We start from the raw sequence: 71,546 nt of genomic DNA, 5'->3' as shown, positions 1-71,546 counted from the left end.
CTGAAGAAACAAGCTGGAGTAGCCATTCTAATATCGAATAAAATTGACTTCCAACCCAAAGTTATCAAAACAGACAAGGAGGGACACTTTATACTCATCAAAGGTAAAATTCTCCAAGAGGAACTCTCAATTCTGAATATCTATGCTCCAAATGCAAGGGCAGCCACATTCATTAAAGACACTTTAGTAAAGCTCAAAGCACACATTGCACCTCACACAATAATAGTGGGAGACTTCACTTAAGACTTCACACACCACTTTCATCAATGTACAGATCGTGGAAACAGAAACTAAACAGGGACACAGTGAAACTAACAGAAGTTATGAAACAAATGGAAATAACAGATATCTACAGAACATTTTATCCTAAAACAAAAGGATATATCTTCTTCTCAGCACTCAAGGGACCTACTCCAAAACTGACCATATAATTGGTCACAAAATAGCCCTCAACAGATACAAAAATATTGAAATTGTCCCATGCATCCTATCAGACCACCATGGACTAAGGCTGATCTTCAATAACAACATAAATAATGGAAAGCCAACATTTACGTGGAAACTGAACAACACTCTTCTCAATGATACCTTGGTCAAGGAAGGAATAAAGAAAGAAATTAAAGACTTTTTAGAGTTTAATGAAAATGAAGCCACAACATACCCAAACCTATGGGACACATAAAGCATTTCTAAGAGGGAAACTCATAGCTCTGAGTGCCTCCAAAAAGAAACTGGAGAGAGCACACACTGGCAGCTTGACAACACATCTAAAAGCTCTAGAAAAAAAGGAAGAAAATTCACCCAAGAGGAGTAGAAGGCAGGAAATAATTAAACTCAGGGGTGAAATCAACCAAGTGGAAAAAAGAAGAACTATTCAACGAATTAAGCAAACTCGGAGTTGGTTCTTTGAGAAAATCAACAAGATAGATAAACCCTTAGCTAGAATCACTAGAGGGCACAGGGACAACATCCTAATTAGCAAAATCAGAAATGAAAAGGGAAACATAACAACAGATCCTGAAGAAATCCAAAACACCATCAGATCCTTCTACAAAAGGCTATACTCAACAAAACTGGAAAACCTGGACGAAATGGACAAGTTTCTAGACAGATACCAGGTACCAAAGTTAAATCAGGATCAAGTTAACGACCTAAACAGTCCCATATCCCCTAAAGAAATAGAAGCAGTCATTAATATTCTTCCAGCCAAAAAAAGCCCAGGACCAGATGGGTTTAGTCCAGAGTTCTACCAGACCTTCAAAGAAGATCTAATTCAAGTTCTTCACAAACTATTCCACAAAATAGAAGTAGAGGGAACTCTACCCAACTCATTCTATGAAGCCACAATTACTCTGATACCTAAACCACAGAAAGATCCAACAAAGATAGAGAACTTCAGACCAATATCCCTTATGAATATAGATGCAAAAATCCTCAATAAAATTCTCGCTAACTGAATCCAAGAACACATTAAAGCAATCATCCATTCTGACCAAGTAGGTTTTATTCCAGGAATGCAGGGATGGTTTAATATACGAAAATCCATCAACGTAATCCATTATATAAACAAACTGAAAGACAAAAACCACATGATCATCTCCTTAGATGCGGAAAAAGCATTCGACAAGATCCAACACCCATTCATGATAAAAGTCTTGGAAAGATCAGGAATTCAAGGCCCATACCTAAACATGATAAAAGCAATCTACAGCAAACCAGTAGCCAACATCAAAGTAAATGGTGAGAAGCTTGAAGCAATGCCACTAAAATCAGGGACTAGACAAGGCTGTCCACTCTCTCCATATCTATTCAACATTGTACTTGAAGTCGTAGCCAGAGCAATTCGACAACAAAAGGAGATCAAGGGAATACAAATTGGAAAAGATGAAGTCAAAATATCACTTTTTGCAGATGATATGATAGTATATATAAGTGACCCTAAAAATTCCACCAGAGAACTCCTAAACCTGATAAACAGCTTCACTGAAGTAGCTGGATATAAAATTAACTCAAACAAGTCAATGGCATTTCTCTACACAAAGAATAAACAGGCTGAGAAAGAAATTAGGGAAACAAAACCCTTCTCAATAGTCACAAATAATATAAAATATCTTGGCGTGACTCTAACTAAGGAAGTGAAAGATCTGTATGATAAAAACTTCAAGTCTCTGAAGAAAGAAATTAAAGAAGATCTCAGAAGATGAAAAGATCTCCCATGCTCATGGATTGGCAGGATCAACATTGTAAAAATGGCTATCTTGCCAAAAGCAATCTACAGATTCAATGCAATCCCCATCAAAATTCCAACTCAATTCTTCAACGAATTAGAAAGAGCAATCTGCAAATTCCTCTGGAATAACAAAAAACCTTGGATAGCAAAAACTCTTCTCAAGGATAAAAGAAACTTTGGTGGAATCACCATGCCTGACCTTAAAGCTTTACTACAGAGCAATTGTGATAAAAAAAAAACTGCATAGTGCACTGGTATAGTGACAGACAAGTAGACCAATGGAATAGAATTGAAGACCCAGAAATGAACCCACACACCTATGGTCACTTGATCTTCGACAAGGGAGCTAAAACCATCCAGTGGAAGAAAGACAGCATTTTCAACAAATGGTGCTGGCACAACTGGTTGTTATCATGTAGAAGAATGCGAATTGATCCATTCCTATCTCCTTGTACTAAGGTCAAATCTAAGTGGATCAAGGAACTTCACATAAAACCAGAGACACTGAAACTTATAGAGGAGAAAGTGGGGAAAAGTCTTGAAGATATGGGCACAGGGGAAAAATTCCTGAATAGAACAGCAATGGCTTGTGCTGTAAGATTGAGAATTGATAAATGGGACCTCATAAAATTGCAAAGCTTCTGCAAGGCAAAAGACACCGTCAATAAGACAAAAAGGCCACCAACAGATTGGGAAAGGATCTTTACCTATCTTAAATCAGATAGGGGACTAATATCCAATATATATGAAGAACTCAAGAAGGTGGACTCCACAAAATCAAATAACCCCATTAAAAATGGGTCTCAAACATGAACAAAGAATTCTCACCTGAGGAATACCAAATGGCAGAGAAGCACCTGAAAAAATATTCAACATCCTTAATCATCAGGGAAATGCAAATCCAAACAACCCTGAGATTCCACCTCACACCAGTCAGAATGGCTAAGATCAAAACTTCAAGTGACAGCAGATGCTGGCGAGGATGTGGAGAAAGAGGAACCCTCCTCCATTGTTCGTGGGATTGCAAGCTTGTACAACCACTCTGGAAATCAGTCTGGCGGTTCCTCAGAAAATTGGACATAGTACTACCGGAGGATCCAGCAATACCTCTCCTGGGCATATATCCAGAAGATGTCCCAACCGGTAAGAAGGACACATGCTCCACTATGTTCATAGCAGCCTTATTTATAAAGCTGCTGGAAAGAACCCAGATGCCCCTCAACAGAGGAATTGATACAGAAAATGTGGTACATTTACACAATGGAGTACTACTCAGCTATTAAAAAGAATGAATTTATGAAATTCCTAGGCAAATGGATGGACCTGGAGGGCATCATCCTGAGTGAGGTAACCCAATCACAAAGGAACTCACACAATATGTACTCACTGATAAGTGGATATTAGCCCAGAAACTTAGGATACACATGATATAAGATACAATTTTCTAAACGCATGAAACTCCAGAAGAAGGAAGACCAAAGTGTGGACACTTTGCCCCTTCTTAGAATTGGGAACAAAACACTCATGGAAGGAGTTACAGAGACAAAGTTTGGAGCTGTGACGAAAGGATGGACCATCTAGAGAGTGCCATATCCGATGTTCCATCCCATAATCAGCTTCCAAATGCTGACACTATTGCATACACTAGCAAGATTTTGCTGAAAGGACCCAGATATAGCTGTCTCTTGTGAGACTATGCCGGGCCTAGCAAACACAGAAGTGGATGCTCACAGTCAGCTATGGAATGGATCACAGGGCCCCCAATGGAGGAGCTAGAGAAAGTACCCAAGGAGCTGAAGGGATCTGCAACCCTATAGGTGGAACAACAGTATGAACTAACCAGTACCCTGGAGCTCTTGACTCAAGCTGCATATTTATCAAAAGATGGCCTAGTCGGCCATCACTGGAAAGAGAGGCCCATTGGACTTGCAAACTTTATATGCCCCAGTACAGGGGAACGCCAGGGCCAAAAAGTGGGAGTGGGTGGGTAGGGGAGTGGGGGGCAGGGTATGGGGGACTTTTGGGATAGCATTGGAAATATAAATGAGGAAAATACCTAATAAAAATATTTAAAACGACAACAAAAACAAATAGAAGGGGTTTTGTTTTGTTTGCCAATGTTTTGACATGACATCCACACAACAGAAGGGGAAAGTCACAGACACCCAGGAATGTCTCCTCGACATGAAGGAAGGACTGGACACACATGGAACAAAGCATGTAACCAAACAAAACCCTCAACCTCTGAGAAGGAACCACACAAAGAGAAGACATTCCAACGTCAGCCCCATGGTGCGTAGGGAATTCCCACAGCTCTTGGACTGTCCAACCACAGCTCTGTCTCTGAGTCTATAGTCTGGAGAGCAAAGTAGGCAAGCTCTCTGCTGGGGACAAGAGATTCTGCATGTTCTCCTATGGCTCTCATCCCTCCACTGCTCACACATGCAGCCTTCTGTATTTAAGACCTGACTTATAGAAAAGCATTGGTCCAAGACAACCTCTCGTCATCAGCGAGCCTGCCTACTTACTTTCAACTGACCCTTGCCAATTGGAAGTCATTGAGTATCTGCTTTTTCCAGGAGTGACTTCATTACCTACATCTGCAGGTAGGAGGGACCCAGATTCTGCAGTGTTTAGAATTCTCATCTGTAGAGCTCTAAAGACACAAGCTCCATCTCTCCCAGAAGAATGCTACATCATTATGTAACTGGATGTCCAGGAAGCCCCAGATCAGCCCTGACAATCTTCACTGGGTGTCACTACTCCAGTTCTCACTCTGAGATGCTGAGCTAAACAAATAAATATTTCCTTTCCTCATCATTCATACATTGATCAAGATGTTATGTAACAGGTCCCACAATACTGTAATATGTTCGTGACTTTGGTGGTTATCTTTGGCATCTAACAAAGAACAATTAGAGAGAAGTCACTTATGAAACTGAAATTCAAATCTAAAATCATATCTCATGATGCTGGTAGAGGATTTTAAGGAGGAAATTAATAAATTACTTGAAGAAATACAGGCCCTTTCTGGAAATCTCTTCTTTTTATGGATTTCTCCAGTGATTGCTCCTGCCACACCCAACCTTCTAGCTTGATTATGGGCATAAATTATTTTGTGAGTTCAGCTGATCCAGAGACAACTTGATGATAGGCACAATCTTGTTTCTGGTAGCTTTGATCATTATGGGAATGAACATTACCTGTGTTCTGTCTTCTCCAAAAAGTACGTGTGTTAAGGAGATCCAAACGGAAAACAGAAGGGACTCTTCAAAGTTCACTAGGACCTTGGGATGCAATATTACAGGAAAAGCCATTTGACATCTGCTTGGATCAAACTTACTCCCTTTGGCCTACAAGAGTGATCACTCTGCATTCTTTAGCGTTTTTAGAAACATAGGCTGGACAGCAGTCTGAGAGAAGCTGGCATAGAGATCAGGGCAGCTCTTTTAGTTTGTAGATATAACTTGAATTTGAGACCTGTGGGAGTTCTTGCTCAGAAATGAACCATGTGTCTGGTGTGATGAGAGAGTATGGCTGTCATTAGAGAATTTATGGCATATTCTTAGGTGTAAAGAAGGGGCTATGATGGTGGAACTTTCTTTCTTCAGAGACTGTATAAGCTCTGCAGAGAGAAAACACTCTCCCAATGCCCAGAGTGAGCAGTTGGGGTTAAGAGCAAGACTGGAGCTGGTTAAGTTGAGGGAAGAGTTCTGGGGTACAAAGGAGGATATAGAGTCAGCCAGGCTCCTGCCGGTGATGAGCCTTCAGATCTCTAGCATCAATTCTTAATCTTGCTTTCTGTCTGCTTCAGGCTGCATAAACACCATTGTATATTTCAGAATTAGAAAAACTTGGAGCTTGTCCCAAGATTTCCCCAGGAAGTGATGTCATTTGTGTTGAATTATGCGCAGGGGATCAATTGTGCCCTGGCCAAATGAAGTGCTGTAGCAATGTCTGTGGTCATATCTGCAAATCTCCTGGCTTTTAAGTGAGTATATTACTATTTTTTACTTTTTATGTTGTAATAAGACACCATGACCAATGTAACTTATAGAAGAAAGTTTATGGGGTGCTTATAATTTCAGAGAATGAGACCATGACACTCATGTTAGAAAGAATGGCAGCAAGAAATTATGCATGGCACTGGAGCATTGCCTGCAGGCTTACATCTTCAGAAGCAATTCGGAGGAAGAGGGTGAGCTAACTGGGAAGGATGTGAGTCTCTGAAACCTCCCAGCCTGTCCCCTGAGATACAATTCCTCCAACAAATCAATATCTCCCAACATGATTCCCCAATTTTCCAAAAAAAACTGTGAACTGATTAATCAAATACATAAGGCTATAAGGGCATTATCATCCATACTACAACATCCTGTCAAGGTATGTCCAAGGGACTGAGTCTGTTTCCATGAGAGTTTCCTTGGACAGTCTCATGTTCATTGTCCACTGGCTGCACACAAGAGTCTGGATGCGTGCAAGAGAAAGGAACTGGAAGAAGAAGGAACGACAGCAGGTTACATGATCTGTGTTCTCTACACTGCAAAGACAGTTCTACCTTGACTAAAGTGACACAAGCCACCACAACATAGACCCACATGGTCATAAACTAGGACATCTCACTTTTCTCTCCCTCAGCCAAAGAGCTTTGACTCTCAGGAAAACAAGAGCTCCTGGGAGGGAGAAGACAGTGAAGTTCATGGGAACATTCATGTGCTGAACACCTTAGAGTCAGGCAGGCATATGTTACTGTTCCAACCCACAGGACAGTTGAACAGGGACTTGAGGGACACCTGAAAGAGATCGGGCACAAGAAACATAAAGAACGGACAGCAAGTCAAGAGTCCTGACCAAGCTGACAAATTTTTATTTTTCCCAATGAGGTTATATACTCATAGGATCAGGAAGGAGGGTAGAGCGTGGGTCACTTTGTCTCTGGGTAATGTACCCGTACCCAGGAACAGGATATTGACTGGGCAAACACTTCAGCAGGAAGATCAGAACAGAATGGGTTATAGGCACCTATCCCCAACATTTATAGCTATTTGTTCTCTGCTGACTTCAAGGTCTATGACTATTTGTACTCACGGGGGCTAGTACTTTCCAATAGAGGCCAATACTTTATGCCAGCAAGCACTTAAGGTAGTAAATGTTCAAACAAGGTCGATCCCAACATGTTACAATGCAGACTCAAAAGACAATATAACTGGACTGCATAAACAGTCTGTTTGTCATCATGAGCTCTGCACCAGTTTCTAATACTTTCTAACACTGGTGACTATCTTTGCCTGGAAAGAAATCAGAGTGGAGACTAATGAGGAGTAGCTTAAGTTAGGACACACTAATCCAACCAGACAAGGGAGTAAGGATCAGATCCAGTAGAAATCTTGGCCCTTCTTGAGAGTTGGGTAATTGCTTTTTCCAGATAGCTATGGTGTCTGGGTGAGGGAATGGACAATAAGCTCACATCCAGTCAGCACTAATCTTTCAAGCAGAGAGTAAGGAATGAACAATGAAAAGTGTCTGAGCTGAGGAAATGTCATGATCAAATCTGTATTGCAGATGACTTAGAGCCATGTGTAAGATGGATTCAATCTTCATAAGCAGGACTGATGGCCAGCCCCAGAAGATTTCGTCTGAATCCACAGAGAATATGCTTGGCTATTCATTGTCCAATAATAGCATCTTTAGAAGATAAAGATATATTAGGTGGTGACAATATACTCCTGTATTTGTGTCCAAAATAAACATTCCGAAGAATCCTTTTTGTTGCACACTTCTTATTTAAACATCCATTGACTATTCCATCCTGCAGCACCACCCTTGGAGCCTCCCATGTACACTGAGCTCGCAACATCCCATCAGTCCTAGGACTAAGTCTTCCTATGTAAGTTCTCTCCCCATGCCACATTTTTAACTAGATATAAGACAGGAGACATAAGTCTATTTTCTGGGAGAATTCTTGAACATAAGCCCAGTCAAGCAACCAAAATGACCTGACCATGTCTGTCTCATGAAGTAGGTCTCCTGGAGCTGCATTTATTTAATGGGCAATGATACAGAAGCAGGTATGGCTCAGGAATTCCCCATTGTAGAACAATCCAACATCCTGCAGCAGTGGATATCAAACTCCTGAGGCATAAGTATGACCTTTGGGGTATGGGTTCTTTTTAGCAGGAGTTAAGAGGCTGGGGGCAGGATCAGTGGTAAATAGCATATGCTACTCTTCCAGAGAACCTCAGCACAGTTGCCAGTATTCACTTGAGATGGCTCAGAACTTCTGATTCCTTCAGGTCTAGGTGGGACCTAACAGCTCTGACCTCAGAATCCTGCATTCAATGCAGGTTCACCAACCCACCTCACCACACATGAATTTAATCCGAAAGAATTCAAAAACATTTAGTGTCTGGGGATGCACTATTACAGGGAAAGCCATGTGACATCTGCTTGGATCAAATTCACTTTCTTTGGCCTATAAGAGTTATCATTCTTCATTTCTTCGCTTTCTTAAAGACAGAGGCTGTGGAGAAGTCTGAGAGAAGCTGGCATAAAGATCAGGGCATATGCCTTGGTTGGGGTAGCCTCCCCACCCCCAGCCTTAAACCTGCCTGCTCAGGTTCCACTGCTTACATCAGGATGGAGCTTGCAGCTCAATTGTTCTGCCACGCCCACTGCTGGAACCTGCTGCTTTGCTGTTCCCGAGCCATACATGTGGTCACCCTGCTACTGGACCCCAGAATTATTTGGCGGGAATCAGGCCCCTTCCCCTCCTTCATAACTGTGTGCCAAAATAGTAAAATTGAGCTTTGATGAGAGTCGGCTTTGACTTGGCTCTGTTCTTTCTTCTGTCCCTCTAGTTCCTCTCTTTCAGCTTGAGCTGCCATCTCAGTTGTACTGTTCCTAACGAGCTGCTGGTTGGCCTGCAACATTTTGGAGATGAGAGTTGCATTTGAGACTTGTGAAAGCACATGCTGTGTGATCATCCATGGGTCTGCTGTGATGAGAGAGTGTGACTGTCATTAGAGGTTTTATGTCATCTTCTAAGGTGTAAAGAAGGGGCTGTGATGAGGGAAGGTTCTTTCTACTGAGACTGCATAGGCTGTAGAAGGGCAGAACACTCTCCCAAGTGACATCATCAAGTTGAACTTTAGACCAAGACTGGACCTGGTGAAGCTGAGGGAAGAGCCCTGAGGTGCAAAGGATGTCAAGCATGGCTTTATGAGGTGCTTTTCTTCTTACTCTGAACTTAATGGATGGGGTACAAGCCATGTTCAGGTTTGATTACTACTTCTCTCTGAATTATTGGGGTTATGAATGATCAGAGAAGAAAAGGCAAACGCTTCCTGTTCAGAGGAGAATCTCACCAGCAAACAGTGAGCCTCCATTATCCTTACCAGATCCTCCAACTTCTTCTGCAGACTTAGGTGTCGGATGGCTGTCTCTATCACAGCAATGCGCCTGTGCCTCTCGGGCTTACCTAGTTACTTGACCTATGTCTCTTTCTATGTAACTCTCACATATGAATTTCTTCTAGTTCACCATTCTGGACCTCTGCTATATCAGTGGAAAAGGGAGAGGCAATGCATCTCTTTGTTTGAGACCTGTAAGTCCAATTTTTTTAAATCTATTTTTAATGATTGTTCTTAAACACTCTAACCTCCCTTTTAGCCCACTGCACACCAGACGTAGTGGAAAAGAAAAGATGGGGGAAGTGGACCTGTTTAGAAAGGGCTCTTTGGAACAACGTCGACCTGTGTTGTCTGGAAATCGGCAGTTCAGCTCAGAGCTTAGCAGGGCAGCTGGATACACTGGCAAACACTTTATGGATACACCAGCAGTCCAGTTCATTAGAGTCTGGTTAGCCACAGACGTGACAGGACCTAAGAGAGACAGTCAGGCCTCAGCCTGAGATTGCATCAGCAGGAGGGACCTGGATGGGCACCAGGAGCTGTTCTCACCTGTTCCTCTGTCAGGGAAGCAAAGATAAGACTCAAGACCCAATGCAAACTCTTTCCCTGTCTTTGCACAGTTGAGTGCTATTGATACTCTTCAAACATCATGTGTCCTCCAGGTGTCTTGCCTCTGCCTGGGTCTTGCATCACCACCCATGTCTGTCTCAGATGACATCACTCTGCCAATCAGCCCAAGTCTGAAGATTCAGCAAAAATACTGAGGCACACTACCAGAACATTTTAGGTGCGTTTCTCTCAATGGAGTCCCAACAAATATAGCTCAACTCTAAAAATGTAAGTTGGACCAAATCATGAGTGTTGCAAAGATTCCTTCATCATATGGCCTTTCACTTGCATGCTTTAGAATAACATCTTTCTCCTGTGTCTGACTCAGGTAATGTTCCTTCATGAGTCTGCATTAGACTTTCACCTCTGTCCACATCAGGAAAACACTCCTTCACATGTTTGCCCCAGACAAACATCATTCAACACAACTGAATCTCCAAAAACCTTTAACTTTCCACTTCAGAACCCTCCTCCCACTCCCAGCCTGCATAAGAATTTCCATTATAGTGTGGGCTATTCAAAAAATTCCTGTACGAAAAAGAAAAGACAACAAAAACCTGAAGCAAGCAAGCAAGCAAACAAAAAAACAAGTAAATTACCCCAAGGCAATGTATTGTGATCTTATAGGTATTTATGAAATTATGACATAAAAAGACATACAAATTTAGTTGCCTGTGTTTCTGACACAGCATGCACATAAGCACAGGGGGGAAATTACAGATGCCCAGGAATGTCTCCTCAATCTGATGGAAGGACTGGAAGCATATGGAAGGAACCAAATGACCAAATAAACACCCCCAAATCATGAGAGAGACCCTACAGAGAGAAGACACTCCAAGGCCAGCCAGACTGTGTCTAGGAATTCCCTAAACTTTTGACTCTTAAGGTACAGCTCTGTCTCTGAGTGTCTATTATCTGGATAGCAAAAATGGCAGGTCTCTGTTCCAGGACGAGGGACTCTGCATGTTCTCCTAGGACTCCTATCCCTCCACTGCTCACATATGCAGCCTTCTGTATAAAAACCTGACTTACAGAACAGCATTGGTCAAAGACAACCACCCATCAGAGTGGAGAGTGTCTCTTTATTTTCAACCGACCCCACCCACTTTGAAGTCTCAGAGTATGCATCTCTTCCAGGAGTTACTTCATTGCCTACATTTGCAGGTAAGAAGGGCCCAGATTCCACAGTGTTTAGGAATCTCATCTGTAGAGCTCCTAAGGACAAAGGTCCCACCTGTCAAAGAAGCATGCCACATCCTTATGTAACTGGATATCCAGGAAGCTCCAGATGAGTCCTGATACTCCTTACTGGGTACCTCTGCTTCAGCTCTCACTCTGAGATGCTGAGCTACACAAATAAATATTTCCCTTGCTCATCATTCATAAAAGGGCCAAGCTGTGGTGTAATAAGTAACACAGTACTAAAATGTGTACTTGTCTCTTTTTGTGGTTATCATATCACTCTGATCAACTTAAGGACAATTAGAGAGAAGTCAGTTATGAAACAGGAAAAGGAGCCAGGTGATTGGCAGACACTTTCTGGAAAGCTCTTGTTTTTATAGAATACCCCATTAACTGATCCTCTAAAGCCCATATTATTAGCTTTATTGAGGGTATAAATTGTTTGGTGAGTTCAGCCAAGCATGAGCCAGCATGAAAGATGCCCTCATCTTAGTTCTAGTGGGTCTCATCACCATGGGGATGACCATTGCCTGTGCTCTGTCTAATCCAAAATATAAGTGTGTTAAGGCAATCCAAGCTGAAATCAGAGAGGGTTCAAATCTCACTTTTGGACTTTGGACTGAGTTACCACCTACCACCAGGGAATTCCAGGTGCCAACTATTTGGGTCAAACTCACTCCCTTTGGACTATAAGTGTAATCATTCCTTATCATTCTTAGAGGCAGTAGTGGGGAGTCATTGTAGAGAAGCTTAGGGCAGCTACCCTAGTTTGGAGGTATGCTTTGAATATGGGACTCATGTTACCACATGCTCAGAGATGAACCATGAGTTTTTTTTTGTTGAGAGAAGTGTACCTATCACTAGAGACTTTATGGCATCTTCAATGTGTAAAGAAGGAGCTATGACAGCAGAAGTTTGTTTCTACTGAGACTGCATAGGCTGTGGAGGGGGAGAACATTCTCACAAAGGCCAGAACCAACTGGCAGGCTTAAAAGCAAGACTGGAGCTGCTGAGGCAGAGGGAAGAGCCTTGGGGTGCAAAGGAGAATATAGGATAAGCTAGTCTCTTACAAGTGAAGAGCGTTCAGGTCCCTATTATCAATTCTTAACCCAGCTTTCTGCCTTCTTCAGGCTTCATAAACACCACGGCACATTTCAGATATACAACAATCTGGAGCTTGTCAAAGGCTGACCTCAGGAAGTGTTCAAAAATATGATGTATAATGCTCAGGAGATGAAACGTGCTGGAAAAAAATGAAGTGCTGCAACATCAGACATGGTCACATGTTTGTATGTCTTGAGTCCACTTCACTTTAGAGTTAGTGTACTCCTTGGTTTGCCTTTCTATTGTTGTGACAAGACCATGCACAAGGGAACTTACAGATGAAAGAGTTTATTAAGGGCTTACAGGTTCTGTGAATGCTCCCCATCATGGTGGGGAGCATGACAGCAGAATATTGTGGTACAGGATGCACTGCCCTCTACTGTGTCAAACCAATCTCACACTGACTAAAGGGAACACGAGTCAGCATGACTTAGGGCCATACTGTCATAACCTTGGACATCTCAATTCTTCTTCTCCTCTGCCAAAGAGGTTTGGCTCTCTCAGGAAAACACATGTTCCTGGGAGGGTGAAGAGGATGAAGTTAATGACAACACTCATTTGCTGAATACCTTATGTGTCAGCAGGCATGGGCTAGAAAGCAGATTCAAAGGTCAATGTAACTAGCCTACAGATGCAGCCTGAGTGTTGGTATGAGCTCTGCACCCATTTTTTGTAAGTTATAAAGTAGTGACTAGCTTTGCCAGGGAAGATGTCAGAGTGCAGATCAGCTAGGAGAAGCTTAAGTTAGGACACACAAAGCACAGCAGACAAGGAAGGCAGGATCAAAAGATGTTAGAAGTGTGACCCTCCTTGAAAATTCAGGACATGATTAAAACAGAAAGCTACAGTGTCTAGTAGGGGACCTGATAACAAGTCCACATCTAATCAGCAAAGAGCTAACCAGCAGAGAGTTAGGGCTGAACAACTAGAGATCTGTAAGCAGAGGAACTATCATGATCAAACCTATACTTCAGATGACTGACAGCCCTGTGAAAGATGAATTTGGTCCTAGTAATCATAACTGATGTCCAGCCCCAAAATGTCTCTTCGGAAATCATAGAGCCCAGGGTGGGCTACTCCCTAGACCTAGAATTGCATCCTTGGAATAGCAAAATCTATATTGTGGTGACAACTTCCTAATGTGTTTGTGCCCAAAATAAATTGTTCCTAGCTTTCATCTTGTTGAAGAGTTCTTGTTTTTGCATCCTATTGACTCTTCTGATCAGCAGAGCCATCCCTGCAGCCTCCTGTGAACACTGTTCAGGATCCCAGCAGATTGAGGACAAGGTCCTCCTAAGTAACTCCTCCCCCTCTGCTACACCTGGATCTCCAGACAACATGGGGGACAGGACAATTTTTTCTATTTTGTGAGTATAACTTGGTCAAACAATCAAAAAGAGTTTAGCAGTTCCATGGAGCAGTCTTGCTGATACTCTACTTACTGGATGGTGGCTCAGGAGGGGCAGGAAGGGCATGGAATTCCTTGTGATAGGCAATGCAACATCCTTCAGGAATTATTTGTTACTCCAGGAGCTCAACCATGACCATGAATGTGGATTCTTCTTACGAAGGGTTAGGAGCATATGGAGCTGACTCAGTGGTTAATAGCACATACTGTTCTTCCGGAGATCTATTCTCAACATCTGTGCCAGGTGGCTCAGAATATCATATTGCTCCAGCTACAGAGGAATATGACAACTCAGACTCCTGCATTCAGACCACAATACCCTACCTCAAAGAAATATACAGATTAATTAAAAATTTTTTTGAAATATTTAAGAAGTATCCATTAGAGTACCACTTCCTACATGAGGAGCAAGAACTTAACAGAAATACAACCAAGAATTGTGTGCCTTTCCTGTCCTTCAAGATCAGTGCTTGGCATCCGCAAGGTGTTCTTGTTCCTCCCCATCCTTCCTGAATGAGGTACAAGCAATGCACTGGTTCTCCCAGCATTTCTGGGGTTTATGGAGGAGCACTGCCAAGGTACAATGAAGACAAGGCAACCCCTTCCTGTTCAGTGGAGAATCTCACCAGGAAAGTATAAGCCTCCATTATCTATTAGATCCCCCCCCCCGCAACTTCATTGGAAACTTAGGTGTCCTGTGTCTGTTTCTATGACAGCTCTGCTCCCGATCCTCTCAAAACTGTCTGGCCCATTGCTCCCCTAATAACTGCTGTATCTGAAGCCAAGTGGTGCTGCTGAGCTCCTCTAATTCCAGCAGTTGGGAGAGAGAGGCAGGTGCATCTTTGAGTTTGAGGTCAGCCTGGTCTACAGAGCAGATTTCAGGACAGCCAGGGCTACACCAAAAAACCCTGTCACAAAAACAAAAAACAAAAAAACCCAACATCATAAAAAAAATAACTAAACAACTCAGTTCTATATAATGTGATTTTACAGATATTGCATAAATTATGACACTACAAAAATAGAAATCAATTGGCTTGTGTTTCTAACAAAGCAGTCACACAACAAAGGAGGAATGTTACCACACACACACACACACACACACACACACACACACACACACAGGAATGTCTCTACAATCTGAAGGAAGGACAGGAAACACATAGAGCAAACCATGCAATGGAATAAATCCCTCAAACCCTCAGAAGGAATTCTACAGAGAGAAGACAGTGCAAAGCTAATGACATGATGTCTGGGCCATACTAACAGCACTTGGACTGTCCAGCTCCAGCTTTCTCTGAAAGTCTATAGCCTGGATAGCAGAAGACTCTGCTCAGGGACAAGGGACACTGCATGTTTTCCTAGGGTTCCCACCCCTCCACTGCTCACATATGCAGCCTTCTGTATAAAGACCTGACTTACAGAAAAGCATTGGTGGAAGGTAACCACCCATCATCGTGGAGCCTGCCTACTTACTTTTAAGTGGCCCTAGTCAGTTAGAAGTCTCTGAGTATCCATGTCTCCCAGGAGTGACTTCATTGCCTACATCTGTAGGTAAGAGGGGCCCAGATCCCTCCAAAGATAGATGCCTCATCTCTCCAAGAAGCATGCCACATCCTATGTAGCTGGATGTCCAGGAAGCCACCGGTGGGCCCTGACACTCCTTACTAGGTGTCTCTGCTCCAGCTCTCACTTGGAGACACTGAGCTACACAGTATTTCCCTTGCTCATCATTTATACAAGGGATAAGATGTGGTGGTGTAACAGATCACACGGTACTGAAATGTGTTCATGACTCCTTTGTGATTATCATTTAAATCTCCCAAAGACCTATTAGAAAGAAATTATAAAGCAGAAAAAGGAGCCCAGTGATGGGCAGGCACTTTCTGGAAACTCTTGTTTTCATACATTTCCCCATTGACTGCTTCCTCCCACACCCAATACTCCTAGCTTTGCTGAGGCTATAAAACCTTTAGTTTGAGTTCAGCCCAGCCAGAGCCAACATGAAGACAACCACAATGTGGCTCCTGGTGGCTTTGATCACCACGATCATGAATATTGCCTGTGCTCTGTCTTCTAAAAGTAAGTGTGTTAAGGTGACCAAAGCTCAAATCCCAGTAAAAGCTTCGACTGAGGTAGCAGAGAGAAAAGCCATGTGCAAAATGCAGGGATCAAACTCATTCCATTTGGCCAGAAAATCACTGTGCTGATCTTGTCTTCTTAAAAGAAAAGGAGAGAAAGGGGGAGAGGGAGAGGGAGAGGGAGAGGGAGAGGGAGAGGGAGAGGGAGAGGGAGAGGGAGAGGGAGAGGGAGAGGGAGAGGGAGAGGGAGAGGGAGAGGGAGAGGGAGAGGGAGAGGGAGAGGGAGAATGCAGGTGACAAAGCCTGTGCAATACATCAGGACAGGTACTCTGGATGGGATATGTATGTTGCATTTGGAATTTATGGGAGCACTTGCTGAGAAATAAACCATAGTTCTTTTGTAATGAGAAAGGTGTAGCTGTCATTAGAGATTTTATGGCATCTTCTAAGGTGCAAGGAAGGGGCTATGATGGCAGAAGATCTTTTTTCTACTGAGACCTTATACCTTGTGGAAGGGAAGAACACTCTCCCAAGGGCCAGAATCAATACTCAGGCTAAAGACCAGAACTGGAGCTTGTGAAGCTGTGGGAGAGCCCTGTAGTGCAAAGGAGGACATAGAGTAAGCCAGCCTCTTGAGGTAATAAGTCTTCAGATCCGTAGCATCAATTCTCAACCATAATTTTCTCTCTGCCTCCGGCTGCATAATCATCATTGTGTATTTCAGAATTAGTAAAACCTGGAGCTTGTCCTATAAGTTCCCTAATACCTGTTAAGATTTGTGCTGATCGATGCTCAGGAGATCAATCATGCCCCAAAATAAAGAAGTGCTGTCCCATTGTCTGTGGTCATATCTGCATGATTCCTAAGTTTAAAGTGAGTATATTCCTGTGTTTTACTTTTCCATTGTTGTAATAGGAAAGTATGACCAAGGTAACTTGGAGAAGAAAGTTTATTGGGGGTTTAGAGGTTCAGAGAGTAAATCCATGATCCTGGAGTTGGGGAAGAATGAAGCAGGCAGGTAGTCATGGCACTGGAGCATTGTCGACAGGCTTACAACTTGAGAAGCAATCCTGAGGCAGAGAATGAGCTAACTGGGAAGGATATGGGCCTCTGAAACCTCCCAGCCTGTCCCCTGAGATACAATTCCTCCAATAAATCCATACCTCCCAACATATTTCCCCAAAGTTCCAAAAACTGTGAACTGATTATTCAAATATATAAGGCTACAAGGGCCATTATCATCCATACTACAACATCCTGTCATGGTATGTCCAAGGGACAGAGTCAGTTTCCAGGGGACAGTCCCTGGACAGTACCATGGTCTTTGTCCACTGGCTGCACACAAGAGTCTGGATGTGTGCAAGAGAAAGGAACTAGAAGAAAAAAAGAAGGACACCAGGTTATGTAATTTGTGTCCTCTACACTGCAAAGACAGTTCCACCATGATTAACAGGACACAATGCACTACAACTTAGACCCACATGGTCATAAACTGGGGCATCTCACTCATCTCTCCCTCAGCCAAAGAGGTTTAACTCTCTCAGGAAAACAAGTGCTCCTGGGAGGGAGAAGACAATGCAGTAAATGGGAACATTCATTCACTGAATACCTTAAAGCCAGGCTGGCATGTGTTACAATGGAGATTCAAAGGTCAATATAACTAGATTGTAGAAACAGCGTGTGTGTCAGCATGAGCTGTGTACAGGTTTCTATTACTTTCTAACAGTGATGAGTATCTTTGCATGGGAAGATGTCAGAGTAGAGATCAACTAGGAGTAGCTTAAGTTAGGACACACAAAGGCAACCAGAGAAGGGAGTAAGGATCAGACTCAGGACAAGTCTAGGCCTTCCTTGGGAGTTGGGGAATTGCTGGTTCCGGATGAATGAGGTGTCTGGGTCGGGGAATGCACAATAGGCCCACATCTAGTCAGCAATGAGCTGCCAAGCAGACAGTAAGGGCCAAACAACAAGAGGCTTCTAAGCTGAGGAAAATATCATAATCAAATCTGTATTGCAGGTGACTTAGAGCCATGTAGAAGATGGGTTCAATCTTCATAAGCATGAATGTTGGCCAGCCCAAGAAGATTTCTTCTGAATCCACAGAGCCCATGCTTGGCTCCTTCCTTGTCCCAGAATAGCATCTTTAGAAGACAAAGATATATAATGTGGTGACAATGTACTCATGAATTTGTGTCCAAAATAAACTATCCTCAGCATCATTTTCATTGATTGGTTTCCTTTTTTTATTTTTATATTTTCATTTTTACAAGATAGGGTTTCTCTTTGTAGTCCTGGCTGTCCTGGAACTCACTCTGTAGATCAGGCTGGCCTGAAATTCAGAAATCTGCCGGTCTTTGCCTACCAAGTACTGGGATTAAAGGCATGTGCCAAAACTGCCCAGATGTTGTTCACTTTTTATTTCCACATTCATTGACTACTTCATCCTTCAGAGCCATCCCTGCAGCCGCCTCCCATGTACACTGAGCTCGCAGCATCCCATCAGTCTGACAAATAATCTTCCTATGTAATTTCTCTCCCCATGCCACATTTAAAACTAGAGACAAGGCAGGAGACATAACTATATATTGGGGGCATATTCTTGAACATAAGTCCAGTCAAGCAATCAAAATGACCTGAGCAGGCTGTCTCATGAATTAGATCTCCTGGAGCTGCATTTATTGAATGGACAATGATGCAGAGCAGGTATGGCTCAGGAATTCCCCATTGTAGAATAATCCAACATCCTGCAGCAGTGGATATCAAATTCCTGAGTTACAAGCATGACCTTTGATGTATGGGTTCTTCTTAGCAGGAGTTAAGAGACTGGGGTGGCTGGATCAGTGCTAAATAGCACATGCTGCTCTTCCAGAGAACCTCAGCACAGTTGGCAGTATCCACTTGAGATGGCTCAGAACTTCTGATTTCTCCATGTTCAGGGGGAACCTAACAGCTCTGACCTCACAATCCTGCATTCAGTGCAGGTCTACCAACCCACCTCCCCACACATGAACATAATTTGAAAGAATGTAAAAATAAAAGCATACATTAGAAATTCCAATTTCAGTCTATATTGGGAGTTAGAACTCATCTGAAATAGCTCCAGGAATTTTGGGCCTCTTCCTATCCTTCAAGGTCAGCACTGGCACCTGAAATTTGCTTTTGTTCTTCCCCTGGCCTTCCTGGAGGGGGTGTAAGCCATGTACAGGTTTAATGACTGCTTCTTTCTGAATTGTTGGCGTTTATGGGGGATTGCAACAGATGATCAGTGAAGAAAGGTAAAACCTTCCTGTTCACTGGATAATGTCACTAAGAAACATTTAGTGTCACTTCTGTTTTCTAGATCCCCACACATCATCTGACAATGTAAGCTGTCCCATATCTGTCTGTTTCTCAGCACTGCTCCTGTGCCTCTCAAGGCTTACCTTCTTAAGTGATGGCCTATGTCTCCTTCTATGTAGCCCCATTTTCTGTGTTTCTTCTTGTTCACACATCTGGATCTGCCATCCATCTGTCTTCTGGTTCCTTCATCCAGGCCAGATTCTGCTCTTTATTTCTACAGTTAAACTCAACTCTACAGGTCTCCCCTCAAAATGGTGACATGAAGTGGCCTCACTTTCAGCCATCACAGATTCTGCACCTTCTCCCCTGCATCCTGGTTCATTATCTCATCAATCTAGATTCTTCTTACATTTCTCTGTTTCCCTATTTCTCAGGCCTCTCTAAGCTCTCAAACTGCTGTGGACAGTTAGGCTTTTGGAGTCCTTTCTGTAACACACGTGCACATGTACACAGGTGGATATAGATAGATGTATTTATTTTGTGTCGTGTAATGTATGACTGAGAGTTGATATTAGTGATTGAAGTTGAGAAAATGGACCTGTGTTTGCTTCATCCAAGTTGCCAAAGAAAGCAGAATTATCTTGCAAGCTGCTTCCATTACAACTGCTGGATCTGCAGCAAAGTGGTGGTGCCCTTCTTTAATTCCAGCAATGGGGAGCAAGAGGCAGGTGGATGTTTGAGTTTGAGGCCTCCCTGGTCTATAGAACAAATTCTAGAATAATCAGGACTACATTGAAAGACCCTCTCACAATAAATACAGAAATAAATAAATCCAACAAAACAAAATAAACATAAAACCCACTGCTATATATGGTTATTTAATATGTATTTCATCGATTATGAACTTAAGATTATATATGATTTGCTGTGTTTCTGACACAGCACACATAAAACAAAAGAAGAAAGTTATAGGCACCCAGAAATGTCTCTCATATCTAAAGGAGGACAGGAAACACATGGAACAAAATGAGAGACCACAAAACCCTGAGAAAAAAACATACAAGGAGAAGGGAGAAGATAGTTGCAAATCAAACCACACTTCATCTGAGCCATTCCCAATGCTCATTACAGTTTCTCCCTCCCCCTCCCCCTCCCCCTCCCTCTCCCCCTTCCTCCCCTCCCTCCTTTCCTCCCTCCAACCCCCTCCCTAAACATAAGTCTCAGAGACTATATTAGGTATAGCAAAAGAGTCAGGCTCTCTGCTGAGGGATAAGGGACACTGCATGTTCTCCTAGGCCTCCCATCCCTCAACTGCTCACATATGCAGCCTTCTGCATAAATGACCTGACTTATAGAAAAGCATTGGTCGAAGATAACCTCCAATCATCAGGGAGCCTGCCTACTTACTTTCAACTGAGCCTGGCCAATTGGCAGTCATTGAGTATCTGCTTTTTCCAGGAGTGACTTCATTACCTACATCTGCAGGTAGTAGGGACCCAGATTCTGCAGTCTTTAGGATTCTCATCTTTAGAGCTCTAATGACACAAACCCCATCTTTCCCAAAAGAATGCTACATCATTACCTAGCTGGATGTCCAGGAAGCCACCGGTGGGCCCTGATACTCCTCATTGGGTGTCTCTGCTCCAGCTCTCACTGTGAGACACAGAGCTACACAGCAATAAATATTTCCCTTGCTCATCATTCACACAAGGGCCAAGATGTGGTGTAACAACTCACACGGTACTGAAATGTGTTCGGGACTATTTTGTGATTGTGTTTTGCATCCACCAAAGACCAATTAGAGAGAAGTCACTTATGAAACTGGAAAAAGGAGCTCAGTGATGGGCAGGCACTTTCTGGAAAGCTCTTGTTATCATACATTTCCCAATTGACTGCTTCCTCCCACACCCATAATTCTAGCTTTACTGAGGCTATAAATTATTTCGTGAGTTCAGCCGAGCCAGAGCCAACATGAAGACAGCCACAGTCTTGTTTCTGGAGGCTTTGATTGCTGTGGGGATGAACACTACCTATGCAGTGTCTTCTCCCAAAATTAAGTGTGTTAAGGGCATCCAAGCTGGAAAGAGAGGGGACTCTAGAAGATCACTAGGACCTGGGGATGTACTATTACAGGGAAAGCCATGTGACAACTGCTTGGATCAGACTCACTCCCTTTGGCTTATATAGAGTGATCATTCTGCATTCCTTAGCTTTCTTAAAGACGGAGGATGATGGGGGAGTAGTTTGAGAGAAACTTGCACAGAGATTAGGGCAGCTCCCCTAGTTTGGAGATGTGTCTTCCATTTCAGACCTCTGGGCACACTTGCTCAGAGATGAACGATGGGTCTGGTGTAAAGAGAGGTGTGGCTGTCATTAGAGATTTTATGGCATCTTCTGAGGTGTAAAGACTGGCTGTGATGGTGGAAAGCTCTTTCTACTGAGATTTCATAGGCTGTGGAGTGGAGAACACTCTCCAGGGGCAGGAATCAACAGCTTGGCTTTAGAACATGACTGGAGCTGGTGAAGCTGAGGGAAAAGCCCTGAGTTGTAAAAGGACAATATAGAGTAAGCTCTCCAGCAGGTAATGTGATTTCAGATCTCTAGCACCGATTCTCCACCTTGTTTCATGTATGTTTTCAGGCTGCATAAACATCATTGTATATTTCAGAATTTGAAAAACCTGGAGCTTGTCCCAAGCATTCCCCAGAAAGTGTTGGAATTTGTGTTGATCAATGCTCAGGAGATAGATCGTGCCCTGGCAAAATGAAGTGCTGTAGCAATAGCTGTGGTCATGTCTGCAAACCTCCTGTCTTTTAAGTGAGTATAGTCCTGTGTTTTACTTTTCCATTGTTGTAATAGGACACCATGACCAAGGTAACTTAGAGAAGAAAGTTTTGGAGGGACTTATAGATTCAGAGAGTAAGTTCATGTCCCTGGTGTTTGGGAACAATGTAGCAGGCAGGTATGCCTGGGACTGGAACATTGCCTGCAGGCTTACATTTTGAAAAGCAATCCTGAGGCAGAGAATGAGCTAACTCAGAAGGATATGGGCCTCTGAAACCTCCCAGCCTGTCCCCTGAGATACAATTCCTCCAACAAACCCATACCTCCCAACATATATTTCCAAAGTTCCAAAACCTGTGAACCTATTATTCAAATATATAAGGCTACAAGAGCCATTATCATCCATATAACAACATCCTGTCATGGTATGTCCAAGGGACTGAGTAAGTTTCCAGAGGACTTTCCTTGGACAGCCCCATGGTCTTTGTCCACTGGCTGCACACAACAGTCTGGATGTGTGCAACAGAAAGGAACTGGAAGAAGAAGGAAGAAAGACACCAGGTTACATGATCTGTGTCTTCTACACTGCAAAGACAGTTCCACCATGACTAAAGTGACACAAGCCACCACGACTTAGACCCACATGGTCATAGACTGGGACATCTTACCCTTCTCCACCCCAGCCAAAAAGGGTTGACTCTCTCAGGAAAACAAGTGTTCCTGGGAGGGAGAAGACAATGAGGTTAATGGGAACACTCATTTACTGAACACCTTCAAGTCAGGCAGGCATGTGTTACAATGGCGATACAAAGGCCAGTGTAACTAGACTGTAGAAATGTATGTCAGCGTGAGCTTTGCACCAGTTTCTAGTAAGTTCTAACCATGGTTACTAGCTTTGTCAGGGAAGATGTCAGAGTGGAGATCAATAATTAGAACACTCAAAGCCCCCCAGACAAGGGAGTCAGGTTCAGACAATGGGGATACTGTGAGCCCAGGTTGGGAGTTTGGGGATTTATTTTTCCAGTTAAATGTGGTATCTGGGTTGGAGATTCTAAAGCAAGCCCACATCCAATCAACATTGAGCTGCCAAGCAGAGAGTAAGGGCTGAACAACTAGAGGTTTCTTAGCAAAGGAAATGGCATAATCAAATCTGTATTGTAGATGGTTGACAGCCATATGGAAGATGGATTCAATCTTCATAAACATGAATGATGGCCAGCCCCAGAAGATTTCTTCTGAATCCACAGAGCCTGTGCTTGGCTACTTCCTAGCCCTAGAATTCCATTCTTGGACAAGGAAGATCTATATTGTGGTGACAATGTCCTAATATGTCTGTGTCCAAAATAAACTACCCTTAGCATTCTTCTTGTTGTACAGTTCTTATTTTCCCATCGCATTGGCTCTTCTGATCAGCAGCGCCATCCCTGCAGCCTCCCATGAACACTGAGCCTCAGGATCCCAGCAGTCCCAGGACAAGGTCCTCCAAGTTAATTCCTCTCCCCCTACCTTGCTCATATGTAGAAACAAGGCAGAGGACATAAGAATGTTTTCTGGGGCCATTCTTGAACATAAGTCTAGTCAACCAACAAAATGAACTGATTATGGCTCCTAGAGCAGACCTGCTAGAACTGCATTTATTTAATGGATGATAATACAGGACAAGCAGGAAGGGTTCAGGAACTCCCCATTGTAAGGCAATACAACATCCTGCTGCAGTGGATATCAAACTCCTGAGGCACAAGCATGACCTCTGGGTATGGGTTCTTCTTAGCAGGAGTTAGGAGGCTGGAGAGCTGGGTCAGTGGTAATAGCACACACTGCTCTTCCAGAGAACCTCAGCACAGTTCCAAGAGTCCACATGAGAAGTCTCAGAACTTACTATTACTCCAGATCCAGGTGGGATTTAACACCTTTGGTCTCCTCGGCCTCCGGCATCCAGTGCAGGTATTCCAACACACCTCACTACACATGAACATGATTTAAAATAGTGTTAAAACTTTGAGAGTGGTACATTTAAAAATCTGACTTCCGTCTATATTGGAAGATAGAACTCATCTGAAATGCTACCAGGGATTTTGGGTCCATTCCTATCCTACAAGAGCAGTATTGAGATCTGTGAGGTGGTTTTCTTCATCCCCTGGCTTTACTGGATGGGGTGCAAGTCATGTCCAGGCTTGACTGCTGCTTCTCTCTTAATTGTTGGGGTTCATGGAGGAGGATGCAGAGGATCAGTGATGAAAAGGCAAACCCTCTGCTCAGAGAATCTCACCAGGAAATGTTTAGCATCTGTTATGTTTCCTTGATCCCTCCACTTCATCTGCAAGCATAAGGTGTCCCATGTCTGTCTCTATCACAGCACTGTTCCTGTGCCTCTAATGGCTGACCTTGTTTGTGATGATCTGTCACCTTCTGTGTAGCCTCATTGTCTGTCTTTCTTCTTGCTTACCCATCTGGACCTGCCATCCATCTGTCCTCCAGTTCCTTCATCCAGGAGTGGTTCTGCTCTTTGCTTCTGCAGTTAAGCTCAACAACTCTACAGCTTTGCTTTCAAGATGATGACATGAAGTAACCTCACTTGCAGCCATCACAGTTTCTCCAGCTTCTCCCCTAAACCCTGGATCATTATATCATCAATCTAGAGTCTTCTTACATTTCTCTGTTTCTCTGCTTCTCAGGACTCTGAAACTTCTTGAATGCTTCTATGGCCTGTTAGTCTTTTACATCACTTTTTGTAGCACACACACACACACACACACGCACATACACACACACAGACAACACAGATAGAGAGACACATTTACAGTTTGTTATGTAGTATGTGATCCAAGAGTTAGCAGTAATAATTAGGGTTGAAATAGAAAAACCTGTGTTTTCTTGGCCAAAGTTGCCAAAGAAAGCAAAACTGTCTGACAAGTTGCTTCCTTACAACTGCTGTGTCTTAAGCTAATTGGTAATTGTGCACCCCTTTATTCCCAGAGCTAGTGAGGCACAGGCAGGCGGATATCTAAGGCTGAGGCCAGCCTGGTCTACAGAGCCAGTTCCTGGAAATCCAGGGCTATAGAGAGAAACCCTGTCATAACAAACAAAAAACAAACAACAAAAGCAAAAAAAAAAAAAACCCAAAAAACAAAAAACAAGCAAGCAAACAAACAACAATAAAAACCCCATAACACTGCTGTTGTGAGTTTATGGTTATTCCAAAATCATGGCATTAAAAACAAATAGAAGGGGTTTTGTTTTGTTTGCCTATGTTTTGACATGACATCCACACAACAGAAGGGGAAAGTCACAGACACCCAGGAATGTCTCCTCGACATGAAGGAAGGACTGGACACACATGGAACAAAGCATGTAACCAAACAAACCCCTCAACCTCTGAGAAGGAACCACACAAAGAGAAGACATTCCAAAGTCAGCCCCATGGTGCGTAGGGAATTCCCACAGCTCTTGGACTGTCCAACTACAGCTCTGTCTCTGAGTCTATAGTCTGGAGAGCAAAGTAGGCAAGCTCTCTGCTGGGGACAAGAGATTCTGCATGTTCTCCTATGGCTCTCATCCCTCCACTTCTCACATATGTAGCCTTCTGTATGAAGACTTGACTTACAGAAAAGCACTGGTCAAAGAACCAGCCATCATACTGGAACCTGACTCTTTATTTTCAACCGACCCTAATCAGTTTGCAGTCTCTGAGTATCCATCTCTTCCTGGAGTGACTTCATTATCTATTCTGCACATAAGAGGGGCCCAGATTCCACAGTGTTTAGGTATCATCTATAAAGCCCCAAAGGATACAATCACCATCTCTCTCTTTATGTAACTGGATGTCCAGGAAGCTTCAGGTACGCCCTGACACTCCTCACTGAGAGTCTCTGCTTCAGCTCATATTCTGAGATGCTGGTATACACAGAACTAAATACTTCCTTGTATGAATATGAGATCATCACTCATCCAAGAGCCAAGCAGTGATGTAAAGAGGGACACAATGCTAAACTGTGTTCCTGAATTTTTCCTGGTTATTATTTGAACCAACTTAGGAACAATACTCTAATTGTAACTAGAGACAAGTCAGATATGAAATATAAAAAGAGCCAAGTTCTCAGCATACACCCTGGAAAGCTCTTTTTTCTATATTTCCTGATTGACTGCCTCCTCCCACACCCATGCTTCTACATTTACTGAGGGTATAAATTGCCTTGTGAGTTCAACCCAGTCAGAGCCAACATGAAGACAGCCACAGTCTTTGTTCTGGTAGCTTTGATTTTCATGACAATGACTACTGCCTGGGCTCTGTCTAACCCCAAAGGTAAGTGTTAAAGGGATCCAAGCTGAAAACAGAGGGTTCAAAACCCACTAGGACCTGGGGATGAGCTAACACAGGGGGGGAGCCATGTACACACTGAATAAAATTCACTCCTTTTGGGCTATAATAGTGACTGCTCTACATTTCTTGGAGAAAGAGAGAGAGAGACACAGACATAGACAGAAACAGACAGACAGACAGACAGACAGACGGACAGGCAGACAGAGGAAAATGTATCTGACAGAAGCTGGCACAGAGATCAGGGCACCTGCCCTAATTTGGAGATGTGTCTTGCATTTGAGACTTGTGAAAGCACATGCTGAGTGATCGACCATGGGTCTGCGGTGATGAGAGATGTGTGACTGTCACTAGAGATTTTATGGAATCTTCTAAGGTGTAAAGAAGGTGCTGTGATGAGGGAAGTTTCTTTCTATTGAGACTGCATAGGTTGTGGAGGGGGAGAACACTCTCCCAAGGGCAGGAATCAATAGCTGGGCTTAAGTGTGGGACAGGAGCTGGTGAAGCTGAGGGAAGAGCCCTGTGGTGCAGAGGAGGATACAGAGTAAAGCCAGTTTCCTGCAGGTGATGAGCCTTCAGATATCCAGCATCAATTCTCAACCTTGCCTTTCTATGTCAGGCTCTATAAACACCATTGTATGTTTCAAAATTAGAAAAACCTGGCGCTTGTCCTAAGCCGCCCCCACACAGTTTTGGAACTTGTGATGAACGATGCACAGGAGATGGATCATGCTCTGGCAAAATGAAGTGTTGCAGCAATGGCTGTGGTCATATCTGCAAACCTCCTGTCTTTTAAGTGAGTATAGTCCTACTTCTTACTTTTATATTGTTGTGATAAGGCACAATGTCCTAGGAAACTTATAAAAGAAAATTTATTGGGGGTTTACAATTTCAGAGAGTGAGTCCATGACTTTCATGGTGGAAAGCAGGGCAGCAGACAGGTATGCACGGGACTGGAGCATTGATGGCAGGCTTACATCTTGAGAAGCAATTCTGAGGAAGAGAGTGAGATAACTGGGAAGGATATGAGTCCTGAAACCTCCCAGCCTGTCCCCTGAGATACAATTCCTCCAACAAACCCATACCTCCCAACATATTTCCCCAAAGTTCCAAAAGCTGTGAACTGATTATTCAAATATATAAGACTACAAGGGCCATTATCATCCATACAACAACATCCTGTCATGGTATGTCCAAGGGACTGAGTCAGTTTCCAGGGGACTTTCCTTGGACAGCCCCATGGTCTTTGTCTATTGGCTGCACACAACAGTCTGGATGTGTGCAAGAGAAAGGGACTGGAAGAAGAAGGAAGAAAGACACCAGGTTACATGATCTGTGTCTTCTACACTGCAAAGACAGTTCCACCATGACTAAAGTGACACAAGCCACCACAACTTAGACCCACATGGTCATAGACTGGGACATCTCACTCTTCTCCACCCCAGCCAAAAGGGTTGACTCTCTCGGGAAAACAAGTGTTCCTGGGAGGGAGAAGACAGTGAGGTTAATGGGAACACACATTTACTGAACACCTTCAAGTCAGGCAGGCATGTGTTACAATGGAGATTCAAAGGTCAATATAACTAGACTGTGGAAACAGTCTATGTGTCAGCGTGAACTCTGCACAAGTTTCTAGTAAGTTCTAACAGTGGTGACTAGCTTTGCCTGGGAAGAATTCAGAGTGGAGTTCAACTAGGAGAAGCTGAAGTTAGGACACACAAAGCCTAGCAGACAAGGGAGGCAGGATCAGACGGTGGGAGAAATGTGGCCCTCCTTGAACATTTGGAGCATGATTAAAACAGAAAGCTCCGGTGTCTAGGTGGGAGACTCTATAAGAAGCCTACATCCAATCAGCAATGAGCTAACCAGCAGAGAGTGAGGAACTGTCATGATCAAATCTATATTGTAGATGTCTTACAGCCATGTGGAAGATGGATCTTTATAAGCAGGACTGATGGCCAACCCCAGAAGGTTTTTTTGAACCTACAGACCCCATGCTTGGCTCCTCCTTAGACCTAGAATTTCATCCTTGGAAGAGGAAGATCTATGCTGTGGTGACAGCTTCCTAACGTGTTTGTGTCTAAAATAAACTATCCTTAGCATCCTTCCTGTTGAAGAGTTCTTATTTGTGTATCATATTGACTATTTTATTCATGAGAGCCATCCCTGCAGCCTCCGGAGTGTCCATGAACACGGACAAAGCCCTTAGAATCTCAGCACATTGCAGACAAGGTCCTCCCAAGTAATTCTTCTTCCCCTGCCATGTATGTATTTACAGACAAGACAGAGGACACACGAATATATTCTGGGGGCAGAAGTAGGTCTCATCAAGCAATCGGAATGAACTGAGCATGTTTCACAGAGCAGGCCTGCTGGAGCTACATTTATTTACTAGGTTATGACACAGGAGCAACAGGAAGGGCTCGGTAACTCGATATTCTGAGGTAATACAACATCCTGAAGGATTAGATAGCTAATTCAGGAGTACAGCCATGACCTTTGGGGTATGGGTTCTTTTTAGCTTGAGCTAAGAGGCTGGGGAACTAGACCCGTGCGCTCATTTGAGCATAAAGTAAGAGCCTGGAGGGTTGAATCAGTGGTTAATACTTCACGCTGCTCTTGCAGATGGCCTGAGTTCAGTTCTTAGCATCCATATCGGATGGCTTAGAACTTCCCTTCACCCCAGCTCCAGGAGGATCTGACACACCTGTAACCTCCTGAGTCACCTGCCCTCATGTGCACCTTTTACCACCCCAACACAAGACATCTCATTTAAAATAATTTTTCAAACTTTTAAGAAGCATGAATTAGAAACCCCAGTTCCTGTGTGCGTTGGGAATTAGAACTTAACTAAAATATCTTTAGGAATTTGGGGCCAGTTTCACCAGCTCAGCATTGGTGTCTGGGGTGCTTAGGCCTTCCCCTGACCTTACTGCATGGCATGTAAGTCCTGGCCAGGTTTGATTGTCTGCTTCTCTCAGCGTTGTTTAGGGTTTATGGAGGATTGGTATAAAGGATCAGTGATTTAAAAAAACAAAACAAAAAAAAAGCAACCCTGTTTTTCCGGGGGAGAATCTCACCAGGAAACTTTTAGTGTCTGCTATCTTTCCTAGATCCCTCAACATTGCTGAAGTTTGGTGTCGTCTGTCTGACTCCATCAGAAAACTTCTCCTCTGCCTCACATGTCTTGCCTTATAACTTAATGGCCTATGTCTCCTTCTATATAGTTCCTCCTAGAATATTTGTTCTACATCTTGTTCTCTCTGATTCACTAGGCCCATTTCCTCCAGAAGCCTTGCTAAATGTCAGTTCTGCTGAACAAAGAATTCTCACCCGAGGAATACCGAATGGCAGAGAAGCACCTGAAAAAATGTTCAACATCCTTAATCATCAGGGAAATGCAAATCAAAACAACCCTGAGATTCCACCTCACACCAGTCAGAATGGCTAAGATGAAAATTTCAGGTGACAGCAGATGCTGGCGAGGATGCGGAGAAAGAGGAACGCTCCTCCATTGTTGGTGGGATTGCAAGCTTGTACAACCACTCTGGAAATCAGTCTGGCGGTTCCTCAGAAAATTGGACATAGTACTACCGGAGGATCCAGCAATACCTCTCCTGGACATATATCCAGAAGATGTCCCAACCGGTAAGAAGGACACATGCTCCACTATGTTCATAGCAGCCTTATTTATAATAGCCAGAAGCTGGAAAGAACCCAGATGCCCCTCAACAGAGGAATGGATACAGAAAATGTGGTACATTTACACAATGGAGTACTACTCAGCTATTAAAAAGAATGAATTTATGAAATTCCTAGGCAAATGGATGGACCTGGAGGGCATCATCCTGAGTGAGGTAACCCAATCACAAAGGAACTCTCACAATATGTACTCACTGATAAGTGGATATTAGCCCAGAAACCTAGGATACCCAAGATATAAGATACAATTTGCTAAACACATTAAACTCAAGAGAACGAAGACCAAAGTGTGGACACTTTGCCCCTTCTTAGAATAGGGAACAAAACACCCATGGAAGGAGTTACAGAGACAAAATTTGGAAGTGTGACGAAAGGATGGACCATCTAGTGATTGCCATATCCAGAGATCCATCCCATGATCAGCTTCCAAACGCTGACACCATTGCATACACTAGCAAGATTTTGCTGAAAGGACCCAGATATAGCTGTCTCTTGTGAGACTATGCCAGGGCCTAGCAAACACAGAAGTGGATGCTCACAGTCAGCTATGGAATGGATCACAGGGCCCCCAATGGAGGAGCTAGAGAAAGCACCCAAGGAGCTAAAGGGAACTGCAACCCTATAGGTGGAACAACAATATGAACTAACCAGTACCCCCGGAGCTCTTGTCTCTAGCTGCATATGTATCAAAAGATGGCCTAATAGGCCATCACTTGAAAGAGAGGTCCATTGGACTTGCAAACTTTATATGCCCCAGTACAGGGGAACGCCAGGGCCAAAAAGGGGGGAGTGGGTGGGTAGGGGAGTGGGGGGGGGTATGGGGGACTTTTGGTATAGCATTGGAAATGTAAATGAGCTAAATACCTAATAAAAAAATGAAAAAAAAAGTCAGTTCTGACAAGTGCCTTGTAGTTTCATCCTTTCTGAGTTCATATTTTCTCCTGAGGGCTCATCTCCTGTGTGTCTTCATATGATTTTGTATGGAATCAGGTGGGACATCCCACCCAACACAATAGGATATCCCATCATAGGAAGGGCTATTGTCATCTGAGCTCATCTAATCTCAACTTGTCAACCACATATAGTCCAGTCAGTGACTCTGTTTCTCAGCCTCTCTGAACCTCTTTCTGTTTGGGTTCAACCAGACAAACAAGCTGGATATACATTAAGAAAGCTTAGAGTTGGTTCCTGTGTCTGCTGGGCAGCCAGCCAGCAGGCCAGGTCAGAATCCCCAGGCAAGAACACCTTCACCAGGGCAGCCATGCCTCCACTCCTCAAGCATCACCCCTGACTCAGTCTCCCCACCCTAGCTTGTCTAAGCTGGTTTTTCTTAAAGTCATTGATTTTGAACTCAAAATGACAGCAACATCTAGTTAAGCATTTGAATGCTAGCAGGGCAGTGGCAGCGCACACCTTTAATCCCAGCACTTGGAAGGGAGAGGCAGGCAGAATTCTGAGTTCGAGGCCAGCTGGTCTACAGAGTGAGTTCCAGGGAAGCCAGGACTACACAGAGAAACCCTGTCTCAAAAAACAAATAAATAAACATTTGAATGGTAGACTGTAACATAACTGAGTTGATACACAAAGCTGAATACCACAGTGCCCTTGACTGAGTGTATCCCTTCTTCAATAGCCCTCACCCTTGGGTGCTATATTAACTAAACTTCAGTGTTGGGGGATGGGGACGTGGAAAATGGAAGAAGTTCTTAGAGATGGTAGACCAGCCTCCCTCTATCATACGCCTCTCTAGTAATATTCCATCACTCTGACACCATACAGGACTGGTTCTGTTGGTTTCTTCCAGCAGCAATTTTCCTGAGACAATGTGGGTCAAGAGAGAGCAGAGTATAATCTAAAAGCCTTCCTTCAGTCTAGTGTCTCTCTGTAGTCTGAATCCCCTTCTGCAGTAAGTCAAACATCTACTCCCTTGCGAACACAATACACCAGAGTTTCTCCTCAAGGGTCTTACCATCTTTTTGTTCACTGCAAAAGGTTTCAGAGATACCCAAAGAAGCTAAGGGTCACCTCATGGATCAAAGAAAGACAAGACCATCAATCGGGTTTTCAGGCAGACCTCAAAGTGCTCAAAACTAGCTTCCAAGAATGAAAAGAGCAGTTCCATGGTGGCCGGAGAGTTTTTCTCTATTATAAATCCCCTCCTATGGGGGATGTGCTCACTGCTTGGCTTGTTTGTAACAAGCTTACTGGGCCCAGCACATGGGAGGCTCAAGGATCACAAGTGTGGCTATGTAGCAAACTTTCATTCCCCAAAATAAAAAATATCTGGGCCATGGTGCTGTTGGAATTTCCAACCCCAATAAGCACATATAAAAATACACAGTCCAGTTATTATAATCATAAGCCAAATGCCTAGATTGGACAGATATAACACTATACTGACTTATTCCCCAGCTATAAGACCCCTTTCTACTTGCAGTTTCTCCTGGCCACGTGTTTCTGGTCCATCATGGCTTCCTCCTCCTCTTCTACAGTCCTCTCTCCTTCCCCTCTTGGCCTCTCCTCCTCACCACCTGACCCCACTCTCAAACCTTCCATCCCACCCCTCCCCTCCACTGCCCAATCATAGGTTCTAGACTGTATTGACCAGTTAAATGGGGAGAAGGTTAACATGAGATCACCTGAGTACATTATGACTGCTCATTGGGGCAATCCCTCTTGGGGGAGCAGAATTAACATCAGAATTCAAACAGCATCAGGACAACCCACAACACTATGTTGGCCCATGCCATTAGTACCAGCACATGGGAGGCAGTGGCAGACAGGTCTCTGTGAGTTCAAAGCCAGCCTGGTCTTCAGAGTGAGTTCTAGGTCAGGTAAGACCACACAGAGAACCTCTGTCTAAAAAACAAAACAAGCAAACAAAAACCCGAAATAAATATACATAAATAAATAAACAAATGAATACACGAATATAGTAAACAAATAATTAGTTTGTAAGTGAGCTAAACAAACAGTGCTGTTTTACTGTGTTCTCTTTTTCCTGCTATTTCCTTTTCCATTGCTAGTTTTCAGAAATAGTTGTTGGAACTTTAATTTTCTCATAACTTAACCTTGCAGGCAGGTCTGTGTAGACCCAACGTCCCTTTGCCCCAGTGGACTAAGGAAAGAATGGGTAGCATTCAGTTTGCTCATTCTTTCCTCCTGCTATTAGGAGTTACCATCCCACACTGGTGAGTCTATCCCCATCCTTATCCTAACATGCATACCTTGAGCATCTCTAAGGATGGTCCAAGAACAAGGCCAAGCTCATGTCATCCAACAAGGCCTCTAGGTGCATCTGCTTACTGCCAAGCAATCTGTGGCTTGTGCCTATCAATTTCTTTCCAGATGCTCCCAAACATGCAAGGCTCTCTGAGGACCACAATGACACTCATTCTCATCAAGAGATGAGAATTGTTCTGTTTGTCAGTGTGTTCTGGGAAGGAAGGGCTTAAGAGAGACACTAGTACTGTCTCCAAGAGAGTTCTGGAACCCTGGGGGTGTTGGGCTATGGAACATAGCGAACTGCTTCCCGAAACTCTCTTTTGTCTGTCTCTAACCTGGGCAGGGCATGTTGTACTTTCCCCACAGCCTTGGCCAGGTCATGCAAATATAGCAGTCAGGTGGCTCTGCCAAGTACCCTGTGGGCTTGAGTGAGTTCAGTGCAACAGCGAACAGACTCACCCTAAGAAGAAAGAAAAAGATTTAAAGATGAGCAGAGCCCAGCAATGGCACCTTGCTGCAAAGGGGGAGGAGGCAGATCAGGAGGAGTCTGCACCCTGGGTTGTCCTGGCCTCCAGTGGATTAAGTCTGTAAAGCCATGGAATAAAACAACAACAACAAACCCTGAAAGTAAGTTTTCCTTCAACACCGTGAAAGATGGAAAGTTCTGGAACTCAAGCTGCTACTGAATTCTCTGCCCAGAACCCTGTAAGCCCCTGGCCAATATATACCCAGCCCAAGCATCAAGCCATGTAATTGGAAACAATGGATGCCTAGCTGGGAATTTCGATTTATTATAAATTATATACACAATCAAAATTAACTGAGTCACTTTGTAGAGAATTTACTGTCAAAACCCTGTGAATGAAGTTAGGGGAGGAAGAGTATAAGAGGCCTCTTTATATTGTCTTCAAGTAGCTCTTCTATAAATCTAAAAATTATTACAGGTAAAACTTTCCACAAACATAGCTAGGCAGGGCATACCACAGAGTACTCCTCAGTGGTAATAAAGCCAAATCCCATGAGCTATCACATGGGCTAAGTAGTTACACATGGAAGAGTTGAGTCTAGCCTCTTGCATTTTGATCTTGGGTAGCCCCATCAAGTTGAATGTATTACCTAAAGCTCAAACCTCTTAATAAGTAGGCATATGGCTTACCCACTATGAACAAGGCCCTGGATTCAAAGCACTGTGCAGGCGAGGAGAAGTCATTGTTTCTCCCTTAGGAACATGCTGTCTGTCAAGTGGAAATCCTAAGAACGTTAAATGTTATCGGGTCCATCGAAACCTAAGATCCTAACGCTGAAGATGCCCCGCACCTGGGCTGTAAGATGCTGAGAGAGCAGGCTGAACTTCAGGTAGAAGTTTCCTTTCTGCTCACAACCTTCCAAGGAACTAGAGGGTGCTACACAATCTGTTGGGAAAGAAGAGTCACCAATAGTCCCATCCGGCTTGGACCCCAGGAACTACAACAGGAGCATGACTGTCATGGTGACAACCAACAAGCTTTCTGATTGGATCTGAGAGGAGACTCATGGCTGGCACTGTAAACCTGGTCAAGAAGGCATGGCTGAGGTGTCATAAGTCCTAGTGGGTTTCTACAAAAGCATGAAGGCCAAATAATTTATCTAATAAGAACAAATCAAATTATATAGTTAAAACAACCAAAATAACAAAATCTAATACTGAAAAAGATATTTTTCTGTGGTTAAATGCAGACATTACATTTGGTAATTGAAAAGTTTGTGTGCTTGTACAGAAATTGGAAATCTGTGTCCACTGTGATGTGTCAACAGGTAATGATGCTTGCTGCCGATGGTGATGAGCTGAGTTCAATCCGTGAAATACACACAATGGAACGTGGAAACTAACTTTGCAAGCTGTTCTTGACCTCCACATACACACTGTGAGATACCCACATCCATAAACACATGGCACACAACCACCTATAACTACAGCTCTAGTGAGCCTAACACCCCATACAGGTCTTGAAAAGTGCCAACACACACGTGCACATACACATACATATACACAGAAACAAAAATCAGTCTTTTAAAATAATTTGGTTGACTGAGTCAAATGCAGCATCTCAAATTCAAGATAAAACAACCATCCCCAAGAGAGAGGGAGGGGGGAGAGGGAGGGGGAGGGGAGGGGGAGGGAGAGGGAGAGAGAGAACCTTTGTTGTAAAGAATGATTTGTTGTATATCTACTATCCATTGGAAAATGAATCTTCAGAGTTTGTGTTTCTAAGTTCCGGATATTTGCACAATGTCATCTCACAGACTATGGATGAGAACATCCTCTGGGCGGGCTCTGTTACATCACATGCCGATGAGTGTCTTAGGAGTTCTCTGTTCGCTCATCATCCTGTTTGTGAAACCTGGGAGATCCCCTACACCCATGCTCACATTTCCTAGAAGAACTTGCAGAACTCAGAAAAGCCATTGTATCCATGCCTTTTATGGCTTTTACTTTTAGCTGCAACCGGCGAGCCATAAAAATTGGCAAAGGGAAGTGCCTAGGCAAAGGGCCAGAAGGCTCAAGACACAGAGAGCCCAGTTGCCCTTGCCCTTCAGAGTCACGAGAGCAGATTTTGCTTTTCCCACTGGCAGGGTGTGGTGATGCCCATGAAGTACTGCCAGCCAGGGATGCTCACCCCGTCAGACTCCATTCTCAGCAAGCAGGGGATGTCTGCCTATCCCTTAGACTCACCTGGAAGTTTTTAAAGAACCCCAGTGCCCGTTCTCTTGAGTCACATTCATTAAACCAGACTCTCTGGATATCTCCAGCTGTGTGATATGCTCAACGAGATAAATTCACATAGTTACAAATGATAGTGTGCATTTACGATTTGCAGCAGCTGCCAGCACTGTCTGATACAGAACAATTCTACAATAAAAACAAAACAACAGCAACCAAAAAACCCTCCATAAGTATTAGGAAGACATAAATGTTCTTTTCCTTCCTTTGCCCTTGGCAACCAACCTCATTGCTGCCATTCTGAAGCACTTTCCTACTCTGGGCATTTCACATAATGGAGTCAAATAACATCTAGTCTTCTAAGTGTGGCATCTCCCAGTGTTTTCATAGTTCGCCTGTGTCTACCACATCTACCAAAACCTGACTCTTTGTAGGGGAAAAAATAACGTCCATTGTATGTTTGTGCCATATGGAGTCTGCACATTCATTGGTTGGTGGGCACTTGGGCCAATTCCCACCTTGTAAATTTTACAAAATACTCTCACCGATGTTCATGCAGCAAATTTGGTCTGAACGTGTTTTCAACTCAGCTGCTCCGTTACATCACAACTCTATGTCTTCTTTCTGAAGAGTCTCCAAAACTTTCCCATCGGCGGTGGATGAGGCTCCTAGTTTCTTCACGTTGGAATCAAATTTGTGGCTTACCTAGCTTTGGTTTTTAATTGTCTGCTTAACTGTGTAGCACATAAGTGGAGGTCAGAAGAAAACTTCAGCAGTTGGTTCTCTCCTTCTACCATGTGGAGGCTGAAGACTGAACTCAGGTGGTCAGGTTTAGTGGCAAGCATCTTTACCTATCAAAGCATCTGACCAGCCTGGTACCTGACCAGCCTGGTACCTGACCAGCCTGGTACTCAGAGCCTAAATCTAGGCAAGCACTCTACCACTGAGGAGTAGCCCTGGTCTCTTGGGGTTTTTTTGGGTTTTGGTTTTAGGGCTTTTTGTTGTTGCTGTTGTTTTACTTCTTTTTCATTCATTAATTTATTTATTCACTTTACATCCTGAATGAAGCCCCGCCCCTCCTCCCAGTCCCACTCTCACACTCCCCTTCCCCATTTCCTTTCCCTTTCTCCTCAAAAAAGAGGAGGACTCCCATGGGTACCAGCCCACCCTAGCACATCAAGTCACAGCAGGACTTAGTGCATCCTCTCCCACTGAGCCCAGCATCCCAGATCCAAAGGCAGGCAACAGAGTCAGAGGCAGCCACTGCTCCAATTGTTAAAGGACCCACACGAAGACCAAGCTGTACATCTGCTCCAAATGTGTAGGGGCCTAGGTGCAGCTCATGCAAGCTTTTTGGTTGGTGGCTCAGTCTCTGTGAGTCCCATGGCCCAGGTTAGTTTTCTCTGTAGGTCTTCTTGTGGTGCCTTTGACCCCCTCCAGCTCTCTCAGTCCTTCCCCCACTGTTCCACAAGACTCTCTGAGCTCTGTCTATTGATTGGCTGTGGGTCTCTGCATCTGCTTCCATCTGCTGCTGGGTAGAGCCTCTCGGGAGACAGTTGTGCTAGGCTCCTGTCTGCAAGCAGAGCCGAGTATTAGTAAGAGTGTCAGGGGTTGGCTCCGTCCCTTGGGGTGGCTCTCAAGTTGAGTCAGTCATTGATTGGCTGTTCCCTCAATCTCTGCTCCATCTTGATCCCTGAAAATCTTCTAAGCAGGACAAATTTGGGGTCAAAGGTTCTGTGGGTGGGTTGGTGTGGCCCTCCCTTCTCCGGAAGTCCCACCTGACTACAGGAGGTGGCCACTTCAGGATCCATATTACTTTTTATTTTGAGATAAAGTCTCACTAAATTTGCCCAGGCTGGCCTTGAACTTGGCCTCCTTCTGTCTCAAGCTCCCAGAGTGCTAGGATCATAGGCATGCAACACATACCTGGCAAAGTCAAAATCCCATGTGATTATGTGATTATTAACCATGTAAATAAATATCTTCTTTGGAGAAGCATCTTTCACACTCCTTTGCTGTTTAAAAATTGTGTCTTTTTTTTTTGTTGTTGAGTCACAGGAATTCTTTACCTATTTTGATTTCCAGTCTTTTTTGTTTTTTAGAGACTGGGTCTCTCTACATAGCCTTGGCTGTCCTGGAACTCACTATGTAGATGAGGTTATCCCGAAACTCACAAAGACCCACCTGCTTCTACCTCTCGAGTGCTGGGATTAAAGGTGTGCACCACCACACCCAGCCCAGTCCATTTTTAAATTTATGATTTGTAAAGATTTTCTCCCATTCTATGAACCACCTCTCATTTTCTTGGTCCTTTGATGCATGAAAGTCTTTAATTTTGATGGAATCCAGTTTACTTATTTATTTTTTTCTTCTATCTGCTTTTTACACCACTTTTTAAAAATGAGTATTTAATCCAAGGTCAAAGATCCATGTCTCTACGTCCTTCTGAGAGTCTTTATTTTGAGAGAGGTATTTGTCTTGTTTTGTTTCTTTTATTTTTTTTTATTGGTTATGTAGCTTGCCTGTGCACATACACAGGCTACACGCACATGGAAGTCAGAGGAACCTTCGGGAGAGCCTTGGGTTCTGGGTTGAGCTCAGTTTGTCAGAGTTGCATAGCCAACACCTTACTCATGAGCCACCCCACCGAGCCACTGAGTGAAGTTTTCACAGGATGAGCTTAGGGATCCACATTTACTCTTTCATGTGTGGAAGTCCTGGGGATTTTCCAGAACCATTTATTGAAAACACATCCCCCCACTTTGATAGATCATGGCATCCTTGTTACATATGCAGATCATGTTTAAACAATAACGTGGCTGATCGAAATGCAGACCGCATCCTTTTGCCAGCTCATTTGCATGAGTTGTATTTGCTGAAGTTTAGAGTTTAAACTGAAGCTTTTGGAAGACTTTCTCCTCCCAGTAAAAACCTGTGCTTGGTCTTGCTCAACCACTCCAAGCTTGTACTCAATTATGATTGATGTACCTGTGCAAGACACAGGCCATTCAGTAAAGGGCCTTTATTGGCCAGGCATCCAGAGCAGGTTTCTGTCAGAACTTTTAAGGCAGGGTTGGGCTCATGAAGCCAAAACCCAGTTACATAATACTGTGTATGTAATGCAAGTCAACAGGCAGATTTCAGTTCTGTTGACTTAAAACTCTGTTTTACATCGTAAAACAATAGATCTCCCAAAGCTGCAGGCTCAGCTTCATGGGAGTGTTCTGCTCAACAGGGTGCTTGCAGGAGGGAAAGCTTGCAGGGGAGGGAGTGACTAGGGTCTCTTTTGGGTTTCAGAAAAGGAACTTTTCTTTACTTTTAATTTTCCTAAGACAGTCTTGCTATGTAGACCAGGCTAGCTCTAAACTTTCAATCCTCTTCTTTCAGTCTCCTGAAGGTGCTAAGTCACCACAGCCAGCTCAATGGTGAACTTTTTTTTTTTTTTAATTTTGATCAGTGTCTTACTCTGCGGAACTCACAGGTTCAGGCTGGTCTTAAACTTGTGGCGATCCTCTCGCCTAGGCCTCCCAAGTACTGAGAATCCAGGCTCACCCCACGTCCCCTAGCTCTGTTATAAACTGCACTTCAAATCATAAAACTTGAATAGCATAAGGTCTTATCATTAAAATCTTTTCTCTTCCCTTATCCCTAACTCTACTGAATTGGATCATTCTTGACTTTTCTGTTTTCATCTTCCCGAAATACATACTTATGGTTGAAAAGCAAGTCCACAACCAAAGATGTCTAACACTGAGTGAAGGACTAGCTCCTGTTATCTCACCAGCCTCGTCACCCAGAGAAACTTCACTGCTCATCTCCCAGTGCATATTTTCCCACACTTCTGTGTTTATTCTGTATGTAGCCCAGGCTGTCCTTGAACTTGTGATTCTCTTGCCTCAGCCTCTTGAGTGCTGAGATGTAGGTGTATGCTACTGTGCCTAGACACTTGTGTAATTTTTCTCTGTTATTTTTTTCTTCTTCCTTTTATTTATTTTGATTTCATGTGCATTAGTGTTTTGCCTGCATGGATGTCTATGTGAGGGTGTCGGATCCTCTGGAAGTTACAGCCATGTGGGTACTGGGAATTGAACCCTGGTCCTCTGGAAGAGCACTCTGTGCTCTTAACTACTGAGCCATCTCCCCAGTCCACAGTGGTGGGGATTGAAGCATGATAGCCTTACCCATGCTAGAAAGTGCCTGGCTATGGACCTGTATTCAAGCTTCGCATTTTAATATGAGTAATACTATTAACATGAGCTAAGGCTAGTTTCTTCCTTCCCTGTTTTCCATCTCTGTTCAAGAAGAGCTGGTTGGAAGTAATAGTCTTTTGTCTGTACTTACTCCTGCTGGGAGCCGTCCATCCCTGCCTTCTCAGAGGCTCTTTCCATTGCCTCAGCATGGACCACTCTGGGTTCTATGTAGGTCAGAATACAGCATCATCATGTTGCCAGATGAAGTTCTAGGTTTTCTGACTAACACAGAACAACGAGATGAACTCTGTAACTCGACACCTTGCTAAGCCCAAGATGGTCCAGAAAATGTATTCCAAAGGCTTCAGCTCTGAACTGGCGCTGTGCTTGGAAGACCTTCAAGTCTCGGTGTCTCTGTGGAGCTTCTGCAGAGTCTACAGTATCCTGGTCCTCCAGCCCTCATCTCATTCCTACTCAATTCCTGTTACCGTCATAGCTTGTGATCTCCTGGATCAGTTTGATGACCGAGTGTTAAAATGCCAACAGGATTATTGAGAAAAATTTGCATTGTATGAAACGGCTTATGCACATTGACCTGCGTTTTAAAATCCTCATATGGTTTGTTTTCTCACATTTACTTTGCTGATTAGTTTGGCAATAAAACAACATGTTCCCCCACGGCATCTGATAATTCTATTGTGGTTAGATTGTCAGACCACACAGCCATTGTTATAGGCTGCTTGCTTAAATGATTCTGTGGATTTATTTCTACAGCAATTATATTTTTTCTGTCCTTAGTAGACCCCTGCAGTCTCTCTCTCCCTCCCTCCCACTTCCTCTCCCTCTTTCCTTCTCTCTCTCCCTCCCTTTCTCCCTCCCTCCCCCTCCTTCTCCTTACTCTGTCTCTGTCTCTGTCTGTCTCTCTCTCTGTCTGTCTCCCTCTCTGTATCTCTCCCCACCCCCAGGGGGCGCTACATGGTCACCTCGATGCTTTCCTGGCTTCTAAGCTGATTTATGGCACTCTAGTGTCTGTGGGTCTGCCCTAGCCCTGATCATTCATATGTTGGACTTGAAGAGACAGACACCTTGCTTCCTGATTTGTTGTCTGTGTGTTTTAAAGTTTGTTATTTGAATTCTCCAACAAAGCGCCAAAAATTATGTCAACACTATACAGCCAAGTCTACCTTGCCAGACTTAAGGTTGAAATTTTCATCTTTGTGAGGTGTCTGATTATTCAATACTTTTGCCCATTTCCCTGTATTTTTATATTGATTTGTAAGGGATTCTACACATGAGTAGTTTGTTGGAGACTGTATTTCATCTGGCATACCTTTTCTATCCACCCTCTTGTGCCACTGAATGAAAAAAATCCCTTAATTTTAATGCCATCTGATTGACCTATTATTATAAACAGCCATATATTTTATAAAGTGTTTCCCATGGTATCTCCCACGCTTTTATTTTATCCCTCACATTTAGGCCTGTGACCTATTTGGGACAGATTTTGGGAGTGGCATGAAGTAAGTGTCATGTTTTCTTTTAGTTTATGTGAGTAATTCAAGTACTAAAACTTGTATTTTATTATGTATGGATGCGGCACCTGTCATGAATAAATCTGATAAGGCAGGCTTAGGCAGGACATTGGAGGTAGAACATCCTGGAGACAGAAAGAATTCTGGGATAGAATAAGGATGGAAGATTCACCTGGGAAGGTGTGAGGAGACACACGCACCTGGTACCTGAACATAGGTAACCAGCCATGTGCCAAAATGGGGACAGAGTTAATTGGGTTATAGTAAGCTATGATCTAGTTAGACGAGAGCCTAGCTATATGACCATAAGGCATTTGTAAATCTATCTTCAGCTGAGTCTTATTTCTGGGAGCACGGTGCTGGGAGGGAGAACCAGACCAATGCCTACAGCCATTCTTTCTTTAACATTAGTTTGAGCTGCTGGGACTTGCTTTATGTAGATAGTTGCTTCTCTCACTTTGATCGGTTGCTACTGTGTATCCATTTACAACACATTGTAAGTCTGTATAGAGAGAACCTTAAATCCTGTGACTCCAGCTAGAACTATCCTGGTTATTTATTGCCTTTTGGAATTCTCATGTAAAATTCAGAATGATTTTTTTTTTCATTTTAAAAGCCTTTGCAATATTTTGACTGTATAGTTCAATTCAGGGGAAAATATTTTCTCATCATAAATGGGAGCGCCTCTAACTCTGATCAAGGTATGTGCCTCCATTTGTTAAGTCACTTAATTTTTTTTTGTAATATGTAATTTTCAGCAGATAATTTGCTAGATTTATTAGTGCGTAAATAATGTTTTAACGACAGAATACGAATTTTTAAAAATTTTATGACTTATAAGGCCCAGACATTTTTAATTGAACTGCTCTCCTCTTTATAAGCATCTGATGAAGCAGTGCGAGAGAACACAGGGATGTAGGGAAGGAAGAGGACCCACCCATCATGGCCGACTATAGCCAGCCCATTTGCCCTGCCTTCCCTAGCTGTGGATGTATTTCCAAAGTTCCACCCCTCCCCCAAAGGACACACGTCATTGTGGTCAATGCTATACCCATTCTACCTACTAACTCTAGACCCACAGACACTTAAACTTCTCTGATATTTAGCCACCAAATAATTCTCACAAACTAAATGTTTCCGCAAATCTTTGACTGGACTAAGTTAATGGCTTCCTCCAAATTGCACTTAGTGATGCCTGAGTCTGCCAATTTGCACTAAAGATTAGTGTCCTGGCCCTTGGTCTGGAGGAAGCAGTCTGGGGTTTGTCTCAAGGGCAAAAAATACAGTAAAGGTGGTTATGGAACCCATTGCGCCATCTGCAGGCTGATACTATGTAGTGCAGAATGAGAGCATACCAGCAAAGTTCACCTTTCTTCCCATAATCTTCACAACACAGCATTTCTTTTTTTTTTTTTTTTTTTTTTTTTTTTTTTTTTGGTTTTTCGAGACAGGGTTTCTCTGTGTAGCCCTGGCTGTCCTGGCACTCACTTTGTAGACCAGGCTGGCCTCGAACTCAGAAATCCGCCTGCCTCTGCCTCCCGAGTGCTGGGATTAAAGGTGTGAGCATTTCTAAACAAACACTACCCTTAGTTCAAATGCATAGAAGTTGGGTCTCAGAAATATGGCACATGTATCCTAAATCAAAAAGTTTATGAATGGCCTAGCTGGCGTCTTTGCTTCCAAAGCCAAAACTCTTTCCTGCAAACCCTGCCACCTCACAAGAAGTCAATGTCCATCTCTTTCTACACTTTCCACTAAGCTGCACAGAAAGCTGGAAGAGGAAAATCCCCCAGGATTCCTGAGCAGTGACCACAGATGTGAGTGGCTCACAGAAGCAATCTGCTCCGTATCGTTTCTTCTGCTGTGCAAAGGCTGGAGCTAGGGAGAGAAACTCTTCCCGCTGTATCATCCCTCTGGATGCTTGGGCTTTCTCTGCAACCCCCTTCTTTCCCCAGTCAGGCACCTAAAGCTACTCCTGAAGCCAGGAGTGTGTGTGGGGGGGGGGAAGGGTTATTCCCAGGCTGGCATCGTTCCTCTGGCTTGTGGGCAAGCATGGCCACTAGCTCCACAGGCTTGGTAGATATGAAGAGGTTTCTTTTTAAATCTTAGAAGTCTTCACTCACAAGCTCTGCCCATCCTTTCATAGCTCTTTGCTTTCATGTAAGTTGCTAATGCTCCCAGAGCTTAAGTTTCCATGCATTTGAGTCAAGAATACCTATTTTGGTGCAGGAGAGGGGAGCCCTCTCTTCAGAACAGGAATTGAACTTTTAGAGAACCTGAGTTCAGTTCCCAGCAAGCACCTGGGGCCATTGATAACCACCTGTAATTCCAGCTCCGGGGGACCTGATGCTTCCTACTGGGCGCTGTGAGTATCTACACTCACATGCACGTACCTACACATTGACACATGCATAATTTTAACTTTTGAATACAAAATAAAAAATTTCAAGGATAGCCATTTCATCGTGATCTCATGACAAATGGATGAGTCTTAATGTGAACCATTTATCTAGAAATGACACAATAATGTCTTGGATAATGGTAGGGAGAACTCACAGGAAAACAAAAGTGACAGTGGCCTGTCTCTGCAAACATCCTTCATCAAGAGGGAGTATTACTCATACAGGAAGAGAACCCACCATGTTTCGAATGTTGCGAATCTCAAATGAAATCCCAGCCAGCCTGCAGCCCCCTCCTCTTCTGCCTTGGGCTTCTTGCTACAGGTTTGGATGGCATCTGTCTCCCAAAGGTCCCTGTGCTTCCATCTTGGTCCCCAGTGTGATGTCATTGGCATGGGAAAGGGAAATAATGGATGTTAGCTAGGTGATTGGAGTCCCACGCCCATAATGTCTGTCTCATCGGAGGGCTGAGTCTTTTGGGGTCAGTTAAAATCGCCTGTCTAAAATGGGTTGTTATAAATGTATGTGCCCAGGTTTTCCTGATCTCTCTCTTACCTGAAACACTGTGTGATCTCTCCTCTCTACGTGTGCTCCGAACCAGGACTGCTATCTGCTCTGTTTTGATGTAACAAGAGAGCACTCCCCAGAAGCTGACAAGTCATACCTAACCTTCTGCTTCTAAAATCATAAGCCAAATATACCTTTTAAAAAAGAGAATTGTCCAGCTTCAGGTATGTTGCTATAGCAACAGAAAACAGACTAATACAAGGCTCACTGACAGTCCTCCATGCAAAGCCATGGCACGGTGACCCTGACACATTTATGAGTTTTAATGCCTAATAAACCTGACTCATAGGACCTTTTATAAGGTAAGAAATGTTAGAAAACCCACACAATACACTATGCCAATGACCCAGTGATACTGGAAAAAGGGAAATAGTTTTGCTGGCCACAACAGGTTTGAGGAACGGTAGTGTGAAGTTGTTCTGTACTCTGAGGTGGTTTTAAGGGATACAAAACCTCATGCATTACACTACTTTCCCTAAAGGACTCATGGCCATTGTAAGAAGACTTAGTAAGACGGTAATTTGTTGAGTCATTCTGTAGCCCAGGCTCGTCTCAGAGTCACAACAACCCTCCTTCGCTCACTTCCCACAAGCTGGCATTACCGGCATGAGCCACCACACTTCTGCTCACCATCAAGTTCTAAGACTGTACTTCCTCTTGGCATCTTCCAATGATTGCTTTTAAACCTCAGAACTTCCCTGCAACGTTGCCAGTGTCATTATTTTACAGGTGAGGGGACTGAGGTGAGGTGAGAATGAGTAGGGAAGACAAAGTCTGCCTAGGAAATGTAAACACTAACACCAGACTTCCACTGTTGTCCCCATCCATAAGTTAGCATACTCTATAATGTGATATATTCTATTATGTGTAACATTTTATATTGTTGCTATTTAGCATTGCTGATAAGCATATTTTGTGTCAACACTAAATAAATGCCGGTTTTTATGGGTTTTTTGTTTTTGTTGTTTTTTGAGACAGGGTCTTCCTGGCCTGGAACTCACTCTGTAGACCAGGCTGGCCTCAAACTCACAGAGATCCACCTGCCTCTGCCTCCTGAGTGCTGGGGTTAAAGGTGTGCTCCACCTTGCCCAGACTATGCATAAACCTTATTCTTTGGGGATTTTATGAGTTCAGTGAATGGATTTACTGTAATTCACTTAACCAATAACCACCTATGGCCATGTCATTTGCTTGACATTTTGCTATTGTGCTGACTGCTGTAGTGAACATCATGTTGTTGAGGCCTGCTCCTTTTAACACAACTGTAGCCATTTTGTACTGAGTCTCTATTTTGTTCCTAAGGTGAAATGAAGTTTGGGTTCTCAGACTCCACTTTCCAGAAGTTATTATCTATAGCTGATACTGAAGAATGCTACTAATAAGCCAAAAAGTTATTGTTGAATCATTTTTACTCCATTATCTCAATGTACTGGAACTCCGGGTTCACTGCCTGCACCTCCCCTCTTACCACATAGTCTAGGACCAATCAGCTCAAAAGTTAGCTGATTGTCTAGTTAGACAAAAATGTTGTATGACTTCACTGCTTGCCTTTCAACTTTTGACCCTGGTTTTCCCTATAAAAAGCCTGCCCTGAGGACAGATCTGTTGCATTCGTTGATTAATCTGCTCTATTCTCCCCAGTGTTGACAGCATGAGTTCCTCGATACCTGCCCCGCCCCCAATGCTCTGGATTCCTGAATGAAAGACACACATGCAGCCTTATATTTAAAATGCCTTAATCAGCTCAATGGCTGGGCCACTCCCAGACTTTCACATTGCTAATGCCCCACACACACATACTCCGGAGTTATTACTTACTAAAACATATATTCCATCTTTGCTCCCCTAGACCCAGTTGGAGAGCCCCCCGGGTCATTCTTCTCTGGCTCTTACATGATTGGTATGCTCTCTCTTCTGCAACTCTCAAACCTGGATCTTATTCCTTTCCCAGCATAACTATTCTCTTTTTTTTCTCTCGGTCTCCTTGCCTGCAAATCTGCCTCTGTCTCCCTGCCCAGCCATTGGCTACCACCAATCAAAGCCAATTGGGGACAAGGACCCTCAGCGTCTTACATGCAGAATCTCGTACACTTTGGGGAACCCAATTAACATAATAGAAATGTTAAACCAAATCCACCACACAGGCTGATGCCACATTTGGGCTCCAAGTCCTTTTTGTGGCCCTGTTCGATCAGTCTTGGGGAGAGTGTTCAATAAACAATTCTTGCTTAACTAAGATCAATGTCCACAGGGTTTGTGTGGTGATTCCTGAACCCCAACAATATAAAACTACTACATTCTGGGGAGATGAATCCTGTGAATTCTTAGAAATGAAAGTGTAATTATAAATAATTATAAATATTATCAAACCAAGAAGCAAATGTTGGGTCACAGACGGTTTCCAGTCACTGTATTTAAAAGTAAGAACTTTATTGAGTGTACTTTTACAAAGGAAACACTTATGTTCCAGGCTCTGTACTAGATACTTTGTGAGATTTACTTCTTTGGTCTTTAATGTCTTTAATCTCGGGGAAACACGTGTTTCTATTGATGTTGATAGTACTGTGATACATCGAGTAGAGCTTTCCCATCGTCCTTTGGGATGAGAATATGTCTCCTGGGAGACGGGGGCAGATGCCTGTGAGAAGCAGTGGTGCTCCTTTGAGGTGTGTTCCAGAATTACTGTAACCCTCATAGGTAGACATTTCCCTGGGACAGGAAGATGTTATATGTAGCCTTTCAACAGAGAACTAGTCCACTAGCTAAAGGTTGTGGTTACAGAACCATACACTTTTTTCATGATGCCCACAAAATAATTTATTAAGGGCGTCATCTTTTTCTTTTGGGGTGTGGGGATAGTGAGGCTGAGCTTCACGCATCCCAGGCTGGCCTCAAATGTATTTATTACTTTTCTATGTAGCTGAGGATGACTTTGAACTCTTGATCTTCTTCCATCTCACCATCCATTCATAAGGTCCTGGCCTATATCATCTAATTAAAACAATGTATCTAACTTTGAGGCTTAAGGAAGGATTCTGATTACCCCACAGACACCTGACTCCTCTTTTTTTCCACAAGAATAATTCAATCATAATACCGTAACTATATAATATAATGTATAGTTATATTATAACATTATATGTAAGTTTTATCTAGATGAAAGACATGGTAATGTAGGTTTCATTTCTATAGAGAAATTTTAATCTAATAAAGTGGCTGTTCTGGCAAGGGATCACATCCAAAGGCCTTGTAGGTCTGTGTAATCTAGCTATGAAGACACACCTTTAATCCTACTGGCTGGAATACAGACATGCCCTTATTACACACCTAAAGTGGAAAATTGTGTTTTCTTTGGAGATTCAGTTAGGTTATAATGATGTTTTGCTGGGGCAGACATGTGAGAGAATGTTTTGCTAAAGCTGATACAGGAGAAAAGGATGTTTTGCTATAGCAAACACATGAAAGGACACATGATGTTTAGAAAGAATATAAATATGAATCCACAGACAGGGGGAGCTAGAGCATTGGTTTGCTTTGCTCTGCCTCACTAGACTTCACTGACAACACTGTATTGGTTCACTTAGACTGTATCACTGAGCTTAGCTTGTGGAGACTTCATAGAGAGAAACTTGTCAAAGAACTTCTTGTGGGATTCCTGCAGTTTCTTGTTGCTTCTTCCAACTTGGGCCAATTGGCGAGCCTCACAGTTTCTCCTGGATCGAACTGACCTTGCTGGTTCAAGTGTGGTGTCTGCCGAGTGGATTGGACTGTAGCTGCTGATTCGTGTTTAGTGTTTGTGACTGGGCCAGACTGAGAACAACGAAGATTGGAATTGCCCTAAAGAGCTATTTCTAAACAGGTGCATTTCCACCGTATCCTAATAACCACTCCGTGCCTCTCTATCTACCTACACCTGGTAGACGGTGGGCGAGGAGAGAGGTTGAACCCTTTTTATGTATGTAAAGCATGTTGTGAAAAAGATATGCCTATGCACCCCTTTAATCCCAAACAATGAAGGTAAAGTTAGTTTTTACAAGGACGCACCCATGTTTGAAAGTGACATCTAATTGACAAGCAGACAAAATGATAAATCATAGAAAGGTATTAAAGAATGAATCATGAGAACAGCACAGGAAATAGGGGCTACTTAAGAGAGCAGTGGGGGTCAAGGGAGAAGGAGGCACTTTTACCGGGACAGTTTTACAGAGACCGGTTGACAGGTTGCAGGTGAAGACAGAATGAGCTAGAGAATGAGAAGGAAACAAAGGATTAGAAAAAATTGCCAGAGTTAGTTTGAGGCAGGGAAAGCAATGCAGTGAGAAGCTGAGAGGAGCCAGATTGAATCAGTCAGCTTGGACAGGAGTTTGAGCCAGAACTGCTGAGTTGAACAATGCTATTCAATTTGAGGGGCTTTTGAGATGGTGTGGAGAAGGAGACTTTTTCTTTGGGACATCAGCTGTGGCAGAAGGTCAGCTGAGTGCCTCCTCTGCCTCTCTGAGCTAGCAGGCTTTCACCCCAAGAGTTGAGGGAAAAAAGTAGAAAGGCTGAGCTTATTCAGCATTAAGCCTCTAAGATGACAATCTAAGAATATTTATCTCCAGAACAGGTTAATCTGCATGCCAAGATTTGAGTGAAATTATTTTTACATCTGCTCCTGTGTCTACTAAACCTTCAATTTCAATGACATTCATTTATATTTTTAGCTTTGGTCTCTAATAATTTATATATGTTTGCTAAAATACTTGTTTTCTGGTCTCTCCTGAAGCTGTTTTATCTCCTGAAGCTGTTCTGTTCTTATGACATCCAGAGCAGTGTTGTTTTGTTTTAAACAACAGTCATTAAATCTTTTAATTGCTGACAGAAAACAATTAAATAGAGTTTGATATAAGGGTCTTTGGGAGGCCTCTTAGGGTGTCTCCTGATGGCAAAAAGTTACCTTGTCTGTCCCTTGTTGGTCTGCATTCATTAGTCTGGTGCCAGCCTTTGCCACACCTTCTGCATACTCCAGAAGGCTTCTTTTTGTATTATCTCTAGAAAAAAGAAAAATAAAACAAGACAAAAAACAAAAAACATTGTTTTTAGGAATACCTTGTCTACACTCCCTTTTCAAATGACCTTGTTTACCACAGTTAAAATAGCTGACAGTTTGATTTTTCTTAAAACTTTTAGAAATTACTTCACCTATCAGAGTAGCATCATAAACATGAGATCCAATATCTGCCATATTTCTAATCCACTCATCTATTTATCAATCAGCTTGTTAAATGCTGAGTTCATATGAGATGGACATGAACATTTTACAGAACTTTTAACTCATAGTACTTAATGCTAAGACTGCCAAATACAACCAACCGAGACATTGTGGAAAGCTTGGCAGAAGTCGATTCATTTTTGTAAATAGTTTTACTGCATTATAGCTGAATCTTTTCTTTTTATTTAGACAAAAAGAGGAAATGTTGCAGAACAGTTAGCCACATTATGAACCTTGAGGTTGTATTATTTACTGGAAAAAAAACTGTTTCTACTTGTGCTGTGGCTCAATGCTACAAATATCTTTAATCCAAAAGCTTCCTGCTTAAATATTGTAAACAGGATTAAGTAAAGTCAACCATAGGTCAAGAGACAGAGCAAGTAGCCAGGTGACAGGGAGTGAACATAGGAAAAACACCACAGAGAGTGAGATGAGTCAGGAGAAAGGATAGAGAGATGCACAGGGAGTAGGATGGGGGGACATTAATTTGAGGGGCTTTGGAGATGGTGTGGAGAAGGAGACTTTTCCTTTTGGGACATCAGCTGTGGCAGAAGGTCAGCTGAGTGCCTCCTCTGCCTCTCTGAGCTAGCAGGCTTTCACCCCAAGATCTGGCTCCCAAGTCTTCATCAGAAAAATAAAAAATTGAGATTTTGTTTTTAAAAAACACATTTTTATTAAGTTACATACACTAGATATAATGACATGAACTACCTCCTACTTAAACATTACAGAACTACCACCTAGTGATTGGCCAAGACCAATGGTTTCCCCAATCATGTGGTTACTAAAAATGCAGCAGAAATCTAGCTGCATCCTTGTGACTGCCCTTCTCAAGGGAAAGATCTGTCTCAGAGCCATCATTTTCAAGTATGAGAACCTTTGGATGTGGTTAACATTTGAATCTCTCAGTGAATACATATTTATCCATACTCATTCCAAATAATGTATTTGTAAATGTAGGCACGAAGACACACACGCACACACATAAACACACACACACACAAACAGAGAGGGAGAGAGAGAGAGAGGGGGAGAGAGAGAGAGAGAGAGAGAGAAGTGTGTTTTACTTTCCACCATACAATGTTTAAGTTTTTCAAATATTTCCTTATTATTGGTATCTGGAATCAGTGCATGTCTTCATGAAATGTCAGAGAGTTCAGATGTTAAGTTGTGTAAACCATAGGTTTCTTTGGCATCCACTCAGCCCTGCCATTGCAGGGAGAAGTCAGAGGATTTATAAATGAAGCACTCTGAGGGTGTTGTTCCAGTAACTCCCTCTATTCCTCATTACCTGGAAGCTTTCCCCCTTTTTCTGGGATGAAAGCTGGCTCACACCCTGCATCCTTCCTGACATCTGCATCTTTCCCGACATCCTGCATCCTTCCTGTGCCTTTACTCAGCTAAATCTTATGCTTCCCAGATTTAAAAAACAAACAAAAACAAAAACAAAACAAAAACCCTTTCTTTCTCAAAAAGTCCTGCTGGTGTCTAATTTAACCAAGCCTAATCTGAAATGCCCTGCTGAGCCCTGGCCCCTTTATTTCCAGGCTATGGCACACCACCACCCTCAGCAGCTGCCACTGAATAGGGAAGCCACAGAATAGCTCTAAGTCTGGAAAGATAAGAACAAAAAACCCACTGTACTTAAACCCTAGAATATTCTCCCCACTGTGTCATGTGTGCTGTGAATGTGTTACCAAACTGGGCTCACTTTGCCCTAACCACACAAACCATTGAAATAAAGGGATTTACAAAAGAAAAATGAGGAGATGGCCAAGGATTGAGGCAGGAGAGAAGATCTCCCCTCCCCACAGAAAGAGTTTAGAAATGGTTGAGGTGTTGGGAAAGACACTAAGTTCTTGGAACCTAATAGAAACCTTTATCATCCAACTCCATCCATCATGACCCCATGGGAGCTCGGATGCAAGGAAAGCTGTGGCTTCCCTCTCTTCTCTTTAGTCGTATTGCTGTCACCTGGATGGAAGCAATGAATCAGAAATTGAGAAGCAGATTAGACATTTAGCCCTGACGCATTGTGTGTTTGATATGTTCTGGCTTCTACGTGGTCATCTCTTTAACCGTGTAAAGGAAAATCACAGATACCTTAGGAAGGCAGCACTCCAGCACTGCGGAGCCATGACAAGGAGATCCTCTCTTCTGTTTCACACTTTCTCCTTCTCCATGGTCAGGAAAGTGGAATTGTAGATGACAAGTCCACTCCTCAAGCATCTTGTCAGTCTAAAAAAAAAAAAAAAAAAAAAGTGTGTGTAGCCATCATTTAGCCATGAGCATTAACTCAGAAAACCTGGGCCTCATCCCCCTAGACACAGGAGCCTCATAGCTAGGCCATGGCAGGTGGGTGTGGCAGGACCACTCTGGTTTCTCAACACCATGAGGATGCCATCAGTCTCTCTACTGATAGACACAGTGCTCACTTCTCCTGCATGCTATCAGAATAATATGTCCTGTGCTTGCTCTCTGATACTGGAACATTGACCTGCTCTGCACCCCCAAAAGACTGGTTGGCAGCTCCTCTTTAATTTGGCTCTCCCTCCTGCGCCCATTCTCCCTAGCACCTTTCTGTTGAGGTTGGTCTTGTGCACTGTGTATTCAGATGCTGAATTCTGTGCCCCAGATGGGGTTGCAGATGGATATGGTCATTCTATTCACCAATGTGCTGTGAAGAATGCTCCTGAATTATCTCTGACTTGAAAATAAAAGGCTATAGCCTGTGACTGAGCAGGAGAGAGAGAAAAGTGGGACTTGAGATTGAGTACGGGGGGGTCACAGATAGGGACCTCAAGAGAAGGAAAAAGGTAGGCCAAGAAGGAGGTTGCCATGAGGCAGGATGGACCATGAGGAAGAACCATTAGCAACTGGCCAAAAGAAACTCACATTGAAGACAAACATGGAACAGATCAAGGCTCAGTTGGCAAGCAATCCAGCATTTATCTGGTTATTAATAGCCTATTAGGGTTATAATAGTCTCAGAACCTGTCCAGTTTAGGTTGTTAAAAAATTCTGATGTCTTTGTGTTGTTTACTTGGGAGCTAACTGGGGAAAGAGTGTGGCAGAAACCACACCCCTATACAATTACTTTAGTACCTTTCCCCCTCCCTTCTCTGAACAGATGCACCACAACCATAGCTGTTCTATAAACTACAATCCCTGATTGTCACTCTCTGTTGTCCACGGGAAATGTTTCAGGTTTTCTCTCCTGCCCCACGTAGTTTCTTCATATCATTCATGCTATCAAATTGATGCAAAGTCTTTATCTTTTTCTTTTCTTTTTTTTTTTTTTCTTTTTGGTAGGGCCTCCACTATCTGATTGGATAATGAAAGGCTCAAACTTGATAGTTGATTCTCTAAGTATAAGTAACAGAAGCAGACAAATATTAAAGGGAGGGAAGCCATTTCTTCAAGAGGGCACATGTGTGTCACAAGGACCACTCCTTGCTCCCTGCCCCTTGTCTCTGTTTCTCAAGTACATCACCTATCACTCACTGCCAAGAAGAGACTCGGGCATTTCTACTATTGCAACAACAGAAGGACAGAGTCCAGCATCTTAGATGTCTGCCCTTGACTGGGGTTTAGAGCTGTAGTGACACAAAGCAGTTTTAGTCGGCCCTTGGTAATGAATAGATAGGTACACGACAAAGTGATGAAATCATGGAAATGCAAATCAAAACCACAGGAGACACCATCTCACCCCAGTCAGAGCAACTTTTATAGAAAGCCCCAAAATAGCAAAACTAGTGAGGCTGTGGAGAAAGGGGAACTCCCATTGGGGCACTCTCGGTAGGAATGTAAATTAGAACAGCTATTACAGAAAACAGCACGAGAGTTCTTCAAAACCATGAAACAAGACTGCTATCTGATTCAGCAATCCCACTGCTGGGCATTGAAATGAGATGAAATCATTATATCAAAAACATATTTGCAGTCCCTGTTACAGCATTATTCACAATGGCCGGGATACGGAATCAACCAAGGTGTCCACTGGTAGATAAACAGACAAGTACATATTGGTGGTAGGACTGTCTGTAGTCATGAAAAGACTGGTGTACTATTATCTGCAACAACATGGCCAAAGCCATGTGTTAAGCAAAGTAAGCCAGGCTTATGCAGACAAATGCTGTGTGTTCTCATTCATTATAGGAACAAAATGTTGATAACATGGAAGTAGAGAGCAGAACAGAGGTTGTCAGGAGCTATCTAGGAATACTATAGGGGAGAAAGGGTTTGGACAATTAGCACCAAAACACAGTAGAAGACTGAGTCCTTGGTCCCACAGCACACTACCTCACTCTGCAGTCCATACCAATTTCTTATCTGTAACTATAAGACTACTAAAGATCGAAGGTTCCCAAAACAGAGTGGTCAGTGTTTGACACACATGGTGATGATCCTGGTCTGATCACTACATGTATATATGAATGGAACTATCACACAGTACACACAAGTATGTACACATGATACATGCTAACCTATAACTTTAAATTTTATGCAAAAGTTAAAGTGTTACAGAACTATAGGTCAAAAGATCAGCTCTGTCTGTAAGTTTATGTTTTTGAAATAATCATCATTAGTAGTTTGGTAGGCATTATTCCCATTTCTTCTATGGTATGTCAGTAATTGTATTCTTTTATATTACATTATATTTCATATTCATTACAATCTATAATAATACTGTCTGGGAGCAGACCCATTTTCTCATTGCCAATCATCCTTCCAGGGACATATCTCAGAGGTCTGTCTGTGTTCATGGTGTCATTTCTGTGCAGATTACTGCCAAAGGACCTGGATCTGTGGAATCATATATCAAGAAGGACATGGTCATGTCTGCTCTGGTCATGTCTGCTCCCCCAGCCTGGGAACCAGGTGGAAGCACCAAGCCCTGCCCAGGTCCCCACCCCACACAGCCCAGTGAGCGCATGCCTAGCTCTGCCCTGACTTTCCTTACTTCCATGGTTAGTGCTCAGGCTCTGTGCTCTCGAGTCTGTGAAGAGTAGTTCACAGACACTTTCCCAGCCTTTCTTGAGCACAGAACACTCTGCTCTTACCTTACTATACAAGTCAGATGTATGTAAAGTGGGAAAATTCAGAGACGGTATTAACCTGTCTTCTCACATAGAAAGCCACATTGACATTCTAAATGAAAGCTTCTACACACATGGACACACATAGACATACACAAACATACATACATACATACATACATACATACATACATACATACATACACAGACAGACAGACATACAGACAGACATACAAACACAGACATACATGTGCATACATACACAGACACACATAAACATACATACACATACACACACATAGACCTACACATATATACATAAACATACATACACATACACACACACATACATACATACATACATACATACATACATACATACATACATAAACATACATACACACACATAGACATAGACACACACACACACACCATACATCCTATTTTGTGTATCTATGGCTAGACATAGCCCAACCTGATTGATGTCAAAACCAATTCCATAGCAGTAAGCCCTATCCTGACACTGGATGCAAAGAGAAAGAAGGCAGCCTTGGTGTCTGAGAATCAGGAAATACATCATTCCTCCGTGGTCAGAAGACGATGAAGACACAGATGGATAATATCTTGCTTAGAAGGCACTATAAAGTTGAAAAAGCTGGAAATACTCTTAGTAAAAACAAGTTTAGATAACATTAGGATATCAACTTATTCTCAAATATCAACTTATTCTCAACAAGAGCTAGAAATTACAGTGTTGTAAGGAAGTTAGCTCAAACTATGCTCCCCAAACCTTATGTGAAACATAACATCCCAGTGTTCATGCTGCCACCTGGTGGATGCAACTGTCACTGCCCCTCTATACCCCTTGCTTCTTTACTAAAGCCTAGAATTGATTGCTACCACTATAAATCTAGGAAGAATGTCAAAATGACCTGAGACCAGAGGAGCTGAGACTGAATGTAATCCAAGAACAGCTTGAAAACACATATTCATTCTCTCAGGATTACGGGCCAAACTTAGATCCGCAGGCAATGGGGAGAGAATGCTGGAGAACCCTGCTGATGGAGGTATCTCACAACGCCAAGTAGATCCACTCAATGTATTCACTTAACATGTGAGTGTAGAATCCAGTACACATCTTCCGAGATACTAACTTGAGAGAGTAAGATGGTTTTTAGTGGGTTGCTGTGCAGCAAAAGCATGTGTGTGTGGGGGGGGGGTCTCATTAAACTTTAGATTACTGCTTCAGTAGGTCTGGTATGGAATCCAAGAGTCTTCATTTCTTCCAAGGGATCTGTGCAATGGACAGTCGCTGGTGGCCTGTAAGTCTGCACTTATTTCAGGCTAAGTGCAAAGCATTTGTCAACCTTACCCTTCTCTCTGAACATCACTGTCTCATTCTTGTGCTGAAATCCCGGAGAGTTACAAATATTCCCTCTTGTGTGACAAGATTAGATAGATAGATAGATAGATAGATAGATAGATAGATAGATAGATAGATAGATAGATAGATAGATATAAAACTCCAAATCACCTCCCCCCCATCTTACACACCACTCCAAACACCTGCCACCTCACTAGGCTAAAAGTGTGAGGGTTTTTGACAAATGTCCACACAAAGACCCATGTGATAAAGGCACCGTCTTCAGTCTCTTCTCTGGCACCATTCAGAGATGGTGGGATATCTTGGAGTGCAGTATAGTTGGAGGAGGTTTTGGAGTCATGAGCTTGAAGCAGATATGGGGACCATTCAGTGCTCCTCTCTCTTTTTCTACCTGCTGCTTGCCCTGAGGTAGGTAAACTTTTCTCTGCCCCATAGTCCAATCATGATGCACAGTTTTGCTTCAGGCCTGAGAAGGAATGGAGCTGACTAACTATGGACAGAAACGTGTGAAATCCCGAGCCAGAACCAACCTTGCCTCTTTGTAAGTTGTTTACCTTAGAGATGTAATAACTTCATAGGAAATTATCTAACAGGTGGCGCAAAGTTTTGACAGAATTACAGACTGGGTTGGTGCTATTTAAATGTAGTAAGAATGTGGTTGGTGTTCCTCGGTGGCTGCACTACCACTGTTACTCAAGAATAAAATCTACAAGCCACCTGTTCCCCGCAAAAGTGCAGTATAGGGCACTGTTAGCACCTCAAGTAGTTTAACCAAGAAAGGAATGTTAAGTAGATTGAACAGTGAAACATAGAGGAAGTCAGTCCCTATTCCTAGACTGTGTTCTGAGATTTGGATGCCAGGTGAGTACAAGTGGGAGCTACGCAGATACACAGATGAGGTGTGGACAGAGTTCACAGAGGGAAGGTGTGGAGGAGAGAGTTTGGAGAGAGGTGCTGAATCTTGGCTAAGGAAGTGACTCAGTGGGTAAAAGCTCTGGCTGTACAGATATAAGAGTATGAGTTCAAGTCCTTCGTCCACACTAAAATGCAGGCCATCCTTCTGCCTAGACATTTAGGGCACTACGTATGGGATGGAGACAGGAGAATCATGGGGGTTGGCTGGCTGCCAGCATAGCTCCACTTCAGAGACTCTGCCTCAAGGGTAGAGAGTCATAGAGTGGGACACATGATGACATGTTTACATGAACACATAGATGTGTGCACTGGCATATACACACAGGTATACACCAACACACACCCAGCTCACAAACATGAGGAGGAGGAGGAGGAGGAGGAGGCAGCAGCAGCTGTGTGTAGTTGGGCTAGGTATGGCCATGTTTGAGATAGAGCTAGATATTGAGAATTTGTGTAATGACAGGAGTAGAGATGGGAGATACACATGTACATGTGTATGTGTATGTGTGTGTGCATGCATGTGTGCGTGTGTGTGCATGTGTGTGTGCACAAATGTGCTCTGTGTGTGTGTGTGTGTGTGTGTGTAATTCAGCACATCCAACTGCCCAATGTGTACCGATTTCCTTTCTCCCCACCCCATTTCTATCTGTCACTCAAAGTGGCCTACATTCTTTAATAGTCTCAATTATGAAGGAGAAGGGCTACTTTCCTTCATTTGGTATGCTGGTATGAAAGTATGTCATTACTCAATGCTAAGAAAAGATCTCTCGTTCAGAAACCTCAGATACCTATCAGGGCTGGGCTCTATTTGCCTGTCTTGACCCAGGTTGCACATGCCAGCCTGGCTCAGTCGGAGGGCATGTGTCATCTTTTCTCTTTCTTGACCCATCCATGCTATAACTAAGGAGACTTCCTCGGCAACAAGATGCTGTAGTTTTAAGACCATGTCCTCAGTTGCACCGGTGTCTGCTCGGCTGGGTCAAGTGCAGATGATCCAGCTCCGGCGTTCAGCAGAATCTTAGCAGTTGTACTATCTAGATCTGGTTCAGATGAAGGAAAGTGACGGGTGGGTGGACACATGCCTCTCATCCTCCTGGGGGTGGACCTTAACCCAACGGCCCCCGACAGGCAGGTCTCAGCGTTCTAGTTTCAGAGACCAAGGGACAGGCCAGCTCTTTGGAACACTCTGGTTCTCACTAATCAATGTTGTCAACAATCCCTCTACCTTGCAAACATTCTTATCAAGAATGGGAGCCCTTTGGGTGGTGACAGTTCCCACACACACACACATCCCCTGACAGGGTTGTGCTCTGTATTGCCTGTAACTTTTTTCTTTGATCATGCCCAAACTAATGACCTTTTATCAGAAACTGCTCAGATGCTATGTTTCTGACCTCGGTATGGGAACCATGAACCCATGTCTGATCACTGAACTAACAGTAATGCCTTTTGTAAACCTTCACAGTACTGAACGCTGATGGTTTAAAGGGTGCTGTACCAAGAGTATGAATACATACATACTATACTATTTTTTCATCTCATATACCCAATACAGGAAGACCCCTGTCAGTGCAGCAGGGCTAGCAGCCCAGAACTGGCATTGGCAACCTGAGGAATTCTTCCATCTAGGGGTGTTTACTCAGGTAAAGCCAGCTCTTTGACTAAACCACAGAAAAGAACTTTAGGGTGAGTCAGAAGAGAGCATATTTAGACAAAGAGGTGGACAGAAAGGGATAGTACAGGACAGAGATGAGTGCAAATCTCTCCTCTCTCTCTCTCTCTCTCTCTCTCTCTCTCTCTCTCTCTCTCTCTCTCTCTCTCTCTCTCTCTCTCCCTCCCTCCCTCCCTCCCTCCCTCTCTCTCTCTCTCTCGTTTTTGGAACACAGTGTTTCTCTGTGTAGCTCACAGGCTTCGCCTGTGCTATTATGTCTGGCTGACACCACACGGGTCAAATTCTCTCCTTTGGTGTCCTGGTGATCACTCTCCCTCACATGGCTCAAGACAGAGGACGGGGGTCAGTGGAAAGTGAAAGTCAGAGCTGAAGTGGCAGTGAAGCAGAGATGGCTCTGCCACATCCCATACAAATTCCCCTTTGGGGCAATCAACATTGTAACTGTAAACCACCTGCATGCCTGCTGGAGCATTAAACACAGGAGTGTCTGCAACAAACTGCCCGAAAGCTCAGCCTGCAGTAAGGCCAGCTCTCAGAGAAGGAAGGTGAACACTCGCTCCCTTGGCTCATGCCTGCAGCGTGCTTCTACTCAAGCACAAGTCCTGCTGGCCTCTCGGTCTACACAAGAGGAAATGAAATTTCTTGAGGCACTACACACTCTATTTAATTGGCAGCATAAAATAATCTGGCACAAGTTAAATCTGGCCAGGGCATGTGTGCGTTGAGAGCTTAGAGCTGGTGGAGAACACGGTCGACCCATGCAAAATGCAAATGGAGTCACCCTTGTTAGTCCTGGGCAAGCAAGGTGACTTTTGGTTTCTATTTTTTATTTCTGTAAACAGAGCACTATCTGTCTTAGTCAGGGTTTCTGTTGCTGTGATGAAACACCATGACCATAAATAACTTGGGGGGAGAAAGGGGTTTATTTCAGCTTACAACTCTCAGGTCATACTCCATTGCTGAAGGAAGTTCTGCAGGGGCATGGAGGCATGAGCTGATGGAGAAGCCAGGGAGAGGTGCTGCTTACTGGCTCGTACCTCATGGCTTGCTCAGCCTGCTTTCCTACAGCACGTAGGACCACCAGCCCAGGTGTGGAACCACCCACCATAGGTTGAGACTTCCCACATCAGTCACTAATTTTTAAAATGTCCTACTGACTTGTCCACAGGCCAATCTGGGTGGGGACATTTTCTCAACTGCTGTTTCTCAACTGAGGTCCCCTCTTCCAAAATGACTCAAGCCTGTGGCAAGTTGAGACTCTGTTCTCAGCCAGGGGGATTTCTGTGGGCTCTTTGTTCATCTCTAGCTTCCCCCTTCAAAGTGGAAGTTTTTTAAGAAAAAGCTCCATACCTGTTGCCTCCATAACACTCCAGCAGATGCCTAAACTGGCTTCAAAATGAGCATGGTTCCTTATTGGCTAAAATGAATTCTTCTCTACCTACAGTCACATGTTCAGTGGTAACACGGTGGGATTTCAATGGAGATTTATTGAGCTCCAATGCTGTCATCGTACGGTGTGTACCTTTATTGAATACCTGGTCTAGCAGTTTTAAGAACTCAGTATGAGATCTAGGTAGGTCCACCCCAGCCTTTTGTCCTCCCCTCACCCTCTCCCATTCTCAATCTTCTCTCTCCCCCATCATCATGTGGCTAGAAAAATCTACACCATCACTCCCTAGAGTCACTGAGAACAATAAACACCCATCATGGGGCATTACAAACAAACCCCTCCTCGCTATCAAATCCTCCCAGGAGAGAAATGTAAGACAGCAGTAATTAAGTATTATGTGCTAACAGAGCTCATTATGGACTATGACAGTCTGAAGACCAAGTTACTCTCCCAGGGTTTGGGCCTGGAAAAGTTCCAGAGATGAAGTTTAAGCTAGGATGACTGATAGAGGACTTGACTTCTGACAGACAAGAATGCCCACATTCACAGAAGAACGGAAAGGGAATTCCGTGTTCCAGGCAGAGCCTGAGCCGGACAGCTTAAAGGTTACTGTACTCAGCACCGTGAATAAAGCAGAGCAGACAGGAGTGCTTGGATGGTGGAGACAAGTGGGGCCCAAGAGAAGACATGAGGGGGCAGGATGGAATGTTTCCCTCAAACTCACAAGTCCCCACTCAGCTCTGAATATCTCTCAGGACCCAATAAGCGCATGCTTAGGGCATCAAAAGTAAGCTCATAATTAAGGCTATCTGAAGAGAGATGAGAATGCTCTCCATACACCTTTGTCCTTTGTGTAACTTCAGAAATGGTTTTGTTTCCAGTCTCAGTATTGTGAAAATATGGAATTGCATGAAAACACACTGTGTACCCCCTTCAGTGCTTAAGATCTCTAAAAAATCTTTACTTGTTGTTATGGTTCAAGCATGGAATGTCCCCACCATGGGCTTGGATGCTTGAATACTTGGTCCCTAGTAGGGGCTGCTGTCTGGGGAGGCTTCAGAAACATGAGGAGCTAGAGCTTGCTTGGGGGAGTAGAGTACTAGGGATGGGATGGAAGACTTAGGACCTGTTGTTCTCTGTGTGTGCCTCTCTGTCTGTTTGTGTGTCTCTCTCTCCATCTCTGTCTGTCTCTCTGGTCTCTGTTTTTCTTTGGGTCTCTTCATGTCTCACTGTCTCTGTCTCTCTTTCCGTCTTCTCGTCTGCAAAGCTGTGAGAAGTCCTAGCTGCATAGATTGCTATGCCTTCCCCACTGTGATGACAACACCCTCAAACAGTGAACCGGGCGGAGCCAGAATAAATCCTTCCTCCCTCCAGTTGCATTAGCCAGGTATTATATTAGAGTGATGAGAAGTCAGTAATATACCAGATTTTGGACTATTGCAGAAATTGTACACCAGTGTGCTAGGCAGAGTGGAGTTAAAGCAGCTTGCAAAAATACTTTCTGCACAGCCCATAACTCTGTCTTTTAACCCCCTTGAGAGAGCTAGCAGTGTATGGCATAAATTGTTTGTCAGAGGACCTCCAGCTTGTGGCATGTAAGATCTGTGACAAATGAAAGGAAGAGACTCTTCCTGTAGCTCCGGAATTAGGAACCATAGTCCTTGTGAAATGATAGTCCTCTCTTCCTCCCTCTCTCCCCTCACTGTGTGTGTGTGTGTGTGTGTGTGTGTGTGTGTTCCTCGGAATTAAACTTAGGGCCCCATGCCCTCTACTGTTGAAATAAACCATTTTCCCAGACACCTACAAAGGGACAACAAACTGATCCTGTGACTTCTCACTCTCCCTCTTACCCCCTGCTTCCAGCTCATTTCATGTTAAGGTATTTTATGAGATACAGTATTTGTCTTAGTTAGGGTTTCTATTACTGCAATGAAACACCATGATCAAAAAGCCAGTTGGGGAGGAAAGGGTTTTTTTGGTTTTTTTTTTTTTTTTTTTTTTTTTTTTTTGGCTTACACTGCCAGATCATTGGAAGAAGTCAGGACAGAAACTCAAGTAGGGCTGGAACCTGGAGGCAGGAGCCATGGAAGGAAATTGATTACTGGCTTGCTCAGTCTGCTTTCTTAGAAATGCCAGGACCACCTGCCCAGGGATGGCACCACCCACAATGGGCTGGGCCCTCTCCCATTGATCACTAATTGAGAAAATGCCTTAGAGCTGGATCTCATGGAGGCCTCTTCTTCACCGAGGCTCCTTTCTCTCTGACGACTCTAGCTTGTATCAAATTGACACATTGCATGTGCTCCTCCCCCACCACCAGGAAAGAAGAGGGTATCTCCCCTGGCACCCAAACCACGGGTGCTCTGAGTTACAAATCACTCATCTGGATTAGCAGGCGTGTCTACAAGAAGGAAGAAGTGAAAGCTCACACCTGGGCTGGTTGTCACTTTCGCCCCACTCCCCAAGTCGCACAGCAGTGGTGCAGCCTCAGAGGCATCCTGGGAGGGTTTCATGTAGATATTGACAGCTGGGGTTCCCCAAAATGAAGGCTCCAAACAGCAGAGATGATGGCATCAAGGCAGAGGGAAAGACGCTGGCTTACTGTCTCCTCAACAGGTGGCCACACCCCACTGGCTCTCCCACGGTCTCTCCCTGTCCTCAGTTACAGGAACAACTGTCCTAGAGCAAGGAGGGGGAAGTACAAAAGCAGATGGTGTCCTAGCTGACACCCAGCTCCTGGATTGTAATTCCCTGAGGACACATTCCTTATCACAGCTCATTCCTGGCCCAGAGTAGATCTCTAATACTTCATTGGAAAGGAACGAGAGCCCCTTACCCACCCCAGATTTCCAGCTTTAGAAGGGCTATCTGTGGGACAGAGGAGGGTGTTCTGTGGCACAGAGCTTGGCTTGAGTAAGATGGCACTACCCAGGACATACATAGTGTGTGTCCCTGGCAATGCTGGTTTCCAGGCGGGGCTTTGGCTTCTGTGGTGTGCAGGCCCGCCCCTAGCCTTGCTGCCTAGCTCAGTGGGTGAAGAGGTTTAAATTCTGGCAGCTCTTGGCCCTGCTGCGTGTTGGCTAACATCCTTCAGCAGCAGCATGAAGCTAGGAGCCTTCCTTCTGTTGGTGTCCCTCATCACCCTCAGCCTAGAGGTACAGGAGCTGCAGGCTGCAGTGAGACCTCTGCAGCTTTTAGGTATGTCCGGGCAAACACGGTTGCACTATTCTTCCTCAAGTGAGGGGTGAGAAGACATCCAGAACCAGTGTGTGCAGGAAGGAGGGAGAAACTGGAGGAAAGAAAGAGTTCTCTTTAGGATCCTCCTCGATGGTCACCTCTGAGTTCCCCAGAACAGAATCCCTCTTCTGCTTTCCCTCTCTCCATTCCCTGCGTCACCTAACTGGACTCCCCTCCTGCTTGCTCCTCAACCAAGCTCCCTCTCCCAGGCGTCTCCTTCTTTACCAGCGTCTACCTTGACCTGTCTACAGAAAATATTCTTGTAATTATGCTAGACACAGGTCAATCTCAATCTTCTTTACCAATATCGTTCTCAGAAAGGGTTTTGTGGCCGTGGGTTTTCATTGTTGTTTGTTTGTCTGAGACAGTCCTCATACTGCAGCCCAAGCTGGCCAGGAACTGACTGTGTAGCCCAGGCTGCCCTCAACAACATGGCAATCTTCCTGCTTCATCTTGCTATGCTGGGATTACAAACACAATCCACCCCATTTGATTTGGCCTCAAAGGACTACTCTTAATCCTCTGCCCATCCTTCCCTTCCGTGACCACAGCCTCATCAGACTCCTGGCACACTCGCCTCTGTAGTAAAGTCTCGCCTTTGCAGACTGATGCTGTCTGCCCACCCCTACCCCACAACCCCTATCCTACAGCCAGCCAGCCCTGGGTTATCTTGGACTGAATGCTTGCCCCTAAATGTCTTTAGATAGAGTTTGGCCTCTCGTCTTCACTCCATCAACTACCTGTTTTTGAAACAGTTTGCATCTCTTCCGTCCTTTGCCCTCTGTTGCCTCACTGTGTCCATCCCTGATTACTCCATAGCCCTGCCATTGCAAAAGCTTCCCAGAAGCCCTCTCCACCCCCTCTTCCTTCTTGGATGTGCTTACTAGTTGAGTCCTGGTTCTGTCTATGCCTTTGCAGCAGATAATCCTCCCAAATGACCGTCTCTCAGTTTATTAAGTGAAGTCCCTAATCCACAGGTCCTGATGGCCTGCTTGCCCTCTGCAACATTTACTTCTCCTGTTTCCAAACTCGCCCAAACCTCTGCTTGCCAATCCTCCTGACTCCTCCTATTCCAGGGAACTGGGAGTGGCAGATAATATGTCTAAGGGACAGGACTTGAAGAGTCAGTCTCTGGTCCTGGGAGTGCCTCTGTAGGTCCTGTGTCCTAGGTCACACACGGATCTCCCCAAAGTTCCACCCTACTACATTTCCCCTTGTGACTTTTTGCATCTTTCCACACAGCACCCCGCCTGCTTTCCCCCACTAGACAATATCCCTGTACTCCAAGGCTTACTTTTTCTGACGAACAACAAATAATGTTTTATCTCCTCTGAGCCCTTTGAGTCTTCTAGATCTACCTTGAAGGACACTTGTGAAACACTGTTCTGTCTCCAGTACCTTAGACATAAGTCTTACTTGCATTTGAAGGCTCTAAGAGGCCCTTTTTACATCCATGTCCTTCCTAAATGCTTCATATACAGCAAAATACCATAAGTATTTAATGATTGCTCCAACTACTGTGAATAGGGACAAGAGGTCTTCAGCTTTCTTTTTTTTTTTTGATTTTTAATATTTTTATTACATATTTTCCTCAATTACATTTCCAATGCTATCCCAAAAGTCCCCCATAGCGCCCCCCACTTCCCTACCCACCCATTCCCATTCTTTTGGCCCTGGCATTCCCCTATATTGGGGCATGTAAAGTTTGCAAGTCCAATGGGCCTCTCTTTCCATTGATGGCCGACTAGGCCATCTTTCGATACATATGCAGCTAGAGACAAGAGCTCCGGGGTTCTGGTTAGTACATCATGTTGTTCCAACAATAGGGTTGCAGATCCCTTTAGCTCCTTGGGTACTTTCTCTAGCTTCTCCATTGTGAGCCCTGTGATACATCCAATAGCTGACTGTAAAAGTTTTTTTTTTTTTTTTTTTTTTTCTCGAGACAGGGTTTCTCTGTATAGCTCTGGCTGTCCTGGAACTCACTTTGTAGACCAGGCTGGCCTCGAACTCAGAAATCCGCCTGCCTCTGCCTCCCGAGTGCTGGGATTAAAGGCGTGCGCCACCACGCCCGGCTCGGTCTTCAGCTTTCTCACCGCAAAGCAACAACAGCACCAGAAACACTTAGGGCTATAAAACAGAGCTAGGGAGACTAACCGCACAGAGGGACTGTAAGGTAACCAGCAAGTCTGGGTATGCCCTTCTCTGCTCCATGTACTGTCACGGGGGGGGGGGGGGATGATTTCATTTAAGCAACCTTCCTCCTTTCTTTCCCCAGATGCAATCCCTCTACCCAGGTCTCTAAAGCAGGCTTTCTTTAATGAGATTATTTGTGCGCCTTGTTTTAACAGAAATAGACAGTAACACTTTACAAATGGTATTACGACTTCGGTTAAAAGGAACTGGTGAAATGTACTCCTTAATGGAGGACTGTCATCCTCAGCACTCGAATCTAAAGCACGGAGGTTTTCACTAGTCTATTTGTCTGTCCTTGAGAGGATAAACTCATCAAGTAATCCATCTTGGCCTTGAGCTGATGATCTGCCTGCCTTAGCCTAGGAGTCCGGGATGAAAGGTTTATTCCACCATGCCTGATTTCAACTGATCTTTTCTGACATAGGCACCTGTGCTGAGCTCTGCAGTGGTGACTGGGACTGTGGGCCAGAGGAACAATGTGTCAGTATTGGATGCAGTCACATCTGTACTACAAACTAAAAACAGGTAAAAATAACAAAAACAAAAAAACAATCTGTTCATTACTGTTCCTCCAAATCTTCCCCAGACCAGGCAGGCTGTACATTTGACTTCCATGGGACTTTCTAGAAGTTTGGTAAAATGAAACCTATGTGTTTCCCTATACCTTCTCCTTTTTTCTTCATGAAGAAGCACCTACCAGAGGATGGTGCTTTCCAAACCTTTAGAATAATTTTCCAAACCAGTCTACCCAGGAGAAAAATCAAACTATATTTGAGCAAGAAGATAAAAATCACCCCAAATGATGTCTGTTTATGACTGTGGCATATATTTAACTATGTACAAATATATAATATATATTAAAATGAAAATCTTGTGCCTATTTGATTTCTTAACTATTTCATTTGAAAAGACTTAGTGGACAATTTTGATCTCAGTACTTATCTTCAGCTCCATCTTTGCTTTATCTGTAGCATATACAATGTATGCTCTTCTACCAGCAATCACTAGAAATGCAAGCTTAAAATATTTATTTTATAATTAACATGACTGTATTTTGAATATTGAAATGTGCACACCCTTACTAATTCCTTTGGGATATATCCCAGCATGTATAATCAAAGAGTACTCTCATGTTGGCCCATATTAACCTAAGCAGATACTTTTTTCTGTAAAAATATTTGATGGGATTCATATTATTGCATGTTTCCCTATTTGATTTTCAGTACCCACTAATTTTTTAAAAAGAATAAAAAGCTACCATGATTAAGTTGTATTACTATGATTAAAATTGTATTAGCAGATTTAGTTTATACTCTAAACACCAAGCTGTCTGAGCCAACGAGATTGATCAGTGGGTAAAAGTTCCTGCTGCCAAGACTGGTGATCTGAGTTTGATCCTTAGGACCCATGTGGTAGAACTGGCTCTCAAAAGCTGTCCTCTCTCCTCTACATGTGTGCTATGGAAGGCACATGACTGCACATACACACACATATCGAAACATACACACCTGAAACCACATTTTAAATTAAAAACAAAACCCAAAGTGTCAGGAGCCATCACAGGACAAGCTAATAGCTAGCAGGTGATCTTCCTGGAATGGTCTGCCTCGGATTATAATATCCCATGACAGATTTGCTCCGATAGGATTTGATTGGCCCAGGAGAAAATCATTTTAGGAAATATTCCTGCTATTATGTTTTTCCTGCTATTATTAAATATATATAACAATCCCTGGGTATTAGCCCATCCTTTTGAGCAGATCTCTGCAGATCTACAAAGATGTACTGCCTTGTAGCGATGCTATATAGACAAATAGATGACTTAATTCTTTATGATGAACCTATAAGAATTACTAAAATTATTTACTAAACTCTTTTATAGTGGGACTGCTATGAGATACTTTTCTGATAGTTAAAACTGCAATGAGAACTTTGTCAGTCTCCACTGTGTCACCAATGAATTGCTTCTAGATGGTAACCAGACTTTCTACTACTCAAAGCACATTCCAAAAGGTTGTAAAACCATTAACCAAAGGTCATAAAAAGGGAACTAATGGTTTATTATGGATGCTAGGACAGAAGATAAAATATTGACTGGAAGCCGGGCGTGGTGGCGCACGCCTTTAGTCCCAGCACTCGGGAGGCAGAGGCAGGCGGATTTCTGAGTTCGAGGCCAGCCTGGTCTACAAAGTGAGTGCCAGGACAGCCAGGGCTACACAGAGAAACCCTGTCTCAAAAAACCAAAAAAAAAAAAAACAAACAAAATATTGACTGGATTTATCTATACGAAACTTCACTAATAACTCAGTTATGGTTTTTAACTCTCAAAGAACTTGTGGAACTTTAACGGGTGATGAGTCTTTAGTGGGATAATTACTCCTAATGGATATGCATGTAAACACTCTCTGTTGTAAACTTCAATTTATGATTTGAATTTGTGTAAACTTATGATGAACTTTTTACCATGTGATCATATATTCTGAAAGATGTATTAGTGCTAAGGACAAAAAAGAAAACAAAGAACTGAGCTGGGGAAAACTTTTTAGACAGAACACTTTTTTTTTTTTTTTTTTTTTTACAAAATAGTCTATTTATAGAGCTTTTTTGTGAATCCACATTTTTTTCTTCTCTCTTTTTTTTTTTTTTTTTGACAGAACACTTTTTAGACAGATCTGAACAGAACTTTTTAGAATAGAACTGAAGGTAATTCTTTTAGTCAGGACACAAGAGAACTTTTTAGACAGAACTGAACTCAAGAAGAACTTAGAAGCATTGGGAGAAAAGGCATTGAGAGTAAGAGCATTACTGTGGCATCACAGCAGGAGGAGAGAGCTCCAATCTTTATTGCATAGAGAAAGTATGCAATAAAGTAAGTATAGACATGTGTGTGTAAGTATGTAATTGTGAGAATGTATGCAAGTTGAACACAACTGGTTTTAATGGAAGTGTATAAATGCACATATGTGATTCTGCATATGAATTTATGAAATGAGGAGAATGCAAAGTGGAATAACTTAAAAACTATAGGTAACATAAAAATCTAAGAGAGCAATGTGCAGAATGCAGAGGGAAAGTGGGGAAGAAGCTGCAGAGAGCAGAAGGAGCAGGCAGGCTTCTCCTTACCATGGAACAGAACAGGTCTTTTCTGAATAACAAGGCAGGCTTAGTCTTATTAAAGGAACAAAACTTTCTTCTTACAAACTTGGGTTTAACTCATTTAGCATTAAAAGGCTAGAAGCATTTTCTTTCTCTATGCAATAAAGATTGGAGCTCTTTTTCCATGTAGAATGAGTGAGTTCTTTCTGAAACCTGTGCTTGGTCTTTTGCTCCAAATGCATATGTAAGTATAGACATGTGTGTGTAAGTATGTAATTGTGAGAATGTATGCAAGCTGGACACAACTGGTTTTAATGGAAGTGTATAAATGCACATATGTGATTCTGCATGTGAGTTTATGCATATTTGCTTATATAAAAGTTTTTTCTTCTGCAAGCGTTATTCTCTTCTGGTTCAATAGAAGTTTATTGTTCAGTAGCCTGACAAGCAAGAGGCATCTGGACAAAAGGGAAAAGGCTCTAGCAATTAATCCTTTACTTAATCTCCTGCTGTTTTAGGATGAGGTGCTAAGTGCCAGAGACTGCAGTTTCTGGCCTCAGGAACACAGAAGGCAGGTCAGCTACAATAGCACAGTAACTTGGACTTAGATAAGTGAACTTTTAATTATTATACTACAACCCTAAATATCTCACAAGACAAAAGTCGTATCCTCCGCCAGTGATCTTCACCCTCTGCTGCCTCAAGGAGAACCAACAAGAAAGAAGACCCCACCGGGGCTGGCCCCCAGCACCAAAGTGTTCATGTTCAGAATATTTATCTATCCAGCCCACCTGTAGTGCTTTCTGGCTTTCTGATGGTGCTATGGATTTCCAGCATCAAGATCTAATGTTTCTCATTGCATTCTGGGCAGTAGCCAGGTACCCAAAACAGCAGATCTCATATATAATTTTTATATCTATTTCTCCAACAAAAAAGGACATCTTCCCTGATTACTGTTCATTTCTTCCTATAGCTTCTACCTGGAAAAAAATGTGCCTGTTTGGAGCTCTGTGACCAAGAACAGTTGAAAATGAAGGCCATGTATGGAGATTACAAGCAGCACAGTGGGGAGGGACAAGGAGTTGTTTCTTTTAATAAATCATTAATGTAAAAGTCTCAACACTACTTGAGTTATTTGCTTGGAGGTTGTTATGGTTTGAATCTGACACATCTCCCTGGTCCACAGTTAATTGTACTGTTTGGGAAGAAGGGGCCTTGCTGGAGGAGATAGGTCAACCGGGTATTTTGTCCTGGGCTTGACATGTTTCTCGTTGTTTCCTGGTTGCTTTAGGTGAGAAGCGTCAACCAAATACCCCTGCTGTCACGATCATTCTCCTTTACTACAGAGCAAAGCAGCTGATTCAGTCAAGCATAGCCTTAAACCCCCTAAAATAGTGCACCAAAAAATTAGTAATAATAATAATAATAATAAGTCCTCCTTCCTTTAAACTGTTCCTCTCAGTTATCTAATCCTAATTGTGAAAAAGCTACTGATGCCAATACGTTAAGTTTTTGTCTTAGTCAGGGTTTCTATTCCTGCACAAGCATCATGACCAAGAAGCAAGTTGGGGAGGAAAGGGTTTATTCAGGTTACACTTTCCACATTGCTGTTCATCACCAAAGGATGTCAGGACTGGAACTCAAGCAGGTCAGGAAGCAGGAGCTGATGCAGCGGCCATGGAGGGATGTTACTTACTGGCTTGCTTCCCGTGGCTTGCTCGGCCTGCTCTCTTATAGAACCCAAGACTACCAGCCCAGGGATGGCACCACCCACAAGGGGCCCTTCCCCCTTGATCACTAATTGAGAAAATGCCCCACAGCTGGATCTCATGGAGGCACTTACTTCCCCAACTGAAGCTCCTTTCTCTGTGATAACTCCAGCTTGTGTCAAGGTGACACACAAAACTAGCCAGTACAGTTTTGATAGCATATTTCTTGTGGGTGGCAATATGGGTCCACCAAGAAAATGAACATACCTTTTCTGTGGTCATCACCAACTGCAGGAGACTTCCTGAATTGACTTGAGTTAGATGGCAGGTGCCCCTACACACCCACCTACCACCCTGAGACTGGAAACTCACAGCTTAGCATCAATATACTCTAGAATACCAAGGTCAGTCAGTCTTGAATAATACTTTACGTGGGTCATATATGTCATCAAGCCCAGACAGTTCACACAGTCTCTTCATACCTTTATGGTGGTAAGAGCCGGGCCCTGTGGGTTGGAGAGATGGCTCAGTGGTTAGGAACATTGACTGTTTTTCCAGAGGTTCTGAGTTCAATTCCCAGCAACCACATGGTGGCTCACAACTAAAGTGATCAGATGCCCTCTTCTGGTGTGTCTGAATACAATACAATGATGTACTTATATACATAAAATAAATAAATAAATCTTAAAAAAGAAAAAGAACCAGACCCTATATCCTTCTAGCTCAGTGAACATACCTTAAGTATTGCTTCAAATACTCTGGGTTTTAAGCAAAGAGAACCATTGCTATGGCAACCTGATTATCTCTCTAGGTGGCGGTATGTTGTGCTTGGGGGATAGGGGAGAATCAAGGACTCTGATACGATGTCCTATCAGAACATCAAGAGTAGAAGGAGGCCATATAGCTCACTTTTCTGTCACTGCCATGTAGAAGAGTGCTC

At 43.4% G+C, this 71,546-nt stretch overlaps 4 protein-coding genes across 7 annotated transcripts; all 4 read left to right on the top strand.

Annotated features, from left to right (window-relative positions):
* Positions 1–5,377: 5,377 nt before the first annotated feature.
* LOC110304278 (WAP four-disulfide core domain protein 18-like) lies at positions 5,378–6,221 on the top strand. Its single transcript, XM_021175538.1, has 2 exons — positions 5,378–5,456; positions 6,073–6,221. The coding sequence occupies exons 1-2, from the start codon at positions 5,378–5,380 to the stop codon at positions 6,219–6,221; spliced, it is 228 nt and encodes a 75-aa protein (XP_021031197.1).
* A 15,052-nt stretch (positions 6,222–21,273) lies between these two features.
* On the top strand, positions 21,274–22,119 carry LOC110304141 (WAP four-disulfide core domain protein 18-like). 3 transcript variants are annotated; one of them, XM_021175378.1, is made up of 2 exons: positions 21,274–21,352; positions 21,968–22,119. In XM_021175378.1, exons 1-2 carry the CDS (start codon positions 21,274–21,276, stop codon positions 22,117–22,119), a joined length of 231 nt encoding a protein of 76 aa, XP_021031037.1. The 3 variants fall into 3 exon arrangements, with proteins under 3 accessions (XP_021031037.1, XP_085685377.1, XP_021031036.1); XM_085829251.1 differs by having other exon boundaries at positions 21,274–21,355; positions 21,971–22,119; XM_021175377.1 differs by having other exon boundaries at positions 21,274–21,370; positions 21,971–22,119.
* Positions 22,120–26,243: 4,124 nt separating this feature from the next.
* LOC110306242 (WAP four-disulfide core domain protein 18) lies at positions 26,244–28,511 on the top strand. Its single transcript, XM_029483013.2, has 3 exons — positions 26,244–26,389; positions 27,058–27,200; positions 28,314–28,511. Exons 1-2 carry the CDS (start codon positions 26,308–26,310, stop codon positions 27,198–27,200), a joined length of 225 nt encoding a protein of 74 aa, XP_029338873.1. The 5' UTR covers positions 26,244–26,307; the 3' UTR covers positions 28,314–28,511.
* Positions 28,512–63,401: 34,890 nt separating this feature from the next.
* LOC110305995 (protein Wfdc21) lies at positions 63,402–70,044 on the top strand. Of its 2 annotated transcripts, none has more exons than XM_021178185.2 (3): positions 63,402–63,569; positions 66,226–66,326; positions 69,871–70,044. In XM_021178185.2, the coding sequence occupies exons 1-2, from the start codon at positions 63,473–63,475 to the stop codon at positions 66,318–66,320; spliced, it is 192 nt and encodes a 63-aa protein (XP_021033844.1). In that variant the 5' UTR covers positions 63,402–63,472; the 3' UTR covers positions 66,321–66,326; positions 69,871–70,044. The 2 variants fall into 2 exon arrangements, with proteins under 2 accessions (XP_021033844.1, XP_085685376.1); XM_085829250.1 differs by lacking the exon at positions 69,871–70,044 and adding an exon at positions 69,577–69,769.
* Positions 70,045–71,546: the final 1,502 nt, after the last annotated feature.

The sequence above is a fragment of the Mus caroli genome, unplaced genomic scaffold (assembly GCF_978045245.1).
Source record: "Mus caroli unplaced genomic scaffold, Mus_caroli_1 scaffold_13, whole genome shotgun sequence".
In the NCBI taxonomy this organism is placed as follows: Eukaryota; Metazoa; Chordata; class Mammalia; order Rodentia; family Muridae; genus Mus; species Mus caroli.
This window is presented reverse-complemented; position numbering and strand designations above follow the sequence as displayed.

Bases quoted from the DNA above. Each gene is read 5' to 3' on its own strand.
- LOC110304278 (XM_021175538.1), top strand. From the start codon at position 5,378: ATGATAGGCACAATCTTGTTTCTGGTAGCTTTGATCATTATGGGAATG. The intron at 5,457-6,072 runs GTACGTGTGTTA...TGTATATTTCAG, and splicing joins TGTTCTGTCTTCTCCAAAAA to AATTAGAAAAACTTGGAGCT.
- LOC110304141 (XM_021175377.1), top strand. From the start codon at position 21,274: ATGAAGACAGCCACAGTCTTGTTTCTGGAGGCTTTGATTGCTGTGGGG. The intron at 21,371-21,970 runs GCATCCAAGCTG...TGTATATTTCAG, and splicing joins CAAAATTAAGTGTGTTAAGG to AATTTGAAAAACCTGGAGCT.
- LOC110306242 (XM_029483013.2), top strand. From the start codon at position 26,308: ATGAAGACAGCCACAGTCTTTGTTCTGGTAGCTTTGATTTTCATGACA. The intron at 26,390-27,057 runs GTAAGTGTTAAA...TTTCAAAATTAG, and splicing joins GGCTCTGTCTAACCCCAAAG to AAAAACCTGGCGCTTGTCCT.
- LOC110305995 (XM_021178185.2), top strand. From the start codon at position 63,473: ATGAAGCTAGGAGCCTTCCTTCTGTTGGTGTCCCTCATCACCCTCAGC. The intron at 63,570-66,225 runs GTATGTCCGGGC...TTTCTGACATAG, and splicing joins GAGACCTCTGCAGCTTTTAG to GCACCTGTGCTGAGCTCTGC.